Source organism: Rhea pennata, chromosome 2 (assembly GCF_028389875.1).
Source record: "Rhea pennata isolate bPtePen1 chromosome 2, bPtePen1.pri, whole genome shotgun sequence".
NCBI lineage: Eukaryota > Metazoa > Chordata > Aves > Rheiformes > Rheidae > Rhea > Rhea pennata.
In genome coordinates this window covers 113,767,885-113,818,509 of record NC_084664.1, presented here as the reverse complement: position 1 = coordinate 113,818,509, position 50,625 = coordinate 113,767,885, and the positions used below count along the sequence as shown (strand labels likewise).

General features: G+C 38.6%; 2 protein-coding genes across 3 annotated transcripts; one reads left to right on the top strand and one right to left on the bottom strand.

Moving 5' to 3' along the window:
• Positions 1-300: 300 nt before the first annotated feature.
• USP14 (ubiquitin specific peptidase 14) lies at positions 301-21,101 on the top strand. The gene is made up of 16 exons (XM_062570210.1): positions 301-500; positions 2,466-2,611; positions 3,275-3,307; positions 5,140-5,244; positions 6,659-6,762; positions 8,882-8,940; positions 10,807-10,937; positions 11,268-11,348; positions 12,108-12,187; positions 13,474-13,588; positions 14,993-15,058; positions 15,401-15,493; positions 16,410-16,538; positions 18,301-18,361; positions 20,165-20,272; positions 20,405-21,101. Exons 1-16 carry the CDS (start codon positions 485-487, stop codon positions 20,554-20,556), a joined length of 1,479 nt encoding a protein of 492 aa, XP_062426194.1. The 5' UTR covers positions 301-484; the 3' UTR covers positions 20,557-21,101.
• Positions 21,102-24,301: 3,200 nt separating this feature from the next.
• Positions 24,302-49,511, bottom strand: THOC1 (THO complex subunit 1). Of its 2 annotated transcripts, XM_062568125.1 has the most exons (21): positions 49,447-49,511; positions 47,556-47,629; positions 47,390-47,450; positions 46,657-46,723; positions 45,149-45,267; positions 43,860-43,908; positions 43,250-43,345; positions 42,786-42,868; positions 42,170-42,243; positions 39,678-39,786; positions 38,308-38,439; positions 36,717-36,817; positions 34,695-34,761; positions 34,478-34,528; positions 33,735-33,805; positions 32,306-32,401; positions 31,407-31,472; positions 28,715-28,798; positions 28,330-28,477; positions 26,746-26,824; positions 24,302-24,705 (listed from the first exon to the last, which is right to left on the bottom strand). In XM_062568125.1, the coding sequence occupies exons 1-21, from the start codon at positions 49,492-49,494 to the stop codon at positions 24,410-24,412; spliced, it is 1,971 nt and encodes a 656-aa protein (XP_062424109.1). In that variant the 5' UTR covers positions 49,495-49,511; the 3' UTR covers positions 24,302-24,409. The 2 variants fall into 2 exon arrangements, with proteins under 2 accessions (XP_062424109.1, XP_062424110.1); XM_062568126.1 differs by lacking the exons at positions 36,717-36,817; positions 38,308-38,439; positions 39,678-39,786.
• Between the last annotated feature and the right edge of the window lie 1,114 nt (positions 49,512-50,625).

The following is a 50,625-nucleotide window of genomic DNA, read 5'->3' as shown; positions in this document are numbered from 1 at the left end:
CGGGCGGCGACCGTTAGGATACGAGCTGGGGCCAAGCAGCTGTCGCGACAGGAGCCCGCTCGGCTCGACCCGACCCTTGCCCAGTGGAGTGCCCCTGGGGGGAGGGAGCCCCTCAGGCCGAGGGAGCCGTGGAGGGCGTCCGGCGCGTCGGGGCCGGCCCTCGCCACAGCGCCCGCCCCACCCGCGCGCGGCCGCGGGAAGCGAGCGGGAAGGGGGGGAGGGGCGGCCGCGAGGGCCCGGCGGCGGGGGCCGCCCCGCCCTTCCGGTGCTGCGCGCGCACCGCGCCCTGCTTCCGGCGAGCGGGCCCCGCTTGCAGCGTCATCCTCAGGGGCCGGTTTGAATGAGACCCCGAGGGCGGGGGGGCGGCTGCGTCCGAGCCGCCGCTGCCCGCTCGCCCCCGCCCCGCTAGCGCGGCTCGCCCCCGCCCGGCCCTGCCCTGCCCCCGCCCGGCCCCGCCGCGCCGCGCGGGACGCGCCCCTCCGCCATGCCGCTCTTCACAGGTGAGCCGGCCCTGCCCGCCGCGCCGCGCGGGGGGGGGGGGGGGGGGGAAGGGAGGGGCGAGGCCGTTGCCGTTGGCGCTGCCGTTACCTCCGGCGCGCCCCCCCCCCCCCTCCCCCCCACACACACGTGCGGCCTCTCCCGCCTCCCTGTGAGGGAGGGGAGGCGCCGCGGCGCGGCGGTTTGGGGCACAAAACGCCGAAGAGGCTCCCCCCTCCTCCGCCCCCTCCACTCTTCCGCTCCGCGCGTGCGGGGCTCAGCACGCGTCGGCCCCTCGCCGGGGTGCCGCGGGCTCCGGTGGGAGCCGCTCGGGGGGGTGGCGGGGCCCGCGGAGGCAGCCCGGCCGCGGCGGGGGCAGGGGCAGGGGCAGGCGCTGGTGTCGCCCTGCTGCGGCGGGTGGACGCCCTGTGGGCCGCTCCGGCAGGATGCAGCTGCGCGAGCACCGGCCCGGCACGTACTGCGTAGAATTACGCCTCGCTGCCAGCCTTTATTTTCGTTTTGTACGAAGATGAGTGCTGCTGGCTGTCAGATAAACTGCGGCTCTGCATCAGTCACTCTAAATTGAGGCTCATCTGCCTCTGCTCTTTTAAAGCTGTTACTTCTTAGATAAAACTGGGGGAATTACAGTTCTGTAAAATTGTGCTGCATCCTACTCATCTTTGTTTCCACTAGCAGAAGCTTCTAGTGAAGACTGTAAGAGGAAAGCCCCCTGCTTTCCAGTGACTTTTCAAGGAGTAGTTGCTAGTGTGTCCGTGTTTCGCAGCTCTGGCCTCTTGTAGCATTTTAGTATGTGAGGAACAGATTTTAGAAGACATCGCGCTCAGTTGCTCCCTTGTTTCACTGCTGTTTGAACTGTGGTTGGCAAACTGGGATTGTGATGCTAATAAAATAACACTTTTCCTAAATTCTTAGGGCATCCATATAAGCTGTGTTTTCCATTCAAGGTGGCAGATGTGTTAGTCTGTTTTCTTAGTTTCTATTGTTTTCAAATAACACAGTTCTCTCTTTTATTTTGGAAACTTCTGGAAATTTCAGTTGTGATCTCTGAAATAAAGACATTCATGCTCATCTCATACCTACTGTCAGTGCTGGGTTTTCAGAAACAGTGATAGTATGAACCACTTACTCTCCCCTGTGCTTAATTTAGTGACTGTGACTGTTCAAAAATGCAAAATTTAAATGTGTGCAGCAGACTTGTTCTGGGACTGAGTGGGTTGTCTTCCAAGGAAATGGCGAAGGACTTGTGGTTGGTAGACATTAAAAATGCAAAATAATAAATACGTTTAAAAAGTCAGAAGGTCAGGCAAATTAAAAGGGACTTTCTAATAGAACTAAGGAAACGCCAATAATCTGAGCTGTTATGCAGGTAACAATTCAGACTAAACCTTGGTTATCCTTCCTTAAGCACCATAAGGTTAATATTCCATTAAAAGAAAGCAGAAGGTATTTGATTTTATGGGGCCTGTCTTCATGCCTGTTTAGCATCTCACCTACCTTTGTGTGAATAATACCAGCAGCCAAAACTACAGCTATCGGAAAGTAACTTTGCCTTTAAAGAACGTAGTGCAGTTTGTCATTGAAGCAGAATGGAAATGTTATGATAAACAACTGAAAGCATACAACTGAACTTGTTTCAGAAATTTGGCTGCAGTTAACAGTACCAAGAAATTGTGAAAATTAACTTTCTAACTAGTTTTGTGAAGATTTACATAAAGAGTTTCTGCTTCTGTTTTATATGTTTGTTGCTTGCAGAGTGGCTTCTTGGTGTATATGTTGCCTTGGAAATACTATATTCTTGATGGCTGAGACACCTTACCATAAAGGTGTACCTTAACTTGGTTATTGACAAGCTTTAGAATGGAAAATTGAATGGTATAAAGACTCGAATTTAAAATACTAGTTCAATTTTAAGATTTAGATTTTTCTATGGTAGGAAATAATCTAGTTTCAAACTACTTTGTTTGCAGTTAACGTGAAATGGGGAAAAGAGAAATTCGATGGTGTGGAGCTTAACACTGATGAGCCTCCAATGGTCTTCAAAGCTCAGTTGTTTGCACTGACTGGAGTTCAGCCAGCTAGGCAGAAGGTTATGGTTAAAGGAGGAACTCTGAAGGTAGAAACCCGTGCTTGTGTATTATTTCTAACTCTTATTACAATTATAATTAGCAGTAACAGTAATTCAGCATGTTTTCTGTAGGTGATCTTTCATGGTATGTATTAAACTGACTACCGTTTTTCAGAAAGAATTCTGTATGCTCTGTTGCTTGCTACCAGAAAATACTGGCAAAGGTGTGTTGATAAATGGTTGCGAGATAGAGGGTATTGTTTTAAATCTCTATTTCACTGATTTGTACCAATATTTATTCCACTTGGTGTTTCTGTTTTGTTTTTAATGTTCAGAATCTCAGTGGAACTTTTTTTAGCTTGTTTAAGAAAAGTTTCTGCGTTGTGGGCCAGTGAAAACGAAGTAGACAGGACAGTTCTCTGGCATTTCTTGGCTGGAGACTTACCTCAGGATAATGGAATACGGACAACTTTCCTACAAAAAGATTGTTTATGTCTAAACAGCCTTAATAAGCAAAGAACCTTCCTGAAAAGTTGACTTGATTCCATTTTGTCAGACGAGGCTTCATAGTATGTTCATAATTCACCATTGTGGAGTCTTGAATGAAACACAATTGTATATTTAGAAATATATGATTAATATTAATGAAGATGCTTACTTGCTTTTTGCTGTAAGAAAACTAACTTGTCTTTTATTTCACTTCAAATATAGGATGATGACTGGGGGAACATAAAAATAAAGAATGTAAGTTTTGAGGAATAACTAAATTTTACTAATTTGATTTTATTTGGGGATTTAAACAAAGATACGAGATTTTTGCTGTTTCTATTTGAGTTAGTAGTTATTCTTTAATAGTCAAGACCTTGATGAAAAAAAATGTGTGCATTTGTCATATCTAAGTATTCTTATGAGGTCCTTACCATTGATCTGTGAGACAATTGCAGTATCTTCCTGAGCACTTTGAGTATAATTTTCTTACTTAAAAGAAGTGCTGTGCTGGATCAAAACAGCAGTCCATTTATATAATCTGTCCATGATCATAAGAGCCAGAGATGTTAGAGAGAGCTTGTGAATTTGGGCACTCTCTGTGGTCCATTGTACATGTACTCCCTCAGTATGGAAAACCAGTGCATTAGGAATGTTGGAAAGTATAGCTTTGCCTGTTTCCTTCTGTGTCAGCCTGCTGAAATTTTCTTCTATGTTAAATAGGTTTGTTTAAAAACAGCGTCATTAGTGATGGTTATTTATTAATACCCTTGAATAGTTCAAAAAGAAAACAAAAAATGAATGTTTTATGTTTCCTAACTTTGTAGTACCCTAACGGTAATCAAAAAGATTTGAGGGAAGGTGAGGTGGATTTTTTTTTTTTTTTTTTGATTTGTTTTCCTTTCTGTAGGAATCTTGTAGCTGTGTTTGGTACAGGTTTTACTTCAGTTCTTTATTAGAGCAAATTGAGCTAGGTTGCATGACTCTTACCCTTGTAATTAGTTTCCCAGCATCTATTAGTGGCCAGTGGCAATAAATTGCAGCTCTTGTAGCAGTCATTCAGCAAAAAGCCCAGTTCATGATATTCCTTTCCTTTCCTGCATACTGTAATGCTAAGAGCTGCTTTTATTGTCTTATTAATGTTTTATGCAACTTTAGGGGATTTATTTGCACTGTCAAAGCAGTTTCCATTTTGTTTTTTCGGATGGTCCCTTTTTCGTTAGCATTGTATTTTACAGGGCCATCAGGTATATTCTTCCCTTTCAGTGGGTCTTACTGTGTAGAAGTACTGTTGAAAGCTGACAAACTCCTTTGCCTTAGGCTATTATAGGAATCATGCTAACATGACTTTTTTTCTGAATATTTTCTTGCCCTCATACCTAAACCAACTCTAGTCATTTTCATTATTTTTTTGTATTTTTATTTATTTTTTTGTTCCATATCCTCAGAACTTGCTAGATCAAAGGATGGCACTTCCTTTTTCCACTTGCTTTTCAAGTGAAAAAGCAATTTCAGACTGAGAGCTGTGGTCCTACTTTCACCAACTTTCACCTGAAATATTTCTCTGGATATTTGGCCAAAGATGAGGATATTTTTGTTATGCAGAGAATTCTGAATTTGACGACTTGAGACTTCTGTTGTCTGAGAATCTCAAACATGGCAACTTTTTTCAAATTGGAAGGTAGCTGCTCAGTTGTCCAAGGTATCCTTTAAATGGGAAGGAGAAGTGTTTGCAATGAAATCTGTAAGATAGTTGATCCTTAATGGCCCATCAGGAAGGGAGCCTGCCTGAAAATTTTGCATTAGGGTATTTGTGATAGTATTTCCAATCAGGAATAATTTAACAGAGCTGTGTGTAGTTTTTTTTTTAAGTTGTCTTTTTCTTTAAAGACATTGGACTGGCTGCTTCTGTCTTTATTTTTATAGAAAGGTATAGTTTTATGAAACAGCAGTGCGATATCAATTCTGTAAAGTTAAGAGAAAGATCTTGCCCATATCTGGGAAAATACCTGAACTGTGTTATAGATTAGTTTATTTTTAAGGAAACAATTGCCCTTAAATACTAATCACTATTTTTATTGTGTTTCCAGGGGATGACCTTATTAATGATGGGTTCTGCAGATGCACTTCCAGAAGAGCCAGTTTCTCGACCTGTCTTTGTAGAAGACATGACAGAGGAACAGTTAGCTTCAGCTGTAAGCATTTTCTAAACTTTAGTCTCTTGTAAACCTTTGAATAATGTCAAATTTTTAAATACTTGTAAATACTTGCAGTTGCTTAAGTGCAAGTGGATTTTAAAATTAATGTTTATTTAGCGTTTATAGTTTCTGATGACCAGTTGCTGGCACTAATGAGAAGTGTGGAATTTAACTTCTAATTCCTATGACTAATGCTGACTTTTTGAAGCAGACAGCTTAGTAAATTGTCTAAAATAAAAATGGAATTGATAATGCTCTCAAAGACAAACTTTTATTGGCCTGGCTGTGTATTAGTATCCTGAACTCTGCCTGATTAGGAGCTCTTAGATGTACAAAATTGTTTCCTGGCTCATCACAGTTGTGAATGGAAACTAGGGCTGATTTGAGGTGGGGATTTGCAGATTTTGTTGTTGTTGTTGTGCATGCAGAGTAATAATTCTTCTATGAATATCTGTATGAAGATGGATCTGTAGCTTAGAACAGGTTATTTACTTCAATATTTAATGGCTTTCTGTGACAGCATCAGGTGAGGGATGTTCATGTATTTTGAGACAAACTTTATGTAGATTTGAGTTAACCGTGAGGCAAATGGATATAATTCAGATAACATTTTGAAAAAGTCACATTGCATTTTTCTGATTCCAGCTTTTGATATGTTGGAATTTAAGTGTCTGTAGTGATACACACATTAAAAATGGGGTAGATGGCTAACTTAATTCTCCCTTTGTAAAATAAGTGAAAGGTATTGGTATACTGTCCTATTTCAGTTTGTTTTCAGCTTTTTACAACTGACAAGTATTCAAATACATGATTTCCTTACAAAAAATGCTATTATATTGTGATTTATAGTTGTTTCTGAAACTGGTTAGTTTAATTATTATTTCACCTTCACACTTGTCAGAATTTCAGCAATGCTCAAGCTGTTCACAAAGATAAGATTGATCTGTTGTTGACTTTTGGAGAAAAGTTTAAATAAAGCTTTTTATTTCTAACTCTGAACTTTATCCCATTCAGAGTTCTTCTGAAAGCTGATTTTAATTAAACATCAGTGTTGCATACAAGTATTCATGTGGAAATTTCATGTAAAACTTCATCTTAAGGTCAAAACTTGAATAAGATTATAATTGAACTTCTTAATGCCTGCCTGCTCAGAGAATATGCTCATTAAACTAAACATGCACAGAGATAATACAAAGCATTCCTGAATGTTCTTTAAAAACACTGAATGGTGAAACAGATGAAAATAATCAGAAAATAGGTCTGGAAAGCTTCATAAAATAAAGTTTGATGGAATATGTCAGGTTTTGGGCATCTCGTGTCATTTCTTTTAATGTCAAATTATGGTACTTATACAAAAATGGTTACACATCTCTCTCGGACCTTCAAGCACCCTTGTAAATTTTTTTGGTAGATGGAATTACCGTGTGGATTGACAAACCTTGGCAACACTTGCTACATGAATGCTACAGTTCAGTGTATCCGCTCTGTGCCAGAAGTGAAAGAGGCCCTTAAAAGGTAGGATTCGGCATAAAAATATGACTAAAATGTTTTCTTTAGCTTATGAAATAGGCATTTTGTTCAGGAGTTGTTTTTATACTGCTGTGGTTTAGCATAACAATCTGTTATTCAATATATCTATTACAGATTAATGTAGCACTCCATCAAAGTTCATCGTATGGCTGTGATAATCTACTCTTTTTTTAAGACTTAAGACTGTATATTTGTTGGAGCTAGATTTTAGTAGAGAGATGTAGTTTCACCTAGTTTAAAAATCAGTTCCTATCAAGACTTGTTTAAAATACTTAGCAAGTTGCTGAACTCTTAACCCTGTTTTCTGGCATAAGTTTGAAGCGCCTTCTATATAAAGTACTGTATGAGAGTGTTGTGCCTTTGAAGGTCTTTTTTTCTTTTTCTTTTTTTTTTTTTCGTAGCTTTGTTGCATAATGTGTTTTCAGCTGTGAAATTCTAAAGTGATGGTCATCTGGTAGTTGGAGATTGGAAAGGAAGCTCTGGGATAGAACCATAGGTATTTCTGTAGTAGAGAACTACAGAAGAAGCTGGAGGTTCTGTGGATGTGGAGGGAACAGAAGACACTGATAAGATTCTGTTTAATTAGGTCTGATCATAGAATAACACTTTGTTTTGTTTTGTTATTCTGGACTGAAAGGTGGATTTTCTTTGAGAGCAATCCATGAGAAACCTGTACTAAGTGTATAAAGATCAGAGGAGGAAAAATATGCATGAAAATATGAGCTTGAACTTATTCTCCAAGTGAATCATGAGAAAACCATCAGGATTTTAAGAACTGTGAGGACTAGGTAGAGCATTGCAGTCATTACTCATGGTTAGCTTCACTCATCTGAGCATCTTCACTGCTTTCTTAATGCCTTTTTATCCAACTAGATTTTGTAGTTATTGTAAAACTAGTTACTGAAGTACTTCACTGTACATTTTTCTTTGTTCTATTAGCAAATGAACCTTGATTATTTAAACTTTGCTAACACAGGTTTATCAGCACAGAGAACCATTTTTAGAGTACTGAAACTTTGTATTTTAAAGCTTTTTTGTTGTTTTTCAGTGTCTATATATTTCCACTTAAAGGGCTCTTAAGTTTTTATATTGAATAAAAGTATTTTACAAACATGTCAAATGTCAAAACATACCCTTTAAAAGTGGCAGACTGCAATATGAGATGTGGCCTTTTTGTCTGTGGGAATGCAGACCCACAAGCAGCTACTCTGTTTTCCAGTAAACACTAAGCCTTTATTTGGCCTTCCCTGCTTAAGACGGTGTATGGCAGTGGAAGAGAGGTGAATGGACTTAAATGGGGAAGCTTACTATTTTATTTCTCATCAACTATTCTGTTACTTTCTCCAGGGGTATTTCCATTTTGGTAGCGTGAGAGGAGGAAAGTTTGCTGTTCATCCTTCATCCAGAAATGGAATAAACTGAACTTAATAAACTGAAAAAAATAAAGTAATTCTTTAGCATTCAGTCTGAGATTAAAGAAAGCATGAGGTCCTCCTTTTTTTGAAGGCTTTGAGAAAGCCCTCTGTTCCTCGTGCAGTTGTTAAAGAAACCGTTTGAGAAGTGGTAAGATGTAGTAATATGAGTGGGCCCCCACACTTTTCCAGTGTGGGAAATATCTCACCTCTGCCTATTTTGCTTCTGCTGTGGTGAGTGGATGACTGACCTCTATTTCTTTGTACTTTGTCCATAATCTATCCTTGGATGTGTTTTTGTCTCTTTAAAGAGCCTGTGGCAGATGTTTCAGAAATGGATTAGCTTTTTTGTCAACCTTTTTGCTCAATTTTTTTACAAATATGTTGTGTCTTTAGAACAAATAGGTAGGGAAGCAACAGCAATGCATCCCTACCAGGCTTCTCAGTTTGCATGTTATTTATCATCCGAAGAAAGCCAGTTCTTCTCTGCTTCCATGCAGTATTTGCAGAAGAACTGATATTTTGGTGTGAATGTGAGCAAATGTTGTCTTCAGTTACTTCAGTTTTAGTGACTGATTTCTTCTGGTATCTTTTTTTTTTAATCTGGCTGCCTCCTTTATTCATGGTTTAAAAACAGATTGCTATTCATGATCTAGTTTAATTGCATGGGAATTATTTTTCATCTCTTTTAGGTATGGTGGTGCCTTAAGAGCTTCAGGAGAAATGGCCTCTGCTCAATACATTACTGCAGGTTGGTGTTGAGGATTTTAGGCTAATGTGTAATTTCCTGCTAATTAAAGATGAAAATTGTAGTCCGAGCTCTTCAGTGCATATGTCTTAGGAATTTCAAATCTGGTAGCACTGAGGGACTCATTTTACTCTGTTACTAATGTCTTTAAAGGTTTGTCTGACCATGGCTGTGAAGTACACTTCTCTGCATATTACTTAGCTGCACACTAGGGAAGAATATAATCAAATGTGACATAGATGTGAATGCTTTATATCTACGTCTCTTTTTGCATGTAGGCATAAAGTAATTGGAATTTTCTAAAGCATACTCCTCCATTCCTTGATATATTTGTTTTATTTAGAAATATTTTAGTGACCAGTTCTTTGTTTCACTTAATGATGAGCTAACACCATACTCCTGGAATACGTATTCACTGGTATTTTTAAATATATTTTATTTGGCTGAGCATTATTAAGGTGATAGCTGATGCTTTATCACTGGTCTTAGCCTTTACCCTAAAGATTCAGATTTCATAAATACAAAAGAAAGTAGCATCTTGAAAAGGAAAGTTACTCTTTGTTGTGGTGATCTGAGTGCCCACAATGTGGGAGCTCACGATGGCCCCATATTTCCAAGCTCTAACTAGAATTCTAGTTAGACCCCTTACACTTGATCAAGGGTACTACTTGTCCACTTTTCTTTTTTTTACTCTATTTCATTGCCCCACTAAGATGCTGGGCCAGGACACTGGGATTTCTACCAGTCCATTTAAGGAAAAACAAAACAATATAAGGAAGGAAAGGTCCAGTTTGTGGGTATGCCTGCTGATCGAATTTTGGGGTGGTAAGTTCAATGGTTACTCTATACAACCATGCCTGCCCCTCCCCTTTTCACTGCCTTTACTTTGTGTCCCGTATTTTCTTTTTTAAGGTGACAGCTCTGCTTCTTAGGAGTCCTGATGGTATAAGAACTGAGATTCTTTCTTAATCTTTTAATGCTGAGCTGATCAAGAACTCCTGCATGACACTTATGGCATTTTTTTAATTGCTGTGTCATATCAGTTGTCCCTCTTCAGTGTTGAAGATATAAGGAGAGGAAGAAACTGACCTTGGTTCCTTGCAATCTTCCCTATATTCACTAGTTCGAGTTTCGTTCGTTAGTGTCTCCGCTTGTAAATTAGAGACCACGCAGACCATTGCCTACCTCACAGGGTTGTTGTGAGGGTTAACAGATGTCTCTGAAGTGGTTTGTGAATGTAAAATGTTGTAACATAAGTAGATAAGCCATATGTAGTAGTGTGTCTGGGGCTAGAGAGAAAGCCATGTGTATTGTCATGCAATCAGTAGCATTCATTGAATTGCACATAGTTATGAACTGTCTGCATGTATGCATACACATACTTGTTTTCCTGGGTGTTAAATTAAGCATGAGTATTGTCTAGAGACTGTAGTTGGAAAAAACGAAAGTATTTTTCCAGCAGTAGGTGAAACTTAAGCTGCTCTAGAGGATAGCTTGTGAGTGCCTTCTGGTTTCTGTACGTGTAGTCCTATTGTGAAAATCTTGTTCCTCAAATGTGTTTAAAATGAAATCATAAGACCTCAAGAAATGTTTTTCTGTTAGCAGCCAGGAAAGACAAGGCACTATGTGCCAGACTCTCAGAATTGTCATCTTTACGCTTGCAAAGTCATGTTCACAAATGAGATTTTAGGTGCACCTGTTATGTCACCTGGCAAGTTTAGCCCTATTGTGGAAAGATCGCATTTGACACTGTTAAATGTTCAATCTTTGAAATGTTGCTGCCATCTTACTATTCTTCTGTTAAAAACTTCCTGCCATATTTTAATTATTTTTCCACTTCTCAAAATATTCACTTACTTTTTTTTTAAGCTCTTAGAGACTTGTTTGATTCCATGGATAAAACTTCCTCCAGTATCCCACCTATCATTCTCCTGCAGTTTTTACATATGGCCTTCCCCCAGTTTGCAGAGAAAGGTGATCAAGGCCAGTACCTTCAACAGGTAAAGATTGCTCACTTAATTTGTGGTTTGAAAATAAAGTAGGAAAATATCAAAAATAGTATATTACTAGGTGAGGGCAAGAATGTGTTAAAAGTTTCTTTCACTCGTGAAAGTAAGCAGTTCTTTTTATCTTAGAGATGTATTTGCTTTTGTGTTGTGTAGAAAAGTTGAATGTAATCTCAAGTGCCAACATTAAAAATGTGCTGGAATAGGAAGGAATTCTTAATTAAGAAATCCTTGCATTTTACATTTGTGAACATTGATGCTTTTAATGCTGCTTACTAAATAATATCACTGAAAGTCAAATTTAATGTTCTTTTTCCTTCCTAGGATGCCAATGAATGCTGGGTGCAGATGATGAGGGTACTACAACAGAAGCTGGAAGGCATAGAAGGTGATACAGTTATGGAGGTAATTGTAGACTTACTCTAACCAGAATTAAGATTCACAATATCACCTGTATTTTTGCCACAGTAATCAGTTTTGTGAGTTATTTAGGATGTCTGTATACTCCAGTAAGTGAAATTGCTTCCTGTAGTACAGATAGCACTGTGCTATGTCAGCTGTACTCTGGAATGTGCCATAGGAAGACTGTCCCTCTGGGCCTTGCATGGCCTGTTTTGAACCAGGCCAGCAGTGACTCTGAACATGCAGTAGCTGGCCCAGATAACCTGCCAATTTAGCACATCAGAACTTGTTTCTGAAAAAGCATCCCCATGCTACAGCATTCTTAGCTACATGAATGCCGTTTTAAACAAAGAACTAACAATCAATCTGATTAAAAAAAAATCCTGTAAGTTTTTCCAAGACTTTACCAGACTGAATCTCTTTCTCCAAGCAGTCATCTGGAGAGTTTTGATAGTGGCAAGGATCTGATAAATCTATCTTAAGGCATAGAGCCAGCCTAACCTTGTGGCAGGGGTGGGAAAATTTTTTGATTGAAATGTCACTTGCTAATATGCTTTGAGATAGCTTTAACAGCAGTGCTGTAAATATGTTGTTTTAAAACACTGTGTGTGGAGATTAACTAGGAGAAAATGTTAGTATATAAGTGTGAAGGATTTCACTTTTAGAAGAATTGAAGAACTTTAAGAATTAAAAATTTTTGTGTGTAAAGAAGACTTCTTATATGCTATTTAAAGTTACAGCATAAGAGAATTTGTTTTACAGACAGACTCTGGAGCTACAGCAGCAGCTTCTAAAAAGAAGAGTTTAATTGATCAGTTCTTCAGCATTGAATTTGAAACAGCGTATCCTAAAGACTAAGGCAAGACGTAAAGAATGATAATGATTTAGTACTTTAGGAGTTGAGTGCCAGGAGAATGAAAAACATAATCCAAAATAGCATAAAAGTAAAGGTTTTTGTCAGGGAAGTGGGGGAGATGATGTATTGCAGGAGTATACAAAAGTTAAAATTAAGATCAGGTATACTTTGAGAGAGAGGCAGATGCAGGGAGGAGGAATGGTAATGGAAATTTACAGCAAGAAAAATACTTAGTTTAAATGTCAAGTTTTCCTCCCCAGAGAAGATTTGCAGTTACCCGCTTCGGGGATGCCGAGACAGTTTATAGCTTATCCAAATAAAAGTAAATGTCTTCCAATATAGCCTTTCTTCGGCTAGTTACAGAAGTGTTGCTGATAAACTTAGCAACATGCCGGAATGTGGATGGAGGATGGCTTGATACAAGATTGAGTTGTTAAGAAGTAAGTCAACTGAACGCAGATGAGTAAGAAGTTAATTCAGCTGATCAGCTGACAACTTTCAAGCAGATGACCCCGTGGTACCCATCTGTCATCCCAAGCATTGTTCTGTGTTCTTCCACCTCAGAATCCTGGCCATAGATAAACTGACTGTCACTTTTCAGAAAGAATTATACTGTGGACTTTTCCCTTTTAAGAGAAGGAATCATCTTTTAAGATGAAGTGGTATATCTCAATGTGTGGTAGTAATTGTGAGTAAAGGCCTTTCTCTCTCTCCCTGTGTTGTGGTGATTGTGATCCCTGAAGTAGTTGGGAAAGGCAGAATGAGTAGTGGAGAGGGAGGAATGGTGCTTTAGGCCAGTGGCAGTAGGAAAAGGACAGATGAAAAGCAGGGGAGGGAGGATGTGCATGGCCTAAAGAAATAGGAAGTCTAGGCAGCAGCGGGACTAGAACTTTAGTAATTATAAACAACTAATGTAATGTTGCAGGGGTCTTCTAAGGTTTGATGCTGGCAGCCAATTAGTATCATCAGTATCCTACGGAAAGATGAAAACCAGGCAGGCTTTGCAAGCTTAAATGGTGACTGAAGAACTTACCTTAGTATGCCCTCTGCCTCAGCTACCACTCATCATTAGATATACAAGAATGATTTATTATTCAGGTAGGGCTATTCAGTGTTTCAAATCTTTGTTTTTATACCAAGAGAAGTAAAAGTACTGTTGATGCACAAGCACAGGATTATATTACTTGAATTCCTGTGCTGTGCAATGTATCTTTCTACCTAGAATGGTAGTTCAGCTCTTGGTGCATGATGATTTTCCTTAATTTTGTGAAGCATGAAATGTACAGAAGCTGAAGAAGAGGAGGTGACTAAAGGAAAGGAGAATCAACTTCAGCTTAGTTGCTTTATCAATCAAGAAGTGAAATATCTGTTTACAGGACTAAAATTGGTAAGCCATTACAACTTCTTTTTTGTTTAATTAGACATTCTAAATTGCCTGTTTTTTTTCTCTCTCTCTGACTTGGAATTGGCATCTGTTTTCCAAGCTTTACTCCATATCTTCTTCAAGATTTTTTTGAGGTGTTGCAAAGAAGATGGAAGTGAAAATGAATTGTGTATTAATGTAAAGTAGAATTCAAAATATTCCCCCCCCCCCCCTTTGGACCCCAACAGGGTCTTCCCCATGCAGTTATCCAGCTGTAAGCCAATTTACTGTGGTTTTAATTTTAACAGAAACTATTTGTTCAGTGGGTTTACACTCCAGACTGTAGCAATATTGTGATTTAAGCACTCTGTAGTTGGTTCCAAAAAAAAACCCAGAAGCCAGTTGTACAATAGTGTGATATTTTCATTGCTGTGTTCATAAGAAATAGAGGTGATGAAACAAATAATCTTAAATTTGATTTTGCGGTTTTTTTTGTGTGTGTTAAATTTTCCAGGACACATTATGATCTTTATACTGACTGTTTGAATAGGATTTCTTAAAGTAGTCTGTGCTTTTTGGTATGCATTTCTCAGTTTTTGTTTTCTGTAACATCTGAAGTAGCAAGGAGAGGAGCTGCTAAAAAAAACCTTAATTGTAGCTGCTATTACAGAGCATTAGTATAAAAGTAGAGATGGAAGCAGTGTTCTAGTTTGTATGGGATTGGACCAACTTCCGTGGCTCTCAGTTAATCTTTCTATTACTAGTAATAGAATTTAGAAGGAAAAAGTGAGATAGAATTGTAAACATTATGTGCAAATTGTAAACATTATGCAAAAAGACACCTCTTCCAGATCAGAAAAGATCTTCCAGAATTCATATGCTGGATTGCCTGTAGCAAGAAGGTCACAACAGTAACAGCCAGGCCAGTCTTTCCCTGGGTTTGGAAAGGTCCCTGGAAGTTCACCAGCAGAATATCACCATCTGTCTGCTTGTTTACTGCTGTGTCTCCTTTTCCAAAGGCCAACTAAAAGACTGAGACTTAAGAAGTGTGCAAATATTGCTGTTTCAAGAAAATTTAGATTGTTCTTTTTTTTTCTTGTGTCCCAAGCATGCTTTGATGCGTTTATAACTAAGTAAAGATACTTCATTTGTGAAGTGCAGCTTTCTTGCAGAGTAAAAATTTCTGAATTTTCTGCAAAGAGAAACATTTGTTAGTATTGTTGGAGATCATGAATGACCATGGAGCTGAACAAGTAAACGTTCATGGTCTTTGTGCCAAGGAATTCCAAAATTCTCTAAGGTGTAATGACTGATAGCAACAGGTAGAATAGATTGGCAGAACAAGATTTAGATTGTGGTCTGTTTATCCACGCTGTACTTTTCTTTAAGCTATGTGCTTTATAATTAATCAAATCTTTTTATTTATAGCGTCTTCAAGAGGAAATCACCAAACTCTCTCCAACCTTGCAGAGAAATGCACTCTATATCAAATCTGTGAGTGGTGCTCCTGCTGATATTTTTATATTTCTTTTCACTTCTGTCAGTTTTCTGTCCCAAAGCACCAAGTTACTGCTGGAGCAGCATGTGATTTATGTTTGTAAAGCATCTAGATATCCAGTACCAAGAAATTGAAGACTAGAGGTTGAAATTTATTTCTTTGAATACAGTACTATACAGAATTTCAAGATGGAAGTTGTTGTTGTGTTCTTATTATTCTTATATGTTTGAGTATAAATCTATTTCAAGAGTAGCCTGTAGTTTAGGATGAACAGTGTTTAAAGTATAAATGATCTGTGAATATCTGAAGTAACAGCTTCTAAATTTTTTTTTTTTTAGTCTAAGATTAGTCGCTTGCCAGCGTATCTGACTATTCAGATGGTTAGATTTTTTTATAAAGAGAAAGAATCTGTGAATGCCAAAGTTCTTAAGGTGAGTAACAGTTTCCTGCATATTAAAGCTTAATCCTTCTTTATGCTTTTCAATCATTTTTTTTATTAGAGGTAGATGGCTAGTACTTGCAAGTTATCTATACTTTAGTGTTTGCTTTTTTATTGCATTAATAGTACAGCTTCTTTGCTTGAGTACAAAACAGCTTTGTTACCAGTTGTGATGATGTGTGGCAAACAATGCTACCAAAGTAGACTCTGAGAGTTTTTTGGTGAGGGAGAGAAGTTAAGTTGCTCCAGTGTTGACAGGATTTATTTATTTATTTGTTTAACCAGAGAATATTTAAGGGAGGAGAGGGTCTTGTTTTCAGTCCCCAAACTGCTCTGTAGTTGATGAGAAAATGTTTATTCTCATAAACACTTCCTATATTAGTTGTTTTAATTGTCTTGTTTTCTGACAGGCAAATACAAGAATCAGTTGCAAGCAGCTATATGTTCAGTTTTGCTTTCCTTTGGGCTGGCCGCTAGAACCTCATAGGTTGCCCTGAGAGAATCATGAGAGATGATGACTGTTCTTTACAAAGACAAGCAAAAGAATAGAGAGTGAAGCATTTTAGCTATTTTAGAAGACTGCTCAAATAACTTACATTGGCATTTTTGCATGTATAGTCATTCTACCTGCATTTTTTTCCTTAGATCTGTGTATAAATGTTTATATTGAATGTAGCAGTTTAAGACAGTTTCTGTTTTTTCAGAGTTAGATATTGTCCTTTAAAAATACTGTAGCCTTTAGTTAAGTACTGGCAGCAAGTGTTATTTTATATGCTTCAGTAGATCAAGTTCTCATAAATACGATTTAGTTGCATTTAATTGGACTTGGTGATGTGCCTTTCAGTGGAAGAATGCTTTAATGTGGAATTCCAATGATGCTAATAAACTTTATGCTTTTTTCTTCACAGGATGTTAAATTTCCTCTTATGCTGGATGTGTATGAGTTGTGTACGCCAGAACTTCAGGAAAAAATGGTTTCTTATCGATCAAAATTCAAGGACCTAGAAGACAAAAAAGTCAATCAGCAGCCAAAGAATGTAAGTCTCCTGACACTTTCTGGACCATTTAGATTAATATATTATTCCAAATAAGAGTTGTACACCTGAAATTCTTTTAAACAGATCTGTGTACTGATACTGTGGGCCACAACATTACATACTTTTTCCTGTGTGTCTTTTAGTCTAATCTGATTCCTCTCTCATGTTCCCTGTAAGATCTCTGTACAAGCATTTTCATGCCCTAATCAGAATTGTATGTTGGTGAACTGAATAAGGTTACTGATGGTGTAAAATGGTCTTTGGTTTCACGTGTTGATACGCTTGAGCAACTTAAAACCAGTTTGCTTACATTAGCTTAGATATCAGTTGATCGCAATCAATGTTTAAAATGTTCTGCTTGAAAAATAGTGAGCTTGGCTGTCTTCCTTAAAATACTTTTTCCTGAAGTTCAAGGAGACTCTGACTAGATCCCTGGTGAGTCTGCCTGGGTTGTTAGGGGCAGTAGGAGTATAGAACCGTGCAGCTGGCTTGCATGATCGTCTACTTGTGTACTTCGTATTAGTAGTGAAGCTGGTGCAAAGCACCGGTTCTTCTGTGTGCAGACTTTGGGGACCTTCTTCAGGTTGCCAGAAATTTGTAGAGAATAAATAGTCTTTTGTGGGGAAGTCTGCTGAGAATTCAAATGTATATGAGAAAAGTATGGATAGCTCACTTTTGCATACATTAAAATTTATGTATGTGTATATATAAAATACACACTTATTTTCTCTATATTACATCTATGTAGATATACGTACATAAAAATACACATTTTTTTTCATTCAGAAATCAAAATTAAATAGTTACTACAGGTGCAGGTTTCACAGGATACCAGTAAGGACTACAGCAAATATGACTTCCTAAAATATATTACTTTCTCATTAGCACTCCAACTCCTTGATATTGAACTTAGCTCTGTTTCATGAATTTTCATGAATGCAATATTTCTTCTTGGTATGACTGGATGAAATAGTGGCAGCACATTACAGCTTACCTTGGACAACTTTGTTTTCCCCCTTACTTTAAAAACCAAAATGTCATCAAAGACATCACTTACATTTTTATGTAAGAGTATACCTATTTTCTGCTCACCAACTTGAAAGGGGAAGGTACTGCCACTTGTCTAACTGATTACGTTCAGGATGTATGTACTAGTGAGCTAAAAGACAATACTGTTTTAAAACCATTTTTAAGTGGTTTTGTCTGCTTCCCTGTCTTGCACATTATAAAATTGACTGGCCTTTTCTTTATGAAGAAAAAAGGTAAACAAACTCAAAACTTTGTTCTGGCCATTGTTTGGTAGCCTTTTCCTGTCCTGTTTCTTGGCATTCAAGTGGATTTATCTTGAATAAGGCTTACATCTCGTATAGACAGCATGGAGAGAGGGCTATTTTAAAACAGAATGAATTGGCACTTAGAATCTGCCTCCTGTATCTTGATTGTTTCTACTGCTAGGAAGTCTCTAACAAGTAGTAAAACCTTCCATTGCAGGATCCTTTTGGTGTTCCAGGCCTGTCAGTGTGCTGGGTAACATGTGCTAAAATGGTTACATATTTGCTTTAAAAAGTAATTTTGTTTATATTAGGGCTTTTGAGGTCCAGGTGGAAATACTGTAATGGAACCTGTTTCAAGCTTACAAGCTTGAACAACAAAAAGGTTAGGCTTACAAGTGTCTTACAGAAGAACAGAGTTGGTATTTGATATGTCTGTAGTAAAGCTTTTTCAAAACTACTCCACAGTAATTCATCATTCTCTTTTCTAGTCTAGTAAGAGTGATGGTGCACAGAAAGAAGTTAAATATGAACCATTTTCTTTTCCTGATGGTGAGTACTGGGAAGTATACCTCTTGCTGAAGTGGACCTTATAGTAGGGATGTTTTGAGAACTGCCCCCCTTTTCGTAATGCCTATGAAAATTCATTCTCAAAAACTGTCAGAACTGTAAGGAAGGGGCAGGTTAAACTGTTTAAAACGCTGTTGAGGTAGTCAAAGACCTTATTGTCATCTGTGGGATAAGTTATAAATATATGGAAAATGTGCACATCCAGAGATATTTGCATGTTATGTGCAATTGTGTTGTAAGTATTGTTGGCAGTGGCAGAAAGATGAAACAAAAACAAAAAAACTAAGCAGGACTTTTACTTGCTATGGTGGTGTTATTGGCTAATGGATCTGGGGGGCTGGGAGCCTGGGTTCCAGCAGTAAAAAGTTCCTCAAGGCAGTGAGTTTGTTTACACAAGTTCTTGCAACCTTTTGCTCTATTTTGGGGGGTGGCAGTGTGTTCCGCGCACGATCAGGGGCGAGCAAGGCCGGTTGGTGGTAGAGCAGCCAGGTTGCTTGGTATTAACGGAGAACTTCCGCTGTTCTGGAGGGAACAGTTACCAGCTGGAGCTGCTTGTAGATCACAGCACATGACCAGGCTTATGACTCCTGACCTTGCACAGTTCCTGGCAACGTGTGAGCTCTGCTCGCCTGTTTGACTTCTTGATGCTACGGCGTAGCCCACCCAGGTTCCCTCACGCGTGTGCTCGCTGTATTGCCAAGCTGTTGACTGAAGTGCAAAAATCTCGGTTTTCTAAAAGCTTCAATAAGGGTGCTTTTCGTCTGGTGCTCACAAATTATCAGTGGGATTTTTGCTGCAGTACAAGCTCTGAAGTTAAATTTCTGAGGCAGTAGCCACAGTGAGTGATGCCACATATTATCTACTCTTCTGTAGAGTAGATAATTATGCTGTAATTCTGAAAGTTTCCATGTTTCAGTCCAAATTCATGATGAAAAGAGATGTGGGACTCTTAAAATACTTTCAGTAGCTTACTGAAAAAACAACTGTGAAAATAGTTTCCAAAACTAATGTGTACGAAGGAAACAAGTCGTCTTTTCAAGTGTGATACGCTGTTGAGGTTAGTTCGGTGGACATAGTCTGCTTCTAAGATGTTTTAAAACAAGTAACTTGTTATTCTTCCTTTAGTGCAAAGCTGCTTTCTTCAGAGCTCAGTGCTGAGGATGAATGATACTGCCCAAAAATGATCCTGAAGATCCTGCTTATCCAAATTGTTACAGTTCAGTGCTTTGTCAGAGGTGTGATGCACCATCTTAGAGGCAATAGGGAACACTGACTAGCTTAAGCACACAGTGAAGTGCTGAGAAATGCAGCTAAGACACAGCAGGGACTGTAAGACCCTTCTTTAGTACCCTCATTCTGAATTAGCCAAGTTTTTTCTATTCTTTAGGGTGTCCTGACCATCTAGGTTTTCTCTGCATAGCCTAATAGAACTAACTGCCAGAGAGGTTGATCTCTCTACTCAGGTATTCTCAGCACTACTGCTGTACAGCATGTGCTCAGTGCTGACTGACTGTACATCAACAGTTTAATGCTTTGGGCTTACTGTATTTGCATTTCACCCAATATGCATATTTACATTTATATACACAGTATCCTCCAGGGGGCATGGCTGAAAGCCACTGCTCTTAGTTCGTAATGACTTAGAATCAAGCTGTAAATGAGACTTTTCACAGCTACAACAGTACAGTAGGTCTGATGCATCTTTCATCTGCATGTGCTGTTAGAACAGCTAAAACGCTTCATGCAAGTCTTGCATAACTTTTTTTTTTTTTCCCTGTCCTTCAGATACTGGTTCTAATAACTGCGGCTATTATGACCTGCAGGCGGTGTTAACACATCAAGGCAGATCAAGTTCTTCTGGGCATTATGTGTCCTGGGTTAAAAGGAAACAAGGTAATAAAACCCAAGCAAATGAAAAAGCACTCTTTCTCTAAAGAACCTAGCTGTAAAGAGTGCTTAAGGAGCTGCTAAACCTGCTAATCTTACGTACCTAAATTGCTAATAATTCTGTTGTCTGTCTTGCAGATGAATGGATTAAATTTGATGATGACAAAGTCAGCATTGTTACACCGGAGGATATTTTGCGGCTATCCGGGGGTGGAGACTGGCATATAGCTTATGTTCTACTCTATGGGCCTCGCAGAATTGAAGTAATTGAAGATGAAGCTGAACAGTAGTCTTCAGTTTTAGTCATTCTGCCTAGGTGTGAAATAAATGTTGATTACTGATCACTTTAACCCCGGAGCTTTAGCAAGTGGATACATATTTTGTGAAGAGGGTTATTGTTTAAAAACTGATCTATGTACCAATTAGTCACTGCTGGACTGGATGCCCACTGTGGTGGTGACAATACTTAAAATAGCTTTAATGTCTTGCGGAAGATAATTTTTTTTAAAATGAGCCCCCTTCCCCTCTAATGTCATCAAGTATTTATTACACACCTATTCTCACATTTGTTACTCTTGCATGGTTTATACCACAGTTCAGTAGCTGTCCATTCTTTGCCTTTACCTGGCAGTTTTGTCAGGAAGGTAGAAGTAAAACTGTTGCCTCATTGCGTAACTCAGTGCTGCTGCCCATAGCCAACAACCATGGCTACAATCAAGTATTTTGTCCAGCCTGACCTGCTGATTCAGTCTGTTCTGTTGCTGGCATTTCATGACTTTAAAATAAATTGTGATCAATAACAATGTGTCTCCATTAAAAAATGGCTGTGTCTTGATAGCATAGTTAGCATGTGTTTGTCTTTTTAATACGTAGCCACTACTGAGCTGTGTGTCTCACAGCAGTAGCTGGCAGCTACTAATGGTCTTAAATCCTTACACTGTTTTGGATTTTTTAAAGCTCGTGCCATGGCCCTTTTCTCATACAGAAGTCTGGTATGATCTGGAAAATTGAGATTCTCTTACAGTAATTTCTGTTCTTTTCTCCATGGGGATGTAGCAGAAGTGAGCAATTGTGAGGCTGAAGTAATAAAGCATCGCTGTTAGCTACAGGCCGAAAGCACTAGGACATGAACAGCTAGTTCAGTTCAACTGCATCGGGGATTTGATTTCTAATATGTGCTCTAGTCCCTCATGGGAGAGCTGTACTAGTATTAGTCCATATTTGTATGAAATAGCTGAATTGCATCTTCATCAACACTGACTCTACTGTGAGTTTAGCTGTGCCTCACATGCTCACCCTTTCTAGGGGCAGCGACTTGATGACATGAACTATGAACTTCACAAATAGGTTTTTTTAATCTTATTTCTATTGATGATTGTTTTACTGTCTCTTTTATGGCACAGCTTCCAATGTGAGTATACAAAAAGCCTAAGGGTGTTTTTTAAAAAAGAAAAAAGTTTTGTTTAAAGGCAAGTTTTACTACCATCTCATTGAGGAAGCCCCAGTGCAGTACTAGATCTCTTTCTGTGTACACCACACAAATGGTTCAGGTTCCTCTTTGTTTTCAGAGGCTTTTTCTGTCTGCTGTTAGGAGAGAGCTGGAGTTGCTGGTTTGAGGAACTACATTCTCCGTCTTGTGTTCCTATAATTAGTGCTTGCTCTCAAAACTTACTGTAGGCAGTCGAAAAATGCCTGCTGCCAGACTTTAGTTCAGCCTTCTGATCTAAGCAACTGTTCTGAAAAGGGAACAAGTACCAGCTGCATGACCTACCTCTATGAAATAAATAAGTCTTTATTACTGGTCATAGCTGGATTATTAAAAAAAAATGTTACCTCTTTTTCCGTATCAGAAAGTACTTCCTATCTTCCCCCCCCCCCCTTTTTTGCTTTTTTTTTGTCCTCCTAATTTTGAGATTGTGCTCTTGTCTGGGAAAAGATACTCTAAATAAATTCCTTCAAAAAAACTCTAGGAGAAGCATAAATTATTAGAACATAAATTGATTTATCATCTCAATTTCCCGTGGAGTTTACCTTTTTCCAGTGTGTCAAACTGCAGCCCTTATCTGCGTCACCGGGAGAGCGGGTGTAAACATTCGGTATCTCTCCCCTGGAGGTGCTTATTCCCATCCTTCTGTTGGAGGGCCAGGCCAGGGCAGTCGCACCTTCCTGACACTCTGCTGAATAAACTGCTGGAGGCAGAAGACAGACGCACTTCTCAGTATAGAGAGAGATACTCACAAGGCTGCTTCTGGGTCAGAGAAAGGGACCAAATCCAAACTAGACAACAGCCTAGTGCCAAGATCCCTTATGTTGAACATCAGTGCTGAGACTGCAGTTCACACCTGAAGAATCAATAACATAAACCACCAGAAGAGAGGTTCCCACTTTCGTTTCCTCGTGCAGCCTCCCCACTCCCCGGGTTCCTCAGCATCAAGAAGGCAGTGATCAGATAGGCAATGCTCATTTATTTCAGTACTGGAATAGGGTTCTCCCCCCCCCCCCATGTCCTTCCTCCCCCAGTACTTCAGGTAGAACCTGCAGATATTAATACCATGCTATTGCTCAGATCCAGTAGGAGGCTGCAGCTCCAAGTGCGGAAACCCAGCTTCACCTCAGAGCCGCTGTCACCCCCACACCTCAGGCTGTGCCCAGGCCCCTTAATCAGTGACATCTTTGTCCATCTCTCAAACGCTATGGTGAGAGCTATGATCCCTTCCTCCTCCCCCACCCCCCCCAAAAAAAATAATAATAATCATGCCAATACACAACATTCCTAGCAACCTGCATTTGAAATGCAGCAATTATTTTGCCACATTATTTTTCCTACTGCTCCAAGTCTGGCTGACAACACCAAGTCTTGCCTTCAGATTTAAAAACAAACACTGGAGCCTTGGAATGGTCAGACCTGTGCTCTAGCACCAGTTTTTAGTTTGTTAGAAACTTGCTCAAAGAGAAAGAGCTGATGCACTTCAGTTTCACATACCTACTGCACGAAAAACTTCATGTATTTTCATTTTCCTGCCTAATTTCCTTGAGCATCCCATTTATTTGCAGTGTGAGATACAGACCTAACTTGTATTATTTCCAGCAGTCCACATATTGGCCCATACCCGTTTTTGCTGAAGCTCTCCCTGGTCCAATCCAAAGGGGGAAGCAGGCACAGAAAGGTCTAAACAACAGGCCTGCGGCAGGAGCTAGCCTCCGTGTCGCTAGCTCACCACTGCGGCCAGTCAGAGCTAGCCTTAATCGCTGAAACAGAATACTCTGCAGAGAGAAAATTTTTCTGATAAGTAAGTAGCTTTCCCACTACCCAGAATAAATTCCACTCAATTAGGTAAATTTTACCACAAGAAACAAACATCCACAAAACAAACTGTAGCCAGTTACAAAAAACAAACAGAAAAAAAATGATTTTTTTTTCCAGCAAAACTAAATCCTGCTACATGGAACAGCTTCTGTCCATCAAAGAAAGTTATGATGCTCTTACCATGAAATAAGCCATCACACAATGAACGGAGAAAAAAAAAGTATGTTTATCCTTGCTCAAGAGAAGTTTGCACATAACCAGGCATAAATGTATATGCAGAGACTAAAGTTAATAATCATTAAAAACATGCATAACCCCCCTTGTTCTCGACAGGAGAATCTATGGCTGCACCCTTCCAAGAACACCAGTCTTTCTGAAAGTAAGTAAGTAAGTACTATTTCCTCAAAGTTGCACTGCAAACGTGCATCTTGGTAGTCTGCAGATCCCCAGCACCTCAGCTGATGAGTCAGAAGACATTTGTACCTATGCATGCTCTGAGAAACCACGCAGATGACAGTGTGCAGTTACACAGACCATTAGCCACCCTGTCTGAAAGAAGAGGCCTGGGCTCTGCTGATACCAAGCCATTCTACAGTCTGCACAGAACGCTGCTGCTGCCTCCATTTTCCCTTTTACATTTCCACCATTTAAGCACCAGGTGCTTAAATTGCTATTTCTGGGTCAGGATGACTAATCCTTCAATTCTCAGAAAGGCCAGACAACAAACAGTGTTATAAAAAGGTTTTATTGTTAATTGATACCTACCAAAGACTTGTTACCTAGCAACAACAGTCATAATTACCTCAACAACAGCAACAGTTAGAATCTGAAGTGAGTTAACTACTGTTTTCAGTGTCATTTGTTAAGCTTTCTGCAAGGTCATTTAACCCAGCTTTGTTCAGTGCAGTGATCAGATTCTCAGGTGTTGCATGTGCCCCCTCTTGATCCTGCCAGGCAACCAGCAGCTGCTTGGCTCTCATCTTCATATCCTCACTATCTAACTCAATCTGCCGTATATCAGAGTCCTTCATTTCCAAATAGGGGGCCAAAGCCTTCCACTGTTCTCCAAGCTTGTTAGCAAATGACTCAATTTGTTCACCAGTCATGGCTTTGTCCCGCTGTACCTCTGGACCTGGGGAGGAAAAAAAAAATCAGAGAGACTCAAGGAATATCTCAAGTAGATACAGCTACAGCAACATCTGTCCCATTTTAAACCTGTTATTTATTCACCAACAGACTATCTAACATCTTTCAGCTAGTCTTTAAATCCTACTTAGTAGTTCTGAGTGCTTTCAAATGGACGGATTTTTACAGAAGTGCTATCTGTGTTTCAAAAGAAACATCCCTTATTGCCCATAGAAATGAAAAATTTGTTTCTTAAATATCACTTGCTTGATTTTTATTGATTTTATTAATAATTAATTATTATTAAAGACAATTGCTAAAGTCTTAAGTACATCAGAACTGATAAGAAATGAAAGACTTTTTACAAGCAACCTGCAATGTTCGATACACAGGTCAAATAAAATGCAGAGTGGTCTTTAACGTTTCATTGTCTTCTAGACTTATTTTAGTCACTTGATGAAGTTATGCCAAGTTAATTTCCCTCAGTTTGTGGAAATAAAACAAGTCTAATATTCCTACTAACAGCAGGAGCATGAAGAGGGTATTAAATTTAATATGTAGCCAGTACTTCAAGGTATTTGCTCTCATTCTGGCATCATGACAAAAAACACCAAATATTGTGCTTTGCTGAGAATCCAACTGCTGCAGTGATTACACAAGTAGATTTACAAATTTATGTAGCTCACCATGGTCTATAACCCGTGGCTTACCACCTATGTTCATTTCACACTAAAGGAAAAAAAAAAACAAACAAACCCAAAGGATGAATTACCGATGCAGGAAAATTGATCATGCTCTTAATTTTTTATATATATCTCATTCTTGCACCACCTGAAGAGAGAGCTGGCATGGACTTAAAGTAACTCCTTCCAATGCTTATCATCAGTCGTACATTTATCTGAACTAAAGCCATTCCATCAAGGGGAAAGAATGGAAGACCACAAGCAATACAACAAAAGCGCTCAGATCACTTCCATTATTTCTGAACAACAGAGTGTATAGCAGATTGCACCTATCCCATCTTTGCTTTAATACAAGATTTAAAGAAAGATGTAAATTCAACACAGTGAAACTGGGAAGGCTGTTTCAGGTAGAGGTAAGCTGAAGAACTTCTGCACTACTGGCAATGAGACTGTGGAAAAAGAGGTCAGGTGCTAGATGGAAAAGGGCAATGGAAGAGATATTTATACAGACCTACAGAAGGCTTTCCAATAACAGAACAAAAACAAAATCATGAAGTGAACTGATAACTAGTCGTATCTGCTGTAAGAGTTCCACAACCTACATATCCAATTTGTCCATATTGGATTCCAAGAGGTAGCATACAGAGATACATCAAATAAGGGAAAAGGTATGAGGAGATGGAAGCATGAATGAGGATGGAAGAAGGCAGATTCACAGACACAGAAGACAGGGAAGGATAGTTAAGAGCAAGACATACTGAGGTTATAGGTAAGAGACAAAAATGAGAGGGACTATTCCACACAGAGGAACAAGAGATGACATTTGTCAGGAAGGTTGCTCTTTTCACAGAGAAGGATTTGACTTTAAGACACTTAAATAAAGTGGAAGTAAAGATCTCAGAGATGGAATATATCTATTTCTGAAAGCTGCTTAACTACCTACCTCAGCAGGTGCGAGAGGAAGACACTTACCCACAGCTTTTAAAGAGTTGAAACAACAGGTAAAAGAGGCTGAGGAGCACTCAAGTAAGTAGTTACACAGCAATGCTGACTGTTTAACTATGAACATCTAGCAACACTGTAAACATACACCACTCCCAGGGAATGGTGCTGGAGATTCCTAATGAAAGTGCTGATCCAGCGTGAAAAAGTTGGACCCTTTCAGCAGCATGAATCATGAAACTACGGGGTTACTAGTTGTGTGTGGCCATACTAAAGGTACAGCCTCTGCAGAATATGGGTATACGTCAGCATCAGGGTAACCAGGATAAGGTGACCCTAAGAAGAAAATATGATAAAACACAGCTTCTACAATATGCATCAAGAGAGAAACTGTGAAAAGACCAAGAACATGCAAACCTTACTTTCATTGTTTTCCTTTAATAAAGCATCATTATCTTCCTCATCTTCATCTTCGCCTGTTTTTATTTCTTCAGAAGGAGGCTACAATGAGAGAACTAAATATCATTGGATGAATTTTGTGTATAAAGAGAAATTTTACAGCTGTATGATGGTCCCTGTCATATGTGTTAGAATGGAAAAACTGGTATGACCCCACTTGAAATTTTAACCGCCCCCTGTCTTCTGTATCCAAAACACTAGTAACAAATGTTCTAATAAAACACATTAATAATAATAATAATAAAAAAGTCTAATGAAAGTATCCACTGACTTCACAGGATTATCTCCTGTTCTTTTCACAATGACTACAACTAAACATTACATACCGAGCTTTATAGCTTTCTTAAAAAACAAAACTAAATTAAATAAACCCAACTTTAGAGAAGTCTGCACCACTGAGGAACATTTTTTTAATTCATCTTTGCTAATTTTGTTCCTCTCAGTATCATCTGTAGGCTCACTTCTCTGTATAGTAGTTAAACGTGACAAATAAGTAAACAATATTGCCTTGATTTAGCTACTGATCAGACAAGGTGAACAAAAGGGTTCTTCTTCCTATGCTTCAATCACAGCCTTTACCTATGTATTTGTCTTTTGCCAAAACATACTTATAAATGACAGTAGTATCAGGAATACAGCAAAAAGTGGTACTTAAATATACAATAAACTCCCTCCACCTCCAACATTTTTTCTAAAACTCATTTTAGCATCTAGTTAACCTCAACTGCTGACCAAACACAAAAGCTATAATCCAAGCTTCATACTTCAGTAGTTTCACTTTACAGAAAAGGAAGTTCTGCAATAGAGAAGTAAGGGTTCATACCCGTAAAACACTGCTGGGCTGTGTGTTAAGTCAAAGCTTTAGGAAATTACCTCCCTCAATTGGTAGTCTCTCTTATAATTGTGTATAAAGAGATCTGAAAATACATACACCTCAAATTTCTACTGCTAAACACGCAAAGGAGTCAGTGCCTTGGACTTACAAGTCTACAGGTTCTATTTTTCTTTAGATATTTTAGAAGTCAGAGAGCTGTCAGAAGAGCTCTAGTAAATCCTGCTGCTTTAACTTAGCATGTTATCTTCATCTGCATACTCTGCCCCTTTACTAGTGACTGCCATCCCAGTAGCAAGTCAGTAGATAGTCTTAGCTACCCCTATTTGGGATCCAGAACGCTGGTCTTCAATGAGGGTGGTTCGCACTATAGCACTGAACTCAAGTATCCAGGCTACATATCCCTGTCTACTAATTCTGCCATAGGTGCAAAACCCCCTCAGATCACCATAGTGATTCAGTGTTCACTGAATCCACGGCAGAGCTCAACAGTTAATTTATTAGCCAGTGTAACAGCTGTTAAGTGTTTCAAAGTTCAGTGTTACTGAGCTCTTCATGGATTAGACCAATTTTACTTGCCATTTTTACTTTTAGTGTACAAGCCTTTTCCTTTTATACTTTTTGTTCCCCCTCTTCCCCCCACGTCAAATGGTCTACAGAAAAAGGTAAGCAAGTAGTCAAATGAATTCAGAAATTACAGGACAGTACTACTTACAGGCAGCTCCTTGGCTAATTTGATTACCATGTTTTCTAGATATTCTGGTAAACTCTTGAATTGTTGGTTTGTTGGCTGGAAGAAGTGGGGGCTTCTGCGTGCTAGTAATCTTAACGCTCTCCAGCCATAGTTAGAATTGTTCACAGCCCTATAATAAAATACAAGTTTGGTTAGTAACAATCTTTCATCTATAAAAGGACAGAAAAAGATCTGAGTCATTTCCTAGCTAATATCATTCTGTCCAAACTTGTAAAGCTTTTTGTACATTACTGGAGTCCTGCACAGATATTAGTAATACAGAGAACAGATTGTTTTATTTAACAATCCAAACATGACAGAGAGGAAAATAAAGAGAGAGAGAGAGAAAAAAAAAGACATTACATACTTGTACTTATTTTCAACCATGTTTTCAGGATCTGCCTGTTCAATAGCTTCTTCAAAAAATTCCTCCAGTGTTGGCATATACTCCCTATAAAATAAAACAAAGAGTTTAATACTCCTCACATTTTCTTTTCTACCAGAGCTGTTTTTTCAGTTACTTCATGTATTTCTCAAACTGTATTCACAGAAGCATTAGAAAAAAAATCTAATTGCAAATGTTAAATTCAAATAACTTAAGAATCTGTTAGCTACATGTTGCTATGAGATTATTTACTATATAATCACCGAAGTGTATGGGTAGTTGCTAGCACTGCCTATTAAATGTGCTTAAGTCTTCTGTTATTAAAAAGCAACACGAACATCTGTAAAGACTGTTCAGTGAGAAAGACCAGGGAGATGCAAGACAACAATTCTGTCAATTAGGAAATGAGAGCTTCAAAAAGAATGTCTCTTACAACTGGCTGGCTGCAATAGAAACATACTCCTGCATGTACAACTCTCAAACACTTGGGAATCAAAATGACTTAGTTTTGTACTACTTAATAGAACAAAATAAGTAGCACGTGGTCTCCTCCCCTATACACACACATTTCAGTTTCATCCGCAATCAGAGAAAGCAAGACTACTATTCCTCATTCCATTTACTTATGGTCACTAATTTTAGAGCAGAAAAAATACTAAGTAGCTTAATGTTGTACTCGCCAAGGTTTGTATCGTAGTGGCTCCCAGTGGCTCCTTGTTCAAACACATTCAATTCACTGCCTATGGTAGTATCTGTACCATTTGCTGAATGTACTTCAGTTAAAGTCCATTCAAGATAGGTTTAAATCTACACGTATCAGAAGAAATTGATTTGAGGTGGATTGAAAACTGGCTGAACTGCCAGATCAGCATTGTGATCAGTGGCACAATGTCAAGGTGGAAGACAGTTACCAGTGGTGTCCCCCAGGGGTTGATACTGGAACCAATGCTGTTTAAAACCTTCACTAATGACCGTGAAGATGGGACGTAGTGCATCCTCAGCAGGCTTGCAGACAACACAAAATCAGGAGGAGCAGTTAGTACACTAGATAGTTGTGCTGCCATTCAGAGGGTCCTTGACAGGCTGGAGAACTGGGACAACAGGAATCTTGTGAAGGGAAATGCAAAGTTCTGCACCTGGCAGTTGCTTCCATAAGATATTAAAACAAATACATAAGGAATCATAACCTTAAAAAAAAAAAAAAATCAGGAAAGCTTGTTGAAGATTACACTATGTTCCTTAGACCTGTAGGGTACTGAGAGTCAATATTATGTCACAGGTGCAGCTGTACAAAGCAGGCTCTCAGTGACCTGATCTGTTTGACAAAAACACGTCCCCCTCCTACAAGGGAACCTAGTGATTTGTCAGGAAAAAAAAAAAAAAAAAAAAAAAAAAGAACCCCAGTCTATAAACTCACTTTAGTTTTGTTTTGAAAAGAAGTTTTGTCCAGAAAAGCAGTGTCCCATGCATATTTAAGTGCACCAATTTATTATTGATATTGAAGGCTGCATCACGAAAACCCAGCTGATTTGAATCCTATTGTATTTGGCACTATGCAAAAACTTCACATAAGCTATGTTTTATCCCCCAAAGTTATCTGTAAAGAAGATAGATAAAAAAGTATTATCCCCATTTGAATGAAGGGATGAGGAATCAAAGCCAGAAGTTACAACCACTTGTCCATGTTCAGTCATAAAGTCCACAGTAAAGCTTGGAATTGAATCCAGATCTCCTGGGATCTTCTCTTTCATGCTACCATGGCATACATTCTCTTGGTTCATCTCAGTTTGTTTCATTTGTTTTAGAAAGTTGGAGCACAACATACTCATACACAGAGAACAAAAAGTTTTGGTTTCAAACACAACTCCACCTTTAGCATTTGTCTGGCAAAGACAAATATCCTGTTGGAGACATCCAACACATCCCAGCTTCACCAGTAACTAAAACTCTTCTCCTGCAGTGCTCTCAACCTCTGGTAAAACAGTCGCTCTATTCAGGGAAACTGCATATCTAGTACTTCTTCCTAAGCATCCAGCCCTTTCAGCCACTACTGGGGAAGTTCTCCCTGGAAACTGTCCCATTCCTTATCCAAATTATAATATTAGATACCAAGTCAGCACAAAAGGGAATTATGTACAACTACAAAGCGAAGTACATTATCAGCATTTCCTGTACTGTGCAAGCAGAAGAGATAACCAAAACTGTATTTTTCTGCATCTGCATCACTAGTAGATCCATGAAGCTCTGAAACAATGTTTGTTAGCCCTGTTTTCTCTTACCTAGTACTATTAAAGCAGGTGCCTGCATGCAAATCAACACTTACCAGCCTGTTAACTTCATTAGAGCCAGACTTGGCAATTGTCCTTTATTATGTAAGCTGCTCAATTATACAATCACCCTCCATAAAATAGAAGTTTTCATCTGGCTTTTAGTTTAAATTTTACTTTACTAAACAATGAAAATTACGGACAGCACTTACACTAGTAAAGAAAACCATAAGGAGATTTCAAGACAAAGTTCCATATAATTTGCTACTCTCAAGACACAAAGTGAAACGGCATAACATACAGGACCACCCTATCTGCTTCTCTTATAGAATTTTGTAACAGTTTTGTATAACCAGAGGGATGGAAACTAGCTTTAGGCAATGATGTACCTTTTCTTAGGTACCTACCTACTCTCAGATTTACAAGCTTCCATGTTGTCAGGACATAAATTCCAAAGACGTGTTAGCTCCTCACTGCAAAGAGAAGCATAACTCCATATTAAACTCCACATTCATCATTCAGTAAAGACACAAGAAACATGCTACAGAAATTCTCATCTCAAAGTTTTTATAATAAATCATACCACACAGTGTCTGTGATACAAACACGTTAGGTATTACCAAAGACGACAAAAATCCTACCTGAGAAAAATTGTTTATTTAAATTTCCATTGTACTCCCTTGCTGATCTGTGATCAGAAACAGTATAAAACTCTCTCTTTCCAAACTAGAAAAGATCGGTCTGTTCTGTTTTGATATCGGAAATAATTTATCACTTTCTTTTTCAAAAAGGACATTTTACTAAACACTCGGTACAAGGTCTTGAAGGTCAAGACAAGGCCAAAACGTCCATATTTGGGTTGGGTGAACAGTTACAATGAAAAGACTATAATTTCTCCTACAGAGGAAATGGAAAAATGCAGCACTTGGTAAAACGCACAATAAACACTTTTGCTAGAGAGGACCCAGCAAGAAAAATTCTTTGCTCCAAGATAAAATGCCAATGAGTATTATTTTAAAATCTATGGCATAGATACATTTTAAGCAAAGTCAACAAAAGAATAAAAACTGATCCAGCAAGTACAAAAACACTGATCTTCAGTCTGTAACTTAAGGACTATTCATAAAGTATCTATAAGAGATGACTAAGGAAAGGAAGCCTACTGTAAGCTTTAAACGAAATTACACATTCCTTGGATACTCTTTCTTAGCAGTTTCAAAGTGAAGAAGTTTGAAAATTACTGGCAGCCAGTGACAACAAAAAACAAACAAACAAAAACACCTCTGAAGCGAAAAAGTCAACGTACTTCCCCATAAGGATTTTTTTGTTTGGTCCTTTTCCTAAGAAGTCCTCTGGAGCTGGCCTCTTTCTCACAGGCCTCATTGGCTTTGAATCTGGAGGTCTGGAGAGAGAGGGGGAGAAAAAGAAAAGTGTTCTAGATTGTTCTAGTATCAAACCAGTAATGTTTAGAGAACAAAATCAGACCAATTTAGTTCTGATGGCTTCTAGCTAAATCACAATAAAAGTATTCAAAGGTACTGTGACTCTTGGAAGGGAGAGCTGGGAGAAAGAAGAGAGAGAAAGACAGACAGAGGGAAACAGAAAGAAAGAATATGAGAGAAGGTACAGAAAAGACGAGGAAAGGGATTTGCCAGACTCCAAAATTAGTTCATTCACAAATCTGAAGGTCTATCGGAATCCCGTTACAGGAAAAAATAAGCAAATCACATTTACTCCAGCAGTGCTTACTAAGCGTGATCTACCCCGCTGCTGGAATCATCTGCACTATGATTCCAAGTTTTCGTTTCCCAAGTGCCCCTGATTTTATGAGATCAGAGAATGGAGATCCCAGACCACTGAGGTTAGAGGGAAGACCTACCCAAGCTGAAACTCTGGCTGAGATCTAAAGGAGACAGAATATTTATAAAAGTCAAATTTCAGAATTTTATACTTTTTTCTCCCACTAGTAATTTGTCTCTTGTCACCACCACCCTCCCTTTCATACAAAAGGCTGTAATCAGGAAGAGGTGGTTCCACCTGATTTCTCCATGAAAGAAACTCCCAAAGAGATTATGACTGGGCTGCTCCTTACCGTGAAGAGGGTATATAGTGTGCGTGCAGAAAGAGCAAGGATGAAAGGATTGCTTGGTCAGCACATCATAATAGCTAAGTAAGTGTACTGAATTAAAGTTCCAGTTTTGCCACTAGGCAGTAACTAATTGCACAGGAAACCTTTTGATGGCTATATCCACCTAACTCATTTTTTCCTTTCAGGTAAGTGACCACTATCAAGTAACAAACTTAATTAAAAAAGGCAAGCGAAAGAAGACTTGTTGGGTATGCTGCCTTGTTAGAGCTGCAGTCCCAAAGACTCCTTTACAGGCAATCCAAACTGGTATACAGGAAAGTGAGCCCCTAACTTCTTCATCCTAGGGTATGTCCTTAGACAGGAAGGGAGACAACATAGTCAGTCTCCCCAGTCACTGAATCCTTGGTTTTAAGGGAACAAATGCTGCCATGAGGAATGCCTTCCCAAGTCCTGCACATACATGACCACCTCTTCGCAGGCATAACGAAGCCTTAAGATTTTTGGTAGAAAACACACAGAAGGAATAGGAACATATACAGATCTCGCAAGTGTATGAATCACTAAGTACATATACACCACCGGCATATAATCTGAAGTCAAATATCATTTCAAAAACCATCAAACTTCTACTTGATAATAAAGGTACCTTTCTTTCACAAAGCTTGGGCAGCCTTCATTTTTCCAAGAGTTCCAGTTTTCTTCAGTATTTAATATATGCTACAGAAACATAAAACATTTCAAATTAGGGTCATAACCACTTTCAAAGATGGCCCTAGAGTTTTAATTAAGGTATTATATTAAGAGGAATATTTTGTTTTAGCTTGTGTACTTCAGACTCTATTTTGTGTATCATCAGTTGAACGCCTATCACAGGTACAATCCTAGGCAGCTGGTTTGGTTTGTTCATTAACAGTATCTCTCTCTTTAATAACTATGGGAAAGGTTTTATTTCTCCTTCTCTAAACAAAAAAAAACATGCAGCCAAAGCAAAGGAAGAGTAAGATGATCTTTTTTCATATTTTCCACTTGCATCTTATTCCTTTCCATGATATTTCACACAGAATTCCCTTGTGAGAAGGAGCTGTCATTTTTGTTTGTTTGTTTTTTTAAATAACCAGTCTCTCCTCTCCCTATATGTGCAAATATATGCACATTTCCATTTTGGTCCAGGAGAAAGGAAAAAAACCCATGGGAAATATGTTTAATGCAAACATGGGAAAAACATGACTATAAAATAAAAAGATGTTATAAGATTTATTTATTTATTTTAGCTTAGATGGGATGAAATTTTCTTAGAGGTTACACCTATGTTCCAAAAGCTATTTTAAACTGATACTCCCATTTTACTCTCTGCATACACTTTGTTTAAACATGCACCAAAGTACTTACCTCTACCATTTTTGAGAATCTTTCCCCATCTGGGGGATTTTCTGAAAGAAGCTATAATTGGGAGGGAAAAAAAACGTTAATTTTTTTGTATGACATCTGTAGCAGAATACTAAGAGGGGAAAAAAAGGTGGAGCCTGCTTCATAGACAGGTGATTTAATATTATAAAAGATAATCATTTTTTGGTGTATTTTTGGTAGAAGTATCTATTGTACCAACCTGGTAAACTGCTTTTGTAGTATCTTCAATCCAAAGAGACTGTTCATCTGTTAGAACATAGTTTGAACTTGATTGCCAAGGGAAAAAAAAAAAAAAGTTATAAAATAGGCCTAACATACAAAGTGCACGTTTTTTAAAGGGTTTTTTTTGTGAAATTTCTCATGGCCAATATGTTTTTAAATATGAGGAATTGATCTACAGCACAAATTAGCACCAAGGATCCAGCATTTACACTACAGTCTTCTGAGATGGGGCTAGATCAGAGCTGAAAAAGGTAATTTGAACGGGTTCTGGTCTGGTCCCATGGACTGAACACTCATTAGCTAGTGGAAAATTAGACGTGCTCCTGGAATACATGTTCAGTTTAGTTTCATCCAATAAAAAGTCCATCTGTATAATTCAAGATCACTCCTTAATGCACAGCACTAATGGCCAAAGTACAGCAAGTGAGTACAATCAAGGGATTTACTGCAAAAAGCATACTCCAAACTAAAACACTGTTGTAGATAACATCATTGTAAAAGAAACAACTAATTTACAGGCAGTAAACAGAACTTGAAAAATCTCAAAACACGAAGTCTATAGCACAATCTGAGGTCACTAAACAAGCGACACTATCTTCTTGGTATAGCTAGAATTGTAATACAGTGGTAAGTAGAAGCAGAAAGAAAACAGTGAAATAAATAGTGTACCTAAGACATGGTCCATTTCATTCCCAAGAAGAGATGAGAATTTTTTAAAGACATTAGAAGTCAGATTAAAAAAAAAAAAACAATTTTTGTTTTTCACCAATTGAAGAAGAATCTATTTGAAGCATAGCTATTAAAGCTCCATTTAAAATATTCAATAGCAATACAATACAAATCAGATTTTTATGAAGCTTTTTATGAAGGTACCTTAAATGGCAAATATATACATAACTATGGCTAATCAATAACATCAAAAAGACTTTTAGAACTAGCTTCTCTTAATTAACAGGATGTAAAAAAGCTCACTATGTTTTTTAAGGAAGAGAATAACCAGTATTATTTTGCAACACCTGCACCAAATGTTATATCTAATTATATATCACCCCATCCTTAACCACCAATCAGTTAGTACTTTTAATGAATTGCAGTGTTAGTGAGTGTCATATAGTCAGTCTACAGTACAGAAATGCAGCTCAGGAGAGCTGGATTCTGTTCCTTCTCTGCCACTGGATTGCCTTGGTAAATAATCTATAGAATAAGGATAATGATACTAACCTAGTTAGCAAAGTGCTTTGAGATCTGTTTATAAAAAGCACTAGATTACAGCTGAAAACAGCTGCCTTAAATATTAATGATTACATGCAGATATGGTCAAGGGCACAGGAAACAAAGACTGGTAGGTATTTCTTCAGTGTAACATTAGAGCGTGAAGTGGAAAAGGATAGGGTTTTGTTCTGTCCTATCAATTTATAAAAGCAATAATCACCATTACTATTTCCTGATATTTTAGACAGATTTTGGTATTAAAAAGCAGCAATGTCACATGAAGATCTCAGAGTCAATATAAATTCAAAATGAAGCCACATATGAATAGCTTGTGCTAGTCTAACAGCTTGCTGCTGCCTAAGGAGAGGCTAAGGAGAGGCTACAACTCCTTCCCTCTCTTGGTCAGCACTCACCTTCAGCCAGCTCTAATGCCCTCTACTCCTCTGAGATCCCATTCAACTCACTAATCTGGCAGAAAATTGAATCTGCAAAGATGAGCAGATAGTTTTTTACTGAACAAATTTAAGAGAGTCCAACGAACACTAGAGCCACTGCAAAGGAGGGCAGAGAATCAGGTGGAGGGAAGCAAAGATAAAAATGAGACTTCCCCTTTCCAGCAACAACCATCTGTTAAGCCCTTCAAAGCATCTCCTATATTTACCAGTCCAAGGCTCTGCAAGTTTCACAACAGCTGTAGAACCAGCAAATGTAAGCTTTCTAAAAACATTTTGGTTTAACTCAAAGTTCTTAACTCCCCATCCTCAAAACACAAATATTCCCACGTTACCTTTTAAATTTGACCTGTCCCTTTAGATACTGAAACAGTATTAGATACTGCAACAAGATGTGACGGCGAAAGTTACTGTCACTCAGCTGTAAATCCATCAACTAAACAAAAGAAATTATTATTAATAAATAATAATAAAAGAAATTATTATTAACAAAAACAAAGGAAATTATTATCCTGTCTAACATGCTCTAGGTGACCCTGCTGAGCAGGGAGGTTGGACTAGATGATCTCCAGAGGTCCCTTCCAACCTTACTGATTCTATGATTCTATGATTCTAAATATAGGTGCATTTTAAAGATACTAAGCATACACATACATAACTGTAAAATCCAACAAAGATTTTTAGATAAACCAGATGGAGATGGGTTTTTTACACAAAGATGAGGATAAGGCACTACAGAACCTAGATTCAGTATCACCAATTCTCTTGAGAAAGTGCTCCACAAAGTACAAGGATCAGTAAAACTGTCACACAAAACAGTTTACAGAAGACAGTTATCAAAACTCCTAATGAAATCCATCACTTAGAAATGTGAGGAACTGAGTGTAAAAGTAAACAGTAAATTTCTAGTTTTTTGTTAAACTAGTTTTATATTGCTGGACTTCACAACATTCTAAGACATCATTCACCCTGAAGTGAGCAAGAACTCAAACAAACAAATATTGATTTTTTTCAATACTTGAAAGACAGCTTGCTCACTCTGCCTAGGAATTACTTGCTATGGCTACCAGAAAAGGGAGCATTCTCATGAAAATTTGCACAATGATACACTGCTTGATATCTACCCATGTGCTGCAGCATGAAAGATCATAAAAAGGAAGCAGTTGAAGATACTTTAGAGAAAATGAGCTTTGATTATTAGATGTTAACTAAGTGACTAGTTCTATATCTTCTGTTATTTATTGTTTTAGAACTGCTGATACACATATCAAAAGTTTGAGATTTTACCTACTCCCCAAAATAAAACTCATTTTGCATCAAGACTTACTTTCTGTCACCTGCTAATGCATGGATCTAAGAGTTAAAGGAATATATTATTCCAAAAAACAGACAATGATTTGAGCATTAATTTCAACGGAGTGCTGTATTTTTGTGATAATGTTAATGGAATTCAAAACTCTCAAGGCTTTTTTTTCAAAACAACTTAAACAAGACCATAATGAGGCAGAAAATATTGCTAACACACCAGGTATAGAACATGTAATTGTAACACAATAAGAAGGCAATAGATCTTTAAATATTTACTGTCCTTTAACTTCCCTTCCTAAATGTAACAATACACATCAAATGCTATAAATGTACCAGAAACAGGAAACCCTGAATCACTGACTGTCTGAGAAAATTCACACAGAAAGAAAATAAATAAATAAATAAAACTAATCTTTCTAAAGAAAGTGGTCAGACATTGGAACAGGTTGCCCAAAGAGGTTCTGGAGTTTCTACCCTTGAAGATACTCAAAAGCTGACTAGACCTTGATCAACCTGCTGTAGTTGGCCCTCCTCTGAACAAGGGAGTGGACTAGACAATATCCAGAGGTGCCTTCCAACCTTAACCATTCTGTGATTCTGAGAAAAGAAATCACATACCTTTTCACTAGTTAGGAACTTTGCAAAATACACATGTTCTCCTCCCGTTTTTAGTTCTTCCAATTTTTTTCGGGAAGCCTGAGTGTCATCCAATTTGTAACTTTTGAAAACAGCCAAAACTTCTTCTGAGTACTATAAAACAAAGTTATTTACCATATGGAAAACACAACTATGCAGTTAACTAAAAAATTATACTAGACTTAGTGCTCACTGAAAAATCATTTGTAGACTTACTATTAGCCTGTCAAAGCAGCATCCATTTGCCACACTGACCAGTACATAAAGATTCTCTGAAAGTCACACGTATCTTAGACGTTGAAAGTTTTTTTAAAAAAAATCATTTCAGAATGTCTAATCTTTTAGAGCATTCAAAACACACTAAGAATAAAAAAAATTATCATTGTGAACAGTGCATGAATGCTTTACTGCTGAGATGTTATCAAGAAGCAAAAATCCATATGATGATACAGCACTATATTCAAATATCACTTAAGTTGTTCAAAGCACATACAAGAAAGGTATGGAATGAAAACTACATTTGTAGTATTAAAATCAATTCAGAACCTTAAAACTGCAGTTAAAAAAAAAACTGTCAAAAAAATTCATCTGAAAGAACTAAGACTGGTCCCTGGTCCTATTCACTTTTTCTTCTTTCTTTCTTTCTTTCTTTCTTTCTTTTTTTTTTTTTTTTTTTAACACTAAGAATGTAAATCTTCTATAACAAATTTTTAGTAGGCTATCTGAGTGGATTTTATTTCTTATTACCAGTGCACAGAGAATGAGGATTTAAAAAACAGGCTTCTTACAATTAAATGAAAACTGAGTAGTAAATTGTGAAGAAACTAGTGTAACTTAGTGATAAATAATCCTCAACATTTACAGTTAGCAAAACTGAAACACTACTAATAATTACTCAACTGGCGCAAGAATAGGTTCAAGTCATTGCTTCTATAAAAAAAAAAAATCCGAATTTCATTAGAATCTTATCCTGCATAGGATCCCATCGGTATCAACATGGCTCTATTTGAAAGCAATTTAAATATGTATCTACATTTAGTGCAATAGATCTAGGATCAGGTAAAACTACTTTTCTTAGTAGGAAGAAAAAACACTCGCATGCACAGATTCTGCTTTTTGCAGCTGACAAATGATAAAAATTGTATTTCTAACATCATTGTAACATACAAAGTTTTGCTGTAATTGACAGCAAGTCATAAACTTCAGCTTTATTAAAAGATTTATGGTACATCTTAATAAATTATTTAGTGTCAAAGACTCATTTTAGAAAACAGTAAAATGCATTTCCCCATACACTATTATTATTATTACTATTTTACTTAGGCTCAAGAGTTGAAATAAACTCTGATTACCTTAAGAAAAGTTTTCCATGACACTTTCTCATAGCACTGCACTGGATTCCGAAAGTAATCTTGAAGTGACCAGAATTTTCTATACAAGTTATAATCTATTGGAATGGAACTGAACAACAACAACAACTTATGAAAATCCATATTCAAAGCAATATATTAAACTCAAGTCCACTCAAGAATATGCAATCCTCCAAAATATTGTTGTAAGTAAAATAATGAAACTAACAGTGAAGCCTTGAGAAGACTGTAATTCAGAATTTTTCCCAAAAGCTTTCCATTCAGTATTCTGTTACTTTCTTACCATAAAAGAAGCACAAAAAGTAAGAAGTTTTACAGTATCTGAAGAATAAACAGGAACAAAGTCTTTTCTCCTAAAAGTATATATAGTATGCATTCATTATCTCCCTAATATATCTTACTAGAACAACTTTTGTCAAGATAATTGAGAGAATTGTGAGAGACAAACAACAATATTTTTTGGCCAAAGAATGTTATTTTTTTTCAAATAATCTGTTATTTCTTTCCTCTTCCAGGCAACCTCCACTTAGACTGAGACACTGCCAGGTTGTGTCTAATCTTAAGAGGGCAGGAGGAAACATGATTCTAGAGACTGGATTTGAACATGGAGTCTAATGCTAGTGATTTTCAACAGAATTGAGTTATCCACTTATAGTTCAACGAGAAACCAACACTAAAGTCATATTCTCCATTTACCAGATCTGATTTTCCAAAACACTCCCAAAGCATGATGTACAGCAGAAATTTCACCCACAGTAACAACTGCATATACTGCATGTTAATTAACTGGTAACTTGCAGAAAATTACCATGAGAATGAAGGACACTGATTTTCTCAGAACCTTTTCTTTTTAAGAGAAAGGTTCTTCTAGTTAAAACAAAGAATAACTTAGAACAAAGAGGAAAAAATCATGACAGATAGAGAAATGACTAGCCAATATTTGCCTAAAGTGGCTTTCCTCATTTATTCAGAAGTGCCTCCAACCCAGTGCTTTAATGACTCTCTCCTATACAGAAGCATAACAAAGTATTTTCACAGTCCAACGCTGCCATTACTACTGCAATCAGATTCATCTTATGAGAAACAATTCTAAGAAGCTCTGGAGATCTTAAGATCTGACAATACTAACATAGAGTGAAGAAATTTATCTTGTCAGAGAAATAAAATTTGATCAAAATGACACTAAAAGATAGAACAAATATGATGAATGTGAAGAGGAACACTAGCAGCAAGAGCCCATGTACCATTTCATCTCAGGGCTGCTCACAAGAGACTGGGAAGTGCAGCAGTAACTACTGTGATCCTAACATGAGGGTGAGGAGGGTCTGCAGGATCAAAAAACATATAACAAAAACAAACAAAATATCCAAAGCCCACATTTGTAAAGTCTTTTTCCCCATGCTGTAACAAGTTTACTACCTAATAATGTAAGGTAATAAAACAGCCATTTGATGCCTCTGATGGCAAAAACTCACCCACATCACAATAGAGCTAGGAAGCAAACTGAAAAAATACACTGTCTAATCAAAGTCGTGTGTACTGGGGGTTAGGTTTAGCTCAGCTGATTAGAGTGTGGTGCTAATAATGAAAAGGTTGCAGGTTTGATCCCTGTATGGGCCACTCGCTTGAGGGCTGGACAAGGTGATCTCCAGAGGTCCCTTCCAACCTTACCGATTCTATGATTCTATGATTATCACTACCCCCAAAAATCTGTCAAAAAACATGTTAGCCACAATGCTTTCCATATGCTGCATACCTTCCTCTTTCCATTAGGAGTGTGGTTAGTTAGAAAAAGCTTAACTGAATACATCTGCTCATTTACAGTGCTCTGCCAATTTAAGAACATTGTAATTCCTTCAGCCAATTTAATGAACCTCTTTTCAACTGTATCACTATAACAATTATAATTCAAGTATTGGCAATCTATTCTACCTTTAAGTAGTATGTAAGTTTATTTCTTCTTATGTTGCAAGCCAGAAAATATAAATAACCTCCGAACTGTTATATGGTGGTCTACAAAATTTCTGTTAATATCTGATTTATTATTGTTTTCAAAATTCAAGTCTTCAGCTGAGTAACACTGGGTATGTTAAAAAACTAAAGGCCATTATGTGCTGACGTGGATTTCTCTTGCTCTTACTTTCAGAAATTTGATTTGGTTTTCAAAGCTTCCTACTAGGAACTAGCTATAACTACTCAAGTTTGAAAACTACTGCTTAAATATCTATGAATATACCTTCTTTAGAGGAGATTTACTGTTTAATTGGATTTCATCAGAACATTTTATCAATCAGTTCAAATGATCCATTGTAAAACTTCTGCCTGATCAAAATGTGTGGCTTTTTCAGTACCTGGTAATATACCTCAAAATAAGTAGAAATCCAAGTATAACATTCAAGGGTATTTACGAAAGTAGGTGTAAACAGTGACCCTACAAGATCCTGTTTCATCTATTAGAATTACTATAAACTCACCAACTTGTTGGTGCTTCATCATCTCCCATTTCACCTTCTTCTACGTCCATTCCTTCCTCTCTCTCCTCTATGTGCTAATGGGAAAAAATAATTAAAAAATGATACAAATACTACTGTAATTTGTACAGTTTTCATAGGTTTTTTTCATTTATATATTTTATTACAGTTTAGATCACAAAGTTTAAGCTCCTAATGCAGAAGATCCCCACAGCATTATTCCAGTAAACTGCACAGCATATTCCTGTCTTAACATCATTCTGTACTTTGAAAAGTACAACTTCCCTTGCTTTCCACAGCCAGAAGCAAGCCTGCTAGAAAAACTGAAGGGACAGCTTTATACTCTGTACATTACGGGGAAAACTTATTACAATAAGTGACAGTGCTCACCCCTCACAATGAAATCAAAATCTTATTTTCTAAAAGTTTGCACATTTTAATGTGCTGAGTAACATGCCAATTTCCAGAATTAGCAATTTGGCCTGGAAGAGGGACACCTAAATTATGAACACAGAATTCTAAGTATCAATCAGAGTAGTGTATTTCTGTGCAAAAAATCTTATAGGCTTTCAGAATGGTTTTCTGTAGAACAAGTAGAAAGTGACATAGGAATTTTCACCTTCTGTCCTAGAGTGCTCTCGTGTTCATTGGTATTGAAAACTGTGACATTTTCCAAGTTAAACTGACTCTGCAAGTTAAGTCCTGTGGAAAACAAAGGGTCAGTCTGAGAAGCTGTGAAGTTCATAAACTAGTTCCTTCAGTTAGTTGTTTATCATCTATTACAATTATAACAAAGAATTTTAAACAAACAGAATCTGAAATCTGTGTTGGAAATCAAAACAAATGAACTGTCTAACATGCTCTAGGTGACCCTGCTTGAGCAGGGAGGTTGGACTAGATGATCTCCAGAGGTCCCTTCCAACCTTACCCATTTTGTGATTCTGTGAAAGCTACTTACAAGTTCTAGGGTAGACACAATAACTAAGACAAAAGTTCTGAAAGATTTTGGTCTGCAATTTAAACTTATGAGATTCAGCGAACTTGGTCTTTTTATAAACGTTATGATGAAATGCAAAATCTCACCTGATTTTTCTGAAAGAGGAAATAACCTAGCCAAGAACAGCTGAATTCTTCCACAGAAGACTGTGTTTTGTGACTTAGATAATCTTCTTAGGAGGTCTAAATGTTGTAAAAAGTAAAGATTATTAGTATTTATCTCCCTTCCACTTTCTCAGTCACAAGCATTTGTTTAGGAGGTGCTAATTACATGACCTATACAGCTAATGAAAGGCAGGTAAGATTTGTAAATTTAAGTAATATTAACATCTTCAGACCACCCATATTTTTCCCCCATGCACTCTATCAATTCTCTTAATTGCTACAATGGTTAGAGAAGTTAAGTTCAAAAGGAATCCTATTCAAACAAATACTGTCTCTGATAGGGGCCTTATCATTGCTGAGGGATATTTCTCAGATATTCTTCTATGACTGTCTACACTGATGAAAAAGATTACCTTAAAGTCAGAATATTTACATCAAACAGCAAGATTTATGAATATCTGCTAAGATGAGCAATCCATCTTTTAACTTTATTACATACTGAAGACATCCTTATGTAATTCAGTTATTAAACTCACTTTCAACTGCTGTGATACGGAGTTCTTTACAACCCCCATGAAAAATTATAACTCACCATTGCACATTCGTAGCAAGTAATTTTTCCCCGCAGAATAAAACATATTCTGAAATGGATTAAAGGCATCAAGATCATTAAGAGTCAGCAAAACCTCCTTGAGCATATTGTTTTTAATTCAATCACGTATCACGAGTAAATATGAGTCATTCCTACTGTTAGCTCTAAATTTGGGTTTTCCATAAGAGATAGGTTTCACAAAAAGGCAGTATAGAACAAGTAGTCTCACTCATTTCAAGGAAGCATAAAACAAAATTTAAGTCTAGCTTCCATACAAAAAATGGCAACAATGAACTACAACAGCAGCATTTAGTTTTTTCCCTGAAATACACTAATTTAAGTCTCACTGCTTTATCTTTCCAGGTGCATTTTATGTACAACTGTAAAGAGAAATATACAAGATTTAGAGCATTCACAGCACTATAAATTTTGCAGCAGGAGAAATTGTTAGATATTGCAATTAATGAAAAAGAACAAGCATTGAATAAAAGCATGGAAAACAAGATTATCTGAAAGAGAATAGGGAGTCAAGAAATCCAGGCCAGGAAAACACTGACAGAAACTGGACTACTCTTCAGGTATTCCTGAAGCAAATCGTTAAGTTGCTGCCACTTGCGGTTCTGGCAGTACTGCAGTTTCAAATAGCAAACCAAGGATCTTGAGATCCAAGACTTCTTATGATCCTGAAGTAAAATGCAGGTAGGTTAAGACTTCTGCCTGAGACCTTGAATTCCCTCTTCAGTTAACCAGCAACTGCAGCACAAGAACCTCAGCAGCTCGTCACAGAAGCTCTTCTATTGTTACCGCACAGCTGTACAGCAAGAGCATAAAACTTTCATATAAACAAAACAGTTTGTTCTTCAAAAGCAGAAATATTTTAGGGCAAAACATTCATTCTTGCTATAGGCCTGTAATGGAAAGCTAATTAAAGAAGTGACTAAGACTACTTCTTTCCCTGTAGATTAGAGTGGAGAAATCTCCTATAATTCCAGAGGAAGGAGTTGCATAAAAGGTGAAGAGTGAAGAAACTCACAGGAATCAGACACCGTAAGTTAAAGACACTGTAGACTGGATAGAAAAGAATTAAAACAGAGTATCAATCAGAATTATGATTTTTTATTAAATTTCTGACTTCTTTTGCTCTGACTCATTGTTTTTAAACTTCAAAATAAAACGTACTCAACGTGACTATTTTAACACAAATAGATACAAAAACAAAATTTTTTTTGTAAACCTGGTTCAGGTAGATAAAAGCTTTGTAATAACTACATTTTGGAAAAAATACTTACTGATTTCCATGTAGCAACATTTTTCTCCACAAAAGTGAAGATTTTGTCACACTGATCCAAAGGCAGGCAATCCAGAACATCTCCCAGAAGTACAAAAGGGGTTGATGCAGTGCAAATACCTACGAGGAATGGGATATACTTTATTCAGCACATTTGAAATGGAATGAATAAAGATGTACGGAAGTCAAGGGACTTAATGTTAAAAAAAAAATCTCCTGGATTCCTAAAAAGCCTAACAAAAACACCAAGGTAGAGTGTGCACTTATACTGAACCTATTTCCTTATGTACACAGATTCAAATGAGCATTTTCAAAGCTTCGTCTTAATGTATAACAAATAATAAACATGACAAAACTCTAAGCCACCAAAATGAAAAAAATGAAATTAAAAAAAAGGAAAACAAAACAAAACCTACCACCAAGGTACCTACCATGACAAGTTTTGTTATGCTTCTTCGAAAGCTTTTGATGCAAGCCAAGCATAACAGTTTGAGCTTTCACACATAGTTTTTGGCTTACCCAGAAAATGCACTGTGAGCTTTTACACGTGTTTCTTGGCCAGAAACTTGAATACATGCCTTATGCCTCTCTCACAGTCACTATGAAACTTCTGTTGTATATGAGCTTCTTTTAAAGTTTTTACTAACAATAGAAAACCTACATGGTAGAGCTCTTAACAATCAGGCTTGCATCCATTTATAGCACACAAGGGAACTCTTCAGGCTTCCAAATCCACAGCTGATTCTACTACAAACCGAAAAAGTTCAAAAGTCTTTTCCTCAAGTAAAGCACCCCTGAAGTCAGTATACTGGTGCTCTGTACTTTGGTAATGTCTGCATTCATAATCATAGGTTCTGTTATTCTACAGTTCATAAAATACATATGCATTCAATACATATTTACTAAAACAAAACCGTATTTGATAGGTTCAGGTACACATCGAAGAGTGTCAAAGGTTGTTCAGATGGTATTAGCACAATGATCTCTGACACAAAAGACAGTTGTAATAACAGACTTGGGTATCTGAAAAACAGCTGTGTACTAACAGGTCAGTATCTTGGAGACTAGCACAGACATTCAGGAGACCTTATCTGTGGCTCTGTCAGTGACTGAGAAGGAAACCTAGGATAAGCCTTTTAACCTTATAGCCTCATTGGCCTCACATCTGAAATCAGAATGGGAGACTTTTAAGCATTTTACATGGGCCATAGGAGTAGAAAATCCTAATTATGTTACAATCAAAAGCACACATTTTCCACTATATATTAAAAAAAAAAGAAAAAAGGTTCCAATATAGCTGCTGCACACACAACTGTATTTAGACATATTGTACTTCACTTATCTCTTGTGCGACAGATTTATTCAACCACTAACATAAGGACCACATATTATCAAAGCTAACTGCTGTACTGTAGACTACTTAAAAAAAAAAAGATAGTAAACAAACAAATGAAAAACCAATACCTCCCAGCCCCTAAAACTGCTACCAGATTTGACAAAGATGCTCACCTTCTGTGACTCCATTAATAGCAAGAGAAATAATTGCCAGGAGATTTTCACACGGAGCTTTGTTTATCTAAACACACAAACACATGACAGGATTAAAATTCTCTGTTTTGACATTAATATATTTAATGAAGTCAAAATTCTTGTTTCCCAGGCAGACGCCACTTCCCAAAATTTCAAGAATTCTATTAATCAGACCCATAAATTACCTATTTAAATTTTTTATTTAATTAGCAACATCTCTTGACCTCTTGTGGTCATTAAAAACCCTACAATACCTATTGTGTAGATGTTTATCTCTGAAAACTATTATTCTACATTCTGCCTAAATTGAAGCTATATCAAAACCAAAATAGTTTAAGTCCTTTAATCTACTGTCATGCAGTACATGCTAGTAATAGATAACCCACTCCACTCTGGAAGTATAATTGTAGAATAAGGCATATTTATTAGAAACAATTTTAAGTCATAGCAGATTTTCAGAAGCATCACCAAGAACTGCTGGAAAAGGCTAAGTAAGCACCCCTCATCAGTGTGGTATCTATAAAACCAGCAATTTCATCCTACTTTAATTGTCTATATTAAATCTTAATTACATAACCTTTAAGTAATTCATATTTTTAAAAAACAATTTGCTAAAACTAAATTAAGCTGTTGTTAAATTACTATATGTTAACTTGCAAATAGAAGTTTCATTTATTTCAACAGATAGGCTGTAGCAGTTTGAACTACTTACTATTTCTTCTTCTACAATAACTCTAAAAGCTTGGTCCAAAGTGCACTTTTTTTCATTTTCACTGCAAATATAAACAATCTACATTAGTTAATAACAACTATTAAAAACAAAATTAGTAAAAACAATCTGAATAGCCACCTTTTAAACTCAATTGGCAGCTACTTACCTCCCAGGAATCTGATTGAATGCGTTCAACAACGGTTTGATAGTTTTGTTATTCAGAGCCTCCCTGGTGGAAGTCTACATAAGGTAAACAAAAAAGATTACAAAACCATTAGGCAACCAAAGTTATTCTGATGGATTACTTTCTTCCTCTATCTAACAGAAAGCAGAAATACTGAGGAATCTATTTGTGACACACCAAGCACCAAATTAAAAAGAACTTTTATTAACAACTTATAACCCAGCAGATCATCACACCTCAAATCAGGACTAACAGTATGCTGAAAATAATATTTCAAGTGAAATATAAAGGAGCATGCTATTTTAATGACACTGCATCTGGAACAGCTGAAAGGTTCATACACAAACTTTCACCTGCCAGTCAGACAAGCTACAACAACTTTATTGCCATGTAATACATATCCTGACAAGGACTACCATGCATTAGCTATGCATAAACACAGGTTAATAGGACTTAATACTCACACAATAGCACTAAGATGGAAAAACTCACTCAAGAACAGGAAAGGGAAGAACCCTCTCTCAAGATTCCCTCTCCTCCACCAAAGGGAACAGGGAGGAGACCTCATAAAACTACACTCCTGTTGTCATAACATTACTATGTGGCTTTAGAACACTACGAACGCAGAGTTTTATCTGTTTCTCCAGTTAGCGGAGTTTACCTCCCTGCATCAAAATCCAAGGTAGTAAAGGTTAGGAAATGTTTGCACACTTTCCTAGAGCTTTCTTCAAGACAGCAAAATAAAATACACTTATTGCTTTGGCATACGTGCTAAGTCAAACTCTCTTCTGCACTTGTATGCAACTCCACAGCACAGGAAAAGGGGATGGTAGGTGAGTTCAGCTTTGAATTTGGTACTTTCTTTCGTCCAGCTGTACATTTGAGCTCTGAGCAGCCACTTAATCTAGCACTGCCTCGCTGCTGCTCACCCTTTTCCCAATCCCAGTTCATTCAGGAAGCCCAAAGTAGACAAAGTAAGTTGTTTCGCACAGCCTTCCTCCTCCTCCAACAGTCATGACTCTGCACTGGGATGCTAGGCAACACCGAGAAGCTCCTGGAGTGAGTGCCAGATTCTCAGAGATAGAAGGGAGCCCGGTGCGTGCCCCAGCGGGCCGTTGGTGGTGGTGGGGGGGGAAGGGGGTAACGGCCGTGCAAGGGAGCCGGCGCGCGCCCCAGCGGGCCGTTGGTGGGGTGTGTGTGTGTGTGTGTGTGTGTGAGGGGAGTAACGGCCGTGCGAGGGAGCCGGCGCGCGCCCGCCCCGGCGGGCCGTTGGTGGGAGTGTGGGGAGGAGGGGGGTAACGGCCGTGCGAGGGAGCCGGCGCGCGCCCCGGCGGGCCGTTGGTGGGTGTGTGGGGGGGAGGGGGGTAACGGCCGTGCGAGGGAGCCGGCGCGCGCCCCGGCGGGCCGTTGGTGGGTGTGTGTGGGGGAGGGGGGTAACGGCCGTGCGAGGGAGCCGGCGCGCGCCCCGGCGGGCCGTTGGTGGGAGTGTGTGTGTGTGTGAGGGGAGTAACGGCCGTGCGAGGGAGCCGGCGCGCGCCCCGGCGGGCCGTTGGTGGGAGTGTGTGTGTGTGTGAGGGGGGTAACGGCCGTGCGAGGGAGCCGGCGCGCGCCCGCCCCGGCGGGCCATTGGTGGGAGTGTGTGTGTGTGTGAGGGGAGTAACGGCCGTGCGAGGGAGCCGGCGCGCGCCCCGGCGGGGCGGCTGGCGGAGAGGGCGCGCGCGGGCCGAGGCGGAAAGAGAGGGGGAGGGGCGACGCAACGAGGCAGAGCGGCTACACTGACGCGAAACGTTGCCTTCCCCTGGCTCGGACCCGCTCGGAACTGCAGAAGAGGGGCGAGGAGCTCCAGCCGAGCTCGCGCCGCCGCCAGGCTCACCGTGAACCGGAGCCGCGCCTCGGGCAGACTGAAGAGCGGCGGCGACATCGTCCCGGCCCTCCGACGCTCCTCGGCGCGCGCCGATGACGCCATCCTTCCCCCCCCCCGCGCTCCCCCGGGCGGGAAGCACGGCCGAGCCCACGCTCCCGCCCACTCGTGGCGGGGAGTAGGGCGGGGGATAAGGCAGGACCGCCGCGGAGGTCCGTAGGCCGTGCTGGCAGGCGCCCCTCGCCCCACGCCTGGCTTCAGCGCCGTGAGGTTCTGACGCAGCGGCGGGAGGCGAGGAGGCCCCTCGGCCGTGGCGGGCAGCCCCTGCTGTCGGGCAGGGCTGTGAGGCCGCGGGCTGCCAGCCCTTTTCTGAACACGTTCAGCCGGGGTGAGGAGACCGGAGTACATCCGCTGAGGGCTTTTCTGTCTGTCAGGGTATAGCTGTCTGCTACGCAGAAAGTTGTGCAGGTGAGGAGGCTGAAGTGGAGGAAAGCTCTCTGTCCACAGCAGGCTTTTAAGTTAACTAAGGGTATGTGGTCTTTGTGACTAGACACTTTTTAAAAAGCAAAAAACGTTTCATGTAGGTGGTTTCCACGGCAGTCTATCCTGTTCCAAAGCATATTTGTAATAGGGACTTGGAAATGTATGTGTCAGCTACACCGTTGTCAACCCAGGACAGGTATTTAGTAATAAAAGATACCATATGTTGAATAGAGTGGGACAAAAGCATCGGGAACCTGTTCAATTTGAAGGACTGCCTACTGATAACCTGTATCATTCCAAAGTCAACACTTCCATCTGCTGAATGAGTCATTTCTGAGCAATCGCTATCCTGGTCAAAATAACCTTTATGTCTTCTGATGAATGTACATGAATTTTAAATTATTAATTCTTCAAAGTGAAAAACAATTTAGGAACTCCCCCCAAACGCAAATGCTGCTTTGTTGCTTCATTTCAGTAGTTATGATCTCAAATGAAGCTGAAAAGATTATGGCATAAGTTGTTACTATGATCATTATTAAGCATGCAAAATTAATAATATAACCAGTAGCAGTTAGCTGCATTATTCCAAAAGGTCTGTTGTTTTTACACTGAGGGAACCTCCAGTTCTGATTTATTGGGAGGGGAATACTGGTCTGCCAGAAACCACGGGGGCTCTGCTTCTCTCTCCATGCATGCTTTCTCAGCACT

Excerpts from the sequence above, each read along its gene's own strand:
- THOC1 (XM_062568125.1), bottom strand. The coding sequence starts at position 49,494 with ATGTCGCCGCCGCTCTTCAGTCTGCCCGAGGCGCGGCTCCGGTTCACG. Across the intron at positions 47,451-47,555 it reads TTCAATCAGATTCCTGGGAG|TGAAAATGAAAAAAAGTGCA; the intron begins GTAAGTAGCTGC and ends TTATATTTGCAG. Across the intron at positions 43,346-43,859 it reads CTTGCTACGAATGTGCAATG|ACCTCCTAAGAAGATTATCT; the intron begins GTGAGTTATAAT and ends TACAACATTTAG.
- USP14 (XM_062570210.1), top strand. Across the intron at positions 11,349-12,107 it reads AAGGTGATACAGTTATGGAG|ACAGACTCTGGAGCTACAGC; the intron begins GTAATTGTAGAC and ends TTTGTTTTACAG. Across the intron at positions 18,362-20,164 it reads ACCATTTTCTTTTCCTGATG|ATACTGGTTCTAATAACTGC; the intron begins GTGAGTACTGGG and ends CCTGTCCTTCAG.